The sequence below is a fragment of the Prosopis cineraria genome, unplaced genomic scaffold, assembly GCF_029017545.1.
Source record: "Prosopis cineraria cultivar Desert tree isolate PC_DT_omini unplaced genomic scaffold, ASM2901754v1 PC12, whole genome shotgun sequence".
NCBI lineage: Eukaryota > Viridiplantae > Streptophyta > Magnoliopsida > Fabales > Fabaceae > Prosopis > Prosopis cineraria.
Window position 1 is genome coordinate 39,770,156 of NW_026555343.1, and position 71,045 is coordinate 39,841,200.

At 33.0% G+C, this 71,045-nt stretch overlaps 7 protein-coding genes across 15 annotated transcripts; 1 reads left to right on the forward strand and 6 right to left on the reverse strand.

Moving 5' to 3' along the window:
- Positions 1–3,340: 3,340 nt before the first annotated feature.
- On the reverse strand, positions 3,341–4,835 carry LOC129289353 (ankyrin repeat-containing protein At2g01680-like). Its single transcript, XM_054926112.1, has 3 exons — positions 4,741–4,835; positions 3,798–4,137; positions 3,341–3,463 (listed from the first exon to the last, which is right to left on the reverse strand). The coding sequence occupies exons 1-3, from the start codon at positions 4,833–4,835 to the stop codon at positions 3,341–3,343; spliced, it is 558 nt and encodes a 185-aa protein (XP_054782087.1).
- A 12,668-nt stretch (positions 4,836–17,503) lies between these two features.
- On the forward strand, positions 17,504–21,498 carry LOC129288590 (uncharacterized). Its single transcript, XM_054925237.1, has 2 exons — positions 17,504–19,536; positions 19,625–21,498. Exon 1 carries the CDS (start codon positions 18,104–18,106, stop codon positions 19,160–19,162), a length of 1,059 nt encoding a protein of 352 aa, XP_054781212.1. The 5' UTR covers positions 17,504–18,103; the 3' UTR covers positions 19,163–19,536; positions 19,625–21,498.
- A 2,942-nt stretch (positions 21,499–24,440) lies between these two features.
- On the reverse strand, positions 24,441–28,977 carry LOC129288065 (PHD finger protein ALFIN-LIKE 3-like). 3 transcript variants are annotated; one of them, XM_054924402.1, is made up of 6 exons: positions 28,649–28,977; positions 27,529–27,592; positions 26,926–26,958; positions 26,241–26,469; positions 25,494–25,620; positions 24,441–24,969 (listed from the first exon to the last, which is right to left on the reverse strand). In XM_054924402.1, exons 2-6 carry the CDS (start codon positions 27,563–27,565, stop codon positions 24,700–24,702), a joined length of 696 nt encoding a protein of 231 aa, XP_054780377.1. In that variant the 5' UTR covers positions 27,566–27,592; positions 28,649–28,977; the 3' UTR covers positions 24,441–24,699. The 3 variants fall into 3 exon arrangements, with proteins under 3 accessions (XP_054780377.1, XP_054780375.1, XP_054780374.1); XM_054924400.1 differs by lacking the exon at positions 28,649–28,977 and adding an exon at positions 27,712–28,570; XM_054924399.1 differs by lacking the exon at positions 27,529–27,592 and having other exon boundaries at positions 28,649–28,976.
- Positions 28,978–31,002: 2,025 nt separating this feature from the next.
- Positions 31,003–35,826, reverse strand: LOC129288064 (nuclear transcription factor Y subunit A-3-like). Of its 2 annotated transcripts, none has more exons than XM_054924397.1 (6): positions 35,645–35,826; positions 34,404–34,487; positions 34,004–34,295; positions 33,553–33,692; positions 31,762–31,929; positions 31,003–31,678 (listed from the first exon to the last, which is right to left on the reverse strand). In XM_054924397.1, exons 3-6 carry the CDS (start codon positions 34,266–34,268, stop codon positions 31,301–31,303), a joined length of 951 nt encoding a protein of 316 aa, XP_054780372.1. In that variant the 5' UTR covers positions 34,269–34,295; positions 34,404–34,487; positions 35,645–35,826; the 3' UTR covers positions 31,003–31,300. The 2 variants fall into 2 exon arrangements, with proteins under 2 accessions (XP_054780372.1, XP_054780373.1); XM_054924398.1 differs by lacking the exon at positions 35,645–35,826 and adding an exon at positions 35,535–35,594.
- Positions 35,827–39,859: 4,033 nt separating this feature from the next.
- On the reverse strand, positions 39,860–46,070 carry LOC129288905 (polyadenylate-binding protein-interacting protein 4-like). Of its 5 annotated transcripts, none has more exons than XM_054925720.1 (15): positions 45,793–46,070; positions 45,143–45,300; positions 44,914–45,069; positions 44,613–44,749; positions 44,222–44,412; positions 43,341–43,518; positions 42,979–43,218; positions 42,253–42,380; positions 42,073–42,136; positions 41,916–41,949; positions 41,381–41,703; positions 41,128–41,268; positions 40,708–40,797; positions 40,557–40,616; positions 39,860–40,211 (listed from the first exon to the last, which is right to left on the reverse strand). In XM_054925720.1, exons 2-15 carry the CDS (start codon positions 45,276–45,278, stop codon positions 40,182–40,184), a joined length of 1,908 nt encoding a protein of 635 aa, XP_054781695.1. In that variant the 5' UTR covers positions 45,279–45,300; positions 45,793–46,070; the 3' UTR covers positions 39,860–40,181. The 5 variants fall into 5 exon arrangements, with proteins under 5 accessions (XP_054781695.1, XP_054781692.1, XP_054781690.1 ...); XM_054925717.1 differs by lacking the exon at positions 45,793–46,070 and adding an exon at positions 45,614–45,751 and having other exon boundaries at positions 41,916–41,946; XM_054925715.1 differs by lacking the exon at positions 45,793–46,070 and adding an exon at positions 45,614–45,751.
- Positions 46,071–56,591: 10,521 nt separating this feature from the next.
- On the reverse strand, positions 56,592–59,994 carry LOC129288054 (pentatricopeptide repeat-containing protein At2g37320-like). Its single transcript, XM_054924378.1, has 4 exons — positions 59,373–59,994; positions 59,055–59,295; positions 58,132–58,330; positions 56,592–57,648 (listed from the first exon to the last, which is right to left on the reverse strand). The coding sequence occupies exons 3-4, from the start codon at positions 58,232–58,234 to the stop codon at positions 56,873–56,875; spliced, it is 879 nt and encodes a 292-aa protein (XP_054780353.1). The 5' UTR covers positions 58,235–58,330; positions 59,055–59,295; positions 59,373–59,994; the 3' UTR covers positions 56,592–56,872.
- An 843-nt stretch (positions 59,995–60,837) lies between these two features.
- LOC129288935 (phospholipid:diacylglycerol acyltransferase 1-like) lies at positions 60,838–67,081 on the reverse strand. Of its 2 annotated transcripts, none has more exons than XM_054925751.1 (6): positions 66,392–67,081; positions 64,947–65,169; positions 64,300–64,583; positions 63,650–63,977; positions 62,670–62,929; positions 60,838–61,787 (listed from the first exon to the last, which is right to left on the reverse strand). In XM_054925751.1, the coding sequence occupies exons 1-6, from the start codon at positions 66,847–66,849 to the stop codon at positions 61,304–61,306; spliced, it is 2,037 nt and encodes a 678-aa protein (XP_054781726.1). In that variant the 5' UTR covers positions 66,850–67,081; the 3' UTR covers positions 60,838–61,303. The 2 variants fall into 2 exon arrangements, with proteins under 2 accessions (XP_054781726.1, XP_054781725.1); XM_054925750.1 differs by having other exon boundaries at positions 63,596–63,977.
- Positions 67,082–71,045: the final 3,964 nt, after the last annotated feature.

Sequence of the window (71,045 nt, forward strand, 5' to 3'; positions counted from 1 at the left end):
ATAACTCGATTTGGACTAAAAAAATTGTTTTCATGATTGAGCTGCATTGGACAAGATTTAAGCTGCTATTAAGTCAGAAATTAAAGTCGAATTGGGAAATGGAGAGGTTTTCAGAAAATCAAACAATTTTAAATATAATATTAAAAAAATTAATTTTTTAAAAAATTTAAAATTTAAATCCTACTAAAAGCCATTTTATTTTGAAATAATTCATATATATAAAATATAATTTGAGACCTTTTTTTTATAAAGATGCCGATAACTATAGGTGCAAATACATATACTTTTGAGTCTACTCATATTTAATTTAACTAAGAGCCACTTATATTTAACAAGTTATAAAATTATAATTTATATTTTTAATATTTATTTTATGAATACATTTAATAATATTTTTAATTAATATTATTATATTTTATTTTTTTATATGCATTTAATATTATTATAATTTTATTTTTATTTAATTTTACTCCCTCCGTTAAAAAATGTAAGGCATTTTTAGTCTTTGATGTGTAATCATTGCCTTTTTTTCAAAGGAGCCCCTATTGATAGTAGCTTTACATTTATTATAAAGTGTTTAATAGGAGTAAATATAAAAAAATAGGGTTAGTTTGATAGTAGGTAACTACTTTATTGAAGGGTAAGATTCGTTTAAAAATACCTTATATTTTTAAACGAAGGGAGTATAATTTTTAAATGGTGATTACAATATTACTTCTTTGAGAATAGTTTAAGCGTAAAATTGTAACTTAACTCATGAAAGTGTGTCCCACTAATTACAGTAACGGACATTTAAATGGTGAGGCAACATTGCTCCGATTCGATTGGTTTAAGGACAATATTATTACGATAAATAATTAAGGGCAATATTGCTCCTCCGAAAATAGTTTTAGGGGAAAATTGCATCTTAAATACAATTATAATAATATTAAATGTATACATAATATAACATTATAATAATATTAAAAAAATAATCTTAAATGTATATATAAGATAAATATAAGAAAAAATATAAATTATAATTTATAACTTTTCAAATATAGCACATCTTGGTTAAATTAGATATGAGTAGACTCAAAAGTATCTGTATTTGCATCTATAGCTATCGACGTATTTATAAAAAAATAATCTCAAATCATATTTTATACATATGAATTGTTTAAAAATAAAGTTAGCTTTTAGTAGGATCTAATTTTTGAATTTTTTTTAAAAAATTTAAAATTTTTTAATATTATGTTTAAAACCGTCTGATTTTTTGAAAATTGCTCCGGTTTGCAATTCAACTTCAATTCTAGCTTAATAGTGGCTTAACTCTTGTCCAATCTAGCTCAATCATGAAAATGATTTTTTGGTCCAAATTGAGTTGTTAACGTAGCTCTAGTCAATAGCTATAAGTATAAATGCAAATATTTTTTAATCTACTCATATCTAATTTAATCAAAATTCACTTATATTTAACAAGTTATAAAATTATAATTTATAATATTATTAATTTACAACATTTTATTAACTTACTAATAAATTTTTTTCTTATATTTATTTAATATATATTTAACATTATTTTCACTTAATATTATTATAATTTTATATTTATATATACATTTAATATTATTATAATTTTATTTTTATTTAATTTTATAACTTTTTAAATAATAAGGATAACATTACTCCTCTAAAAATAATTTAGAGACAAAATTGGTTTGGTACAATCAAAGTTTAAGTTTATACCTTCCATTAAATGTTGGAAAGAGAAAATATATTATTAAAATAGATACATTTAATAGAGGTAAAGTCAAAAATTTATTAAATTTTTAAATAAAATTAATGAGTTTTAAGATTTTTCTAAAGCATGTTGAAAGTAAAATATAAATAGGACCTTACAGTTTTTTTCTCTAACCTGATACAGAGCATACACGGCATAACAGCCTTTTTATTTCTGAAATTGGGACAATATTACAAAATGACAATCTTATAATGATGAATTACACTCTAATAACGGGAATGATACAAGACTTATTTAAATAAATATTAATTTGCAACTTATTTTCTAGCGTAACATTTTAGATCATAACAGTTACTAAACTGATGTTTTAAAACCTAAGTGTAATTTCTAAATAATGTTTTTACTTTTAATCACAACAAACAACGGTAATTATTCTTCTAAACTGAACATATAACTGAGTGATCATTCATAATCTATAATTAAAGTTTCTCAAGCTTGATTAACAAAGGTTGGTCTAGTTGGTAATAATTCGGCTCATAATTTTTTAAGTTATGGGTTCAAATCTTATTGTCAATGTGAAACCTTTGTTGATGGGTAATCTGTAAGTACTTTTGAAGGTGTTCTTTGAGCCTAAAAGTATGTCTTGACCTTGATATACGAGCCATCGAGACTCATCTCAAGTAAATTTTAGTCAACCAAAAAGAAAAAAATCTCAAGCCAGCATTAGAAATAAGGAGCTTAAACAAATTGAATATGGATAGACACTAGAAATGGATAACAATGCGCGCCCTTGACATATGAAAAATGAGCACCAATTAAAATGATGTTCTTCACGTACTAGCAATTTTATTATCACATGCGACAACACTACAGCGGCTACCAAATGTAAAAAACTAAAAATAGTATTAGTGATTCGACACAAATAATCACTAACATAACAAAAATAACAACAATCATGAAAAGCACTGAGAGAGATCCGCGACATCCATTTCTTCTCGCCCAACTTCTTGACTTTTTGATTACCATGACACATTTCTTGACCATCCAAATGGAAAAACGCAGTGTGATTAGCAATACTAGTAGCTCAAGCAATCTAACCCAGACCGTAAGAAACGCTACTTCCTTCATGGTCGAAATTGATTTCTTCTCCACAATATGAGACGGGACTATAATATTGATAGCAGTAATGAATGCAAGTGCAAGGGAAGAGAGGGTGATACGCACGCCTATTGACAGAAACCATATCATAGCTTTGTTCCTCATAGGAAAAGTCCCACTCACAAGCAAGAGGGTGACACCAAGTGATGAAAAAAAAAAAATGGTAAGGCAAAACAAATACTGCTCAAAGTCCTTGTGGTCTGGAAAGGATGGGATTGCTTCTCCGGGACAATAGCTTTGATTGTCAGAAAGGACGGTGCAGTTAAGGACTTCATTTGATGAGGTGGTATTTTCGCCAGATAACAAGCCTTGCTGAATAAAACCATCAGGTGGGTTAATCAAAGCTTGAAAGGTTACAGTTGCTATCACGGTAGACACCAGGCTCAGATTCCCCCTCATCTCTTTAAACCAATCATCCTCAGACGCTTCAACCAATCTCCAATCCATTTAAAAATCTGTCTAATACGATTCGCAATATGCTTTCATAGGACGATTATCATTCTGAGGAGGGACAGCACGATCCGTAGGTGGTGGGGGTGGGTGTGACTGTGGATTATCAGCTTCGAATCCTTCATTTTCGGCCTTTATTAACACGTGTTGTAATTTGCAGATTTTGAAGTCATTTGGACTATGTTCCAGATATCGTGGGCTGTAAACTTTATCTCGTTCCTCAAGTTTGCTATTTCTCTTATTTCTGGAATTGACAGCAGATAGTTTACCGCCTAAATAATTAAAACCGGAGTTGTTAATTTGCGTTGTTAATCATACTGAATAAGCTACTAGGTACTAGTTTATGTGGTAGGTGTGAGGTGAGTTATGGTAGTGATTACTGATTAAGATTCAAGTCATCTTGATATCACCAAAACTGTTTTCAAAAAAGAAAAGAAAAAGGATAGCAAAAGAATTAATATTGCACCTCAACGCGGTTCAACTTGATAGCAAAATGGAGAAGGGTGTTTCCAGTATCATCAGAGCTTGTGAAGTTGAGAAGCTGGCCAGTAATGGTAGACTCCAATTCCACCAAAGCTTTGAGAGTCTCTAGATAGTTGTATGTGACACACAAGTGAAATACAGTTTTTCCTTGGTGAGGAAAACTCAGAGACTCTCGCACAACTTCTTTCCTTCCTCTCATATTAGCATAGTGCAGAGGAATTTTGCCTTCTTCATTGGGAAACAAGCATGGCTCATTTTTAGCTTTCAAAAGTTCTTTCACAATGTGGAAGTGACCCTCTGTAGAAGTCAAGTGGAAAGCTGTCCTTCGAAAGGAATCCACCTCAAGAGCTAGATTAGATTTGTTTGAGAGAAGTTTCTTTGTGAAATGAAGGTGACCATGCAAAGATGAGATGTGTAAATGAGTATTTGTGAAGTTAGTTTGTGAAGTGTTGTACAAGATATGTCATGAATCCAGCATTGATACATCCCCACTATATGCTGCCTTATAAAGAAGGCTCATTTGGCCAGAAATTGTGATTTTGTTGAGTTCAACTTCCATATCTCTCTCTTGTTAGATAATGTATCATCACACAATACCCTTTATAAAGACGGCTTAATAGAATCCCTAACTCTCATTTCCTACTCTTTGCTTCCCAGTGCTACCTGGTTTTCAACAAGGATGATGGATTTTTGATCTTGCATTGATGATCGATGCATCTATTATTAATTGGTTATAAGCATGCATGAAAGCAATCGTGTTGAAAATTCAATAATTAAATTAAAACTACTTGATTGATAAGGGAGAAAATATGATAAGGTGAATTGAAAGGCTTTCACGTATAAATATATTTAATAATATCAAATGCTTTCGGCATGTGTTAAGAATGGGAATGGGATCCTTAATTAGGCGAAGAAGGAGAAGGCACCTTGGTTCCATTGATCTCGACAATTTCGAGTAGTTCAGATCAAGTTGTGACCCACTGACCAACTCTTCTCTAACAGCAAGCTTATCCCTCTTCATCTCACCTCCCTTCCACCCTCTTTACCAATTTCACAAGCCTAGAACCCCCTTCATTCTCCTCTTGCATTTTTTTTCTATTTTTTAATTTTTAAAATAGCCACATCAAAGGTGGCAAGTGATGTGGCGAAGTATGCTGGTCAAATAACGAAGGTTAACAGTAAATGTGAGCCTTTTGTAATGACAAGGCAAAATTATTCGATTTCAAAAAATGTAGGGAGATTTCGCACGCTAATTGCACCTTGTTGAAAGTATCCGAGGATAGATCTATACTTTAGCTGAAGAATTTTCTTAAAGAATCTTTAATGCTTAGCCAACAAATGAAAATATGAACGATAGAGAAAAATGAAGGGATATAATTTTCTTTTTTTATGCTTGGTCGACCAGAAGAAAATATAAGAGAAAAAAAAGTTGTTAATTTCATATGGACAGTAATAACTTTATTATTTTTTAAAAAAATTAGATATAATAAAACTTAAAAATTGAATATATCATTTATATAATTTTTATGATATATTACTAATGGAGTAAAATACTTTTTGACAAAAACAAGTGGAATAAAATATATTTATTGTAAATTATTTTATATAATTTTAAATTTTATTTGTAAAATTTTTAAATATATAATAATCTAAAAATTTTAAACTACAATCATATATAAGGATGAAAATAGAGAGGTAGGTGGCAGGAAATGAAAAATATTCATGAATAAATTTAAAAGTAGAGTTTTCTCTAAAAAATCTGTCATATTTGGAAAGAAAAGTTTGAGGAAAAAACATGTGGGTCTCTGGTTATTTTCTTCTCAATTTCCTCTCTCTTGACAAGCATAGCATGAAAGATAAAAATGTAAACAGAGTCGGATGTAAGAGATTTTGAGGATGGAAAACATATAAATTAAAGAAAAACCCCTAGGAGCTATTCAAAGCCATCCGACCATACCCTCAGCAGTCCAAACACATAACACAGTCAGCAGCGCTCAATGAAATTTGATCTGGGAGTTGATTCTTCTCTCTCCCTCTCTCTTTTATTCTTCCATATGTTCTTTGAATTGGAAAATTTTGCAGAAATTATGTCTATTTCTTTCTAAATTCCTAATAAGGGTAGGGAGTATCTTGATTGGTATGAATTTGTTTTCACTATTCTTTTATTTCAATTGCATGTCCTATCAATTAACAAACGTAGGCCATGGCGGAGAGTACATGTTCTTCGCAACATCAACAACATGGGAAAAGGTAGGATCACATAGACAAGTCTCTAGCTTATCCTTCACTCCAAAACTAATGGCTTTTAATTTATACAGAGAAACTCCACTTACGAGCAAGAGGATTACACAAAGGTAATGAAATGAAAGAGATGGTGCTTATAGCCTAAATAACAAACTGGTTAGTGAAGTATATTTGTGGGATGCCAAATGATTCGGCCAATCGTGATTTGTGAATCCAATTAATTTTACTGTTTCTATAATGTGTTCATTTCGAGACTAGAGATTGAATAATCACATGCTTAATTGTTATAGTTAATACAGTGACAAGTTGAATGCTCTGTTTCATATACTCTATATACATAATGTCCCGAGGAAAAATTCAAATCTGGCAATTGCATGTGATAAGTTGCTCATATATATATTAGATGGATGTGGCACTATTGTAGTGGACATTTCTTATATTGTAGTTTCTTAGCTTACCTCCTCTGTTTATTTTATTTGATGAACCCTGCAGTAGTAAGTTAACGTGACATATGTTGAGCTTTTCTCCCCTTTGTATTTGCTTCAAATGTTGCTGATATGTAGAGTCGGGAATAAGGCCGAGCTTGGAATCCTTTTAAATAAGGGTTTGGGCTTTGAATTTTTTTTTTAAAGTAATCGGGCTTGAGAGCTTGGCCCTGATAAGCCCTGTAAAATAGGGCTCAGGCTCGGGTAGCCCTTCAAGCCCTGTTATATTATTATTATTTTTTCTTTAGTGAAACACTTGTTTGAAGTTAATGATCTGCTCACCTGATCTTACACACATTATATTATTATTAATTTTAATTTATTTTAAAATTAATTTAATATAATTTAATAAATATCAATGTATAGTATAAAATTTATGATGTTTTTTTTATAATTATTATGTTTGTATATTTATAAAAAATGAACTATTTTTCCAAAATTTAAATTTTATTGGTAGACTCCTAAATGTGTATTATTTAATTTCTAAAAAATTATGATGATTTTAATTTTTTTAATTTTAGAATATTTTAATTTATTAAAAATGTTTAATTTAATTTTAATTTTTTTTATTTTTTAAAAAAGGGCTTACAGGCCCGACCCTGAGTCCTGAACATAAGGGTCGGGCTTGAGAAATGAGGGTCAAAATAGAAAATCGGGTTTTAGGGTTCGAGCCCTTAAGGGCCGAGCCTATAAGAGTCAAGCTCTTAAGAGTCGGGTCCGCCCGTATTCCCAACTATACTGATATACTTTTTTGGTTTTTTTTTTTTTTTTTCACTTCTCCATGTAGATGGGCTTAAGAAAAAATTTATGGATTGGGTTTTTCAGTTGGAAACTAATGTGCGAGATGTCATTATTACTGGGCTCAAGAGGTATTGGCTCAATGAAAAGAAGTTAGGATTACATATAGATGCGCAAGACTTTTGTTGAGCACTCTCTCTGTATGCCCTTCGTTTCTCCTCTGTTCTTGTAACCTTTCTTATTCTGCTGCTCTTTATTCCTGTTATTCCCCCTTGTTGGCCTCCTTTGCCCAATGCTTTGAGGGTATAGCATTTAATAAATAAATAAATAAATAACCTAAAGTCTGTTTGTTTTCTATTTTTAAAACTGTTTTTTGTTTTTGAAAATAGAAAAATTTAAAAACTTGTTTGATTAGATATTTTTTTTTACTTGTTCGCCAAACTTTTTTCATTTTTTTTGTTTTTAAGAACAAAAAATAGAAACAACTTCAAATTATTTTCGTTTTATTTTTCTTATTTTTAAATATATTATATTTAATTATTAAAAATTATAATTATGTTGATCAATTTTATATCATAAATTACCATCATTAACCACCTATAATTATCATTATCAATCTATTTTTTAATTCTAAAAATGTTTTTAAATTAATAAAATTAAACAGATTTTCAGTTTGTTTTTTTTGAAAAATAATTTTAGAAACTATATTACAAAACAGTTTTGAAAAATAAAAAATGAGAACAGAAACCAAATAGGCTCCTACTCTGCTCTTTTTCTCTTTAATTTTTTGTTTTTTTCGGTTGCAACTATTTCCATTTTATATTCCATATCTTTCACTTCAAGGGCTGCTAATTATATAAGGAGGATAAGATGGAACATTTCCTGAGAACAACTTCGAGGTAGACTTGAAAGTGCAAAGGGTAAAAGACATGCAACTTAAAAATATAAACCATAATCCTCTTGGGTGGGGTAAATGATAGAATTGTATTTTTAAAATATTCTGCTTTGCATTTAAGAATTTTTATTTACAGATATAAGTTTCTTTTAAAACTCAAAAAATCTATATGATAATATTTTTGTATAGTGAGAGCTTCAAGTTGATCGGTTTCTTTTAAATTATATGATGTTTATTTATAATGTATTGAATTTTTGAATTCATAAATCTAATATTTTTATGAAAAAATGACAATAAAATTCTCCTGAATTATATAAATGACAATCTAATACCTCAAAATGTTATAATTTTACTGAATTACAAAAATTGAACAAAAAATTATAATTTATCAAGTGTAATTTCTGTTATTGAAAAACAAATATGATGATTCCAATATTTTAATAAATTTAATGAAGTTTTTAATACAATTAGAAGTCATTTTGTGAAATTAATTAGCAAATATATGATTTAATTGATGATTATTTGTGAGAATGGATGTTGATAAATTTTAAGATAATTATAGAAGTTATTGGATCAATTATGGCATCAATTATGGGCCCAAAGCCGACAATTTCAAAGGCTACAAGAAATTAAATTTTGCATAGTGATGTTGTAGCACCAATTTTAAATGTCATGACATCAAATCAGTTTTCAACAAAATGCACAGGTTCACTTAAAATTGTGTTTTAAGTGCTTTTGGCTATCATTTTTGTTTTAGTTCATTTTCAACCAACAGCTACTCATCTAGGGAGCATTCTAAGGTGGAGAAAGAGTTGGATAAGCTTGGAAAACACTTGGGTCTTATAATTTATGATAGAAATTATCCTTTCTAAACTTTCTTCTCTTTTTTTTTCTTCATTTGGATGTATATTCTGTTGGGTTTTGATATTTTCATGGCTGTTAAGCTAATTCTACTTGACTTAGAGTAACTATGAACTTCTTGGTGGATTAGAGCTTGTTCTTACCCATTCATTTTGCTTAATGTTGATATTGGTTGCTCATTCTTACATTTAATTATCTATTTGATATTTGGCTACCATTAAATATGAATTTGAATGTTGGATTTTTTCTTGACAGAGGGAAATCTCATTTGAACCCTTAGATTGAGTAATATATAATTAGATTATTATTTAATTTACAATTAGGATAGAAATATATTTAAGTACCTCATATAATAAAATTAGAGTGAGTTAGAATTGAATTTGTCTCTTAGATAATTTAGTTAGAAATAACATAATTAATTTGGGAGAGGGTTATTTGAGGTTCGAAAGGTCCTTATAACTACCAATAGTTTGGATTAATAAAATTGACATTGAAATTAATTATTGAGTAAAAGCAAGATCTATGAAACTAACAAAGAATTACTGACTCTAAGTTGCCTCGGACATTTATAGTTGTTGAATTGAGAATCTTATTGTATTTTATTCATTTCACATTTTAATATTAGTTGATCAATCAATTCTAATTGGTTTTGGATAACATGAACAAAAGTGAACACTTTATTGCCTAATTGCTATTTTGCTTGATTCCTCATGAAATCGACTTTGACGCACTAATATATTGCATTTTGGCCCGTACATTTGGAGTGAAACATTTTGTATACATCAAAATTTTAATCACAATTTTTGTTTTGTGAATCGTGAGAGTTAAATAAGAAATCACAACTTGTCAAATGCAATTTCTATTATTGAAAAACAAGTTCTCAATATAACAAGTTTCAATCATAATTTTTTTTAAAGAATAATAATTTTTATTTAAAGAACCATAAAAATTAAAGAAATCACAACTTCTTAATAAAAGTAAAATGGTCTTTTTAATTTAAAATTTATTAACACATAAGTTCTTAAAAACTTTAATAAAATTATGATATTTTGATAGATCAGATTGTCATTTATATAATTTGAAAAAATTTTATTGTCATTTTTTCTATGATCTTTGTTTAATTAGAGAGTTTTTTTTAACCAAATTAATTAGAGATTGTTAATTGGTTAAAAAATATATCTTTTTCAACTAAGTTATTGCATATTCACATATTGAAATTCAAACCTTCAACTATTAGCTATTTTTTTAGGTAACAAAAACCCCTCTCCGTCGAATTGATGCAATTTACACTATTTTATTAAATAGCAAATTAGCAAAGTCTACTTCCAAATATTAATCTTAAGAGCGTGGAAGCATATTCTGACCCTGTAAGTTCCCCAAACCAACTCACCTAAACATTTTAAACAAAAAAAAAAAACATAGAGAGAGAGAGAGAGACGCACACTAAAATAATGTTTCAAGCGGCAAAACTGGACACATGCAAAATGATCACAACACTACAGAAATGTCTGTGCGCGCGCGCGCGTTGAGTAACACTAATATGACGAAAATAATAATAATAATAATAATAATAATAATAATAATAATAATAATAATCCAAAAAATAACGACGCACAAAGTTTGTCTTTTGCCGAACAAAGCACAGATAGATCGAACGCATTATAATTGACAGATGATCATACAAAGCAACGACATCCATTTTCGCTCCATCCATTACATCTTGACACCTTGTTGGTTATTTCCTCATACATTTTCTCAGCCCAAATGAATAAGCGCAACGTGAATAACACTACAATTACCACAAATAATGTAACCCAGGCCGTCGTTGATGCTTCCTGATTCAAAAGATGCTCTGGGACAACAATTCTGAGGGCAACAACGAACGTGTGCAGATGCAAGGAAATAGAGAGTGAAACACATGCCTAGTGGTAGCATCCATTTCACAACTTAACCCCACTCACGAGCAAAACAGTGACCCCAAGCGATGACATGAAGGACACGGTATTGTAAATTACAAATAACCGAATTTTTTTTTGTTGGGAATTATGAAAGGACGAGGTTGCTTGTCCAGGACAAAAAGTTTCATCATTATTAAGAGTGGTGCAGTTGAGGGACTCATTGAATGATGGGATAGTGTTAGGAGCTAAGCCTTGCTGAATGAAGCCACCAGGTGGATTGATCAAAGCTTGAAAGGTTATAGTTTATATCACAGTAGAAACCAGACTCAGATTTCCTCTCATCTCTTCTAACCAATCTCCATTACTAAACCAATTTCCAATCCATCTTAAAATCCTGATAAGACAAAGTCCAATATACTTTAATATCATAATATTACAGTAACTATCGTTGCGAGGTCTTGCCATTATTGTATGGTCAGTGGCATCATGAGTTGGTGATGGTGGTGGGTGTGGATGGGTTTCAAATTCTCTCTCGTCAGACTTGTCAGCATGAGCTGTATTTCATAGATTTTGAAGTCTATTGGACTATGTTCTATGATATCTTGAACTGTTAAGCCTATATTATTCTTTAAGCTTTCTCCTATTTTCGGAATTGACAGAATGTCGCACCAGATCCGGAATTTTTCAGGGAGAAAAATCAAATAAAAATATTATTTAAAAATCATCATCAAAATTTAAAAAAAATATTTAATTTTTTTTAATATGTGATCTGTATAAAAAAAATGTAATGGAGTTGATTGTGTATGAAAAAAATATTAGACACCCCACAATACTCATTCATGTAAATGATTACCTTAAGTTAACTATATAAATTTAAATGCCTTAAAAGTATCTTAATTATCCTAAAAAAAAGATAAAAAGTAAGAACATTAGAAGGGAAAATTATTTATTTATTTATAAGTTGAATTTGACCTAGAATAAAACTTTAAGGTTTATGTACCCTTCTGAAAAATCAAAACCCATGCAACTCGGAGTAAAAATGCGTGTTTCTTAGTTAAAATTTCTTAAAAAGTTACTAATTATTTTTTATAAAATAATTTTTAATGTTGGTTTGCAGTTTCTATTTATGAAAATATTTTATTTCTCTATTTATGGCAAGATCTTGATGGATATATAATTTTGTAGAAATTATTTTAATAGGATTTATGAGTATTTCGAATGCCCTAAAATCCATCTTCTAAAAATGATTTATCTTATTTATTTATTTTTTTAGGAAAAACCCTTTATTCTCATTCTTGGATAAAACATTTTGAAATATATACTCATGATAACTTATCATCGTCTAAGATAAGCTACTTGACTTATAAATCTATACGGACTCTAAAGTCTCATGTAGCAAGTGAGTTGAAAACTTTCTAGATGCGATAATTTATCATTATGTAGTACAAGTTAATTAGCTTATTTGCTTGTGAGAACTTTGAAAGTCTCATGCAATCACTAAAAATAAATTTGTGAGGTCTCTAAAAAACTTATGCCTCGAATGATTTCAATGATACCTTACAAAGCAGATCAATAAATACTAACCTAATGTTTAGATCTTGAAATATCTTGTGGGCTCTCACGAATATTCTTATTTGTGGTGCACCTTTGATTTTAATTATAATACCAACACTTCCAAGTGGTTTGAATAATATAAAGCATCATAGTAGTCCATAAAAAATTTACAAATTTTTTATGGCAGGAAAATATCATAGAGCATAAGCAAAGGTGGAGGGCAAATTAAGTCATGGCCATATAATGCACTTTGAATCTAGAGACCCCCAAGAGGAATTTTCTTAACGTGAGTATCATATTAATCACCAAGCCACACTTTTTTTCTAAGGATAATTAATAACTGCACTTAGCAAGCATGAGACTACACGTGCATGAAGACAAAAGTATCAAGGGAATATTTAATAAGGGAATATGTAGGTCATGGGGTATTTTATGATTGTCACTCAATCTCACTAACATGCAAGCGTTTGGAAGATGAACTTAACTTCGATGGCTTTTGTCACTTCAATATCTTCTCATTATTTTTGTCTTACTATTTTTCTCTCATAATTTTTCTTTAGCTTCCAACCGTCCCTCATCTGTAGCTTTACTTTTATTTATATAGATTCATAAATCTAGGGTTTCTCTAAAATTTTTATTGTATTGTGATCTATATTTTATATATTCTTATATTATTATTATTATTATTTAGAGATTAGATATTAATTGTTATCTTATCTACTATTATATTCTAATTATTATATTATTTTGGAATGTTTGAATCTTAATATTACATACTCCTTCGGTTTAAAAATATAAGGCATTTTTAATTTTTGAGGTGTAATCATTGTCTTTTTTTTTCAAAATTTTCCTATTGATAATGACTTTATATTTATTGTAGGGTATTTAATAGAAGTAAATATGAAAAGATAGGGTTAGTTTAAAAGTAGGTAACTACTTTATTAGAAATGAGATTCGGTTAAAAATGCCTTATACTTTTAAACGGAGGGAGTATTAGATTATATTATTGTGAAGTTTTCAAATCATAATATTAGATTAGATTATATTCTTGTTATTATATTATTTTGAGATATTCAAATATTTATAGCTCATTATTACATTAGATTGTGATCTAGCTTGATTACATTTGTGTCATTTTTAATTATCTTTAAATCAAAGATCTTGTAACTCTTTATTTATTTATTTTCTTGTTATAAAATATTTTCCTATTTCCTATTTTCATTCTTATTATTTTATAGAGATTGCTTTTATAAAATATTTTCCTATTTTTCATTTTCTCTTCTTTATTATTTTATTATGGATGTTACTTTATTTATTTATTAGAATCCAAACAAAATATGGTGTTCATGATACCTTACAACCTAGATAACAAACATGTTATTGGTAAAGTATATATAAAATTAGAACACTTGAATGCCATTAAGAGACCTTTAGATCAAAAGAAGTAACTATATACTTTGTTCTTACCGATAAAATCAAACAAACATCTAAAAAGAAAAAAGGCCTAGAGGGACCAAGCAAGTATATATTGTATCTCAACTCTCTTCAATATGATAGTTAAATGGAGGATGGTGTTTGCAGTGCTATCAGAGCTTGTGAAGTTGTGAAGCTCACCAGTGACGGCAGACTCTAGTTCCACCAATGCTTTGAGAGTCTCTAAATGGTTGTATGTCACACAAATGAAAAACAACTTTGCCATTATCACAAAAACTCAAAGATTCAGGTTTTGCTTTGATCAACTCTCGCACTACCTCATTTCTCCCTCTCATAGTTGCATAATGTAGAGGAATTCTTCCTTATTCATCTCGAAACAAGCATGGCTGGTTATTAAAACTTAGCAATTGATTCACTATGTGGATGTGACCCTCTACAGAAACCAAATGGAAGGCTGTTCTTTGAGAGGAGTCCATCTCAAGGGCCAGATTAGGTTTATGAGTGAGGAATTGTTTTGTGAATTCAAGGTGGCTAAGTAAAGATGAGATGTGTAAAGGAATTTTGGTGAAGAAGTTTGTGAAATGTTGTGCAAGATATGTGAGTTTTGGTGCATCAATGATTTTAAAGTCGATACATCCCCACTATATGCTGCCTCATAAAGAATGCTCATTTGATCAACTTTCGATGACAAGTTCTCATTTCGTTGAGTTCCATGATAATGCATCATTGGGGTGCCCTTTATATAAATGTTAGTGATTGAACCTTGAAAGGTCCAATTTATTCTTTCCTACCTCTCATTTCTTTTCTATCAACGCACGAGTCTTTTTTCCATTTCAAGGAGTAGAGGAACCTTCAGGTATTTTAATATTGTGGAAGAGTAGCCAGTTTGTTACGTGGAACTGAAAATTCATTGGATTAAGAAAATCATTTGAAGTTGAAAGTCAACTGTGGTGAGCTACTCTTGGTTACTTTACTATCTTCCTTCGTGCCTAACTTTGAGCATGTATTAGATTCTGATTAGTTTACTTTGATACGTGAACGTAACTAATTGGTTATAGATAAGGGAAAAGTCCCTGACTTTGAATTGATAAGCAATGCAAGGCTAAACGAGTCAGATGAAAGCACACTTGATATGATATACAGCAGCCCTTGGAGCACTTGGTGGCACCGTGATGCTAAAAGACAAGGGAAAATGAAAATTGAGAACCCATAAGATCATTAACTATAATTAAGAACCTTGAATTTTAGAAATCTAATAATGAATCATGGTTCTTACTTAGAATTAAAAATATGAGTTTAAAATTAAAAAAAGACTACTAAAAGCACTATTATGAGTTAGGACTATTGTTAATTTTAATTAGGAAAACTAAGAACCACACTTAGGATTGAGTTGTTTTATAATATGAAATTAAAATTCACTTATAAAACTTTTGAAAGACACTTGTGAATATACATAATCACTTGAAAATTTAATAAAGTCACTTTTAAATTTGAAGCCAATCACTTATAAATTTGTATGCTTGTTAATGCATAGGTAAACCACTAGAAAAATCAATAAAACATATTGTTGAAATTACTATAATGGATTAGGACTATTATTAATGTTAGTTTGAAAAAAAAAATCCTAAAGCTTTATGAGTTGAGACTACTAAAATTATTATTATGAATTAAGACTATTATTAATCTCATTTTCAAGTGTAGATTCTAGTTTTTTCAATTGAGATAACAATAATCTCAATCCATAATAATAATTTTAATAGTGTATTTTTTAATTTTAAATTTCAAGTAAAGATTATGGTCTATTTTTGGGATTTTAATATTTCAAAGTTTTTAATTATAATTAATGATCTTATAGGTCCTTAATTGTTATTTTCCAATAAAAAAAAGCATTTATAAGACGTGTGCGAGGCATTTGTTCAAAGAATGAAAGACGTCAATGAGTGGGAGATATATCATATATTGCATGGCTATAAAAAAGAAAAAGGGTCTCAATATGGATGCATCTCAGACTCTCGCGATTCTTTTCCTTCTACTCTGCTTCTATGAAGTATCCCTTTCTGTATGCTTCGCATCTTTCGTCTTTTATGTGGACTTGATTCTTTTCCATTGCGGTTTTTCTTCACTGCACTTCTACCGGACATTGTTGGTTCCATTTGAACCCAAATGCTAAGTAATGCATGTTGGCTAAACAAGTCCGATATGTGGACAATTATTTCTCAAAGGTATATATATATATATATATATTTTGGATTTGAATCCAAAATTTTGTATTCAGTGATCATAGTCCTTTTCACTAGAACGAATACATGTGGATACCACCTTTCCTTTTACTACCTGACACTGTAGCTCATGCCTTCATAGCATATTATATTCTTCATAATTGAAGACTGGACTTTAGACTAAGAACTAGCATTTCAACCTTGCAAGTATAAGCCAGAATGCTCAAACTAAATTGTTCATATTTGGACTTGGGTTTAGTTTTTTTTTTTTTACCAAAGAGAATCTCCATTAAAGGAAACATAAGAGTTTATAAACTGGAAATAACGAAACCAACGTAATAGTCAAAAGTCAAAAAAGCAAAGACCTTGAATAAGACGAAACAAAAGAAGATGCAACAAATCAACCAATTCCTTCTCTGTCACGATTCAACACAGGACGCTGGAAAGAAGACTGAAAACAATCAGAGTCCTTGAGGAGAAGACAAATAAGAGGAGGTGGTGGACAGAAGACCCATCCATTTGCATCCACATCCTTTAAAGGGGAGGCTGCCATCCAATCAGCAGCAGAATTACCTTCACGTTTGACAAACGAAAAGGAGAGAAAATGCAAGGACTTTATGATAGTCAATAAATCTTCCAGCAATCCATAGCAAGGCCAGGGAAAATAAGAAATATCCTTGTGAATTAAGGTTCGAAAGAGATCAAGACAATCCAGCTTTATAATAACCTTGCCTTCATTAAATTCAGAGGCTAATTGTACTACTTTCTTGCAAGCGAAACTTGGGTTTAGTTTTAACCAATGTAATTCAAGATCAACCATCATCCTCACTATATTGAATAAGTGTTTGGTTCAAGTGGCAACTACTTATACTAGTTTAAAAAGAAATTTCAAACTAGATTCTTGAGCTTGATTGGAATTTTTTTTTATTATTCTAAGAATTAGTGTTTTGTATAACATGTTATGGGAATAAAAAAATGATAATAAAAATATTTTTTTCATTTCCTTTTGTTCTCTAAAATAATGATTTTAAAACATTTAAAAAATGTTTTTATTTTTTATTATTCGGAACAATCTTTTATTTTATTTTTTTAGAACATAAAATTATCTTTAGAACAAGTTACCATACAGATCTTAAAGTTTTATTTAACTTCTAAATACTGCACGCTAGTTTTTTTTTTTAAAAAAAAAATTACTGTGCAAGTTACTACATGGTGCACTTCACATGTGATCACAACTCCAGTCACCGGATAAGGGTTTCCACGTCACTCGCGGATTCGGACAACACGTCCCCCTCATTCATTACTCACACGTGTCACTTTCGCTGTACTATCCTCGCAAGCTCTGCTGCGAGATTCCCCCCTGCAGTTGCCTCTGTTCCCGGTCACCGGTCTCGCTTTCCCTTTCACGCCATGCCCGCGAATCGAAACCTTAGCATTATTCTCTCTCTAGATGAGTTCCTCCTTGGAGGCTAGAACTCCCCACTCAGCCTCGCCTGGTTTTGTACTCGCTCACTGTATATGCTTCTCTGATGTTGGTGGTTGGCTAGAATTTTCCGGCGAGGTTTGATTATCAGTCGCCGGTGGCGAGGATGATCGGTTTCCTGGTATGATGCGGTTGTAGTTCCCTGTTTGTTTACTCAGAAATGTTAGATCTATTCATCGTGGCTCATGTTCGATCTAAAACCTGGTTCCACAAGAGGAAAAAATTGGCTTCATTTGGTTAATTCCTTCCGATGTTTTCTTCAAATTTGTAACGCATGTTATTGGATTGCCGATTGTACAGCTCGTACAGTTAAATTTTTTTAACAAGAAGTTTCCCTTTCTTTGTTTTCCGTGTTCCTTTGTTGGATTGTGGGGTTGTACAGTTAGTGTTTGAGATGACGAGGTTTGGAAGAAATTGAACTATCGTTTGTTTCTGGATTATATCTGGCATTTTGTTGCATTTTTGGAGGTTTAAAAAAATGGCGAAAATGAGCATGAGTGAGAGCGATGCCGAGGAAGAATCGGCACAAGAAGTTCAAGTCCCGACTGATATTGATTGGCATATGCTTGATAAATCGAAGTTTTTCTTCCTCGGTGCTGCCCTTTTCTCAGGGGTTTCAGCAACTTTGTACCCGATTGTTGTATTGAAAACCAGGCAGCAAGTAGCTCAATCCCGAGTTTCTTGTATTCAAGCTGCATTTTCACTTGTCAGGCATGAGGGTTTCCGAGCATTGTACAGAGGTTTTGGTACTTCCTTGATGGGTACAATTCCAGCTCGAGCACTGTATATGGCTGCCCTGGAGATTACTAAGAGTAATGTAGGTACTGCCACGGTTAAGTTAGGATTTGCAGAACCAACTGCAGCTACTATTGCCAATGCAGCTGCAGGTTTGAGTGCTGCCATGGCAGCACAACTTGTGTGGACCCCCGTTGATGTGGTGAGCCAAAGGTTGATGGTTCAAGGTGGTTATAATTCAAATAATTCTAAGGCTTCAGCACATCTGTATGTCAATGGGATTGATGCATTCAGGAAAATTCTGATCACTGATGGTCCCAGAGGTTTGTATAGGGGGTTTGGGATATCTATTTTGACGTATGCACCATCAAATGCAGTTTGGTGGGCTTCATACTCGGTTGCACAAAGGCTGATTTGGAGTGGAATTGGGTATTACTGGGGCAAGAGAGATGATAAGGTCAGCAATTTGGCAGCTGATGTATTGAGGCCAGATTCAAAAACCGTAATGGCAGTTCAGGGAGTCAGTGCAGCAATGGCTGGTGGCATGTCTGCCCTAATTACCATGCCATTAGACACAATCAAGACAAGACTTCAGGTCTTGGATAGTGATGAGAATGGTCGTCGAGGACCAACAGTTATGCAGACTGCGAGGAAATTGCTTAAGGAAGGTGGTTGGATGGCCTGCTACAGAGGGTTAGGACCTCGATGTGCTTCAATGTCAATGTCTGCGACAACAATGATCACCACATACGAGTTTTTAAAACGGCTTTCGACAAAGAATCAAGACGTTCTGACAAGATAGAAGATTTACAACAAAAGAGGAAACAGAAAGAAAAGAGGTTTTTCTCCCTCTCTTCTATGCCTAACTCCTCATTTTCTCTCCACTTATCTCACCTTTCCCACCTTTTTTCCCCCTGGTTTTTCACCTTTACCTGGCCAGCATGCTGCTTGATCAATGTAGGTTATTGCTGGATGCTGGTACCTTTACATATATTGTGGAAATAAATATTTCCTTACACCTGTGTTTTTTTTGAGTCTCGGTTTAAACAATGCAAATGCTTGGCTGGGGTGTCAAAGTTGGACGATGTCAAGTCATGGATGACTACTGATGTTAAAATCTGATCATGCAACTTCTGGAGAGTTGTGTCTTTGTTTAAGTTCTGGATATCAATATTAGTAAGCTCTTTGCAGTTGAATTGGAGCTTAATTACCCAGAATTTGAAACACTTTCTAGCTTCTGATTACTTTTTTCTTGGTCCGTTAGTAATTTCATGTGGAAAATCAAGAAGCTTGATCAAGTAGTATTGCTGCTCTGGAGTTTGAGCCACAAATCTGGGATGGGCAACGTACACCCAAGCCCTACGGGTATTCAGAAGAGTTGCTTGCTTGGATTTATGGATATTTAAGGGTATGATAATATGATAACCACCCTGCTTCACCTGCCTAAACCTGGACTCAGTAATGTTATTTATTTAGGAAGAAATGCATAAGCACATCTTGCACTCATCTACCACTAGCTAGTATGATCTTTAAAATCCAAATAATTGACCTAATGTTTTGCAAACTTGGGAGTAGACCTTTTCACACCTTTCACAAATTATCATTTGCAAATCTTTAGATGCAAACCTATAATTTCAAGGGAAAACACAATCGTTGTTTCTTATAGTTTTATTGGATTTTGATTTTAATCCCTATGTATTTTCTTTTTTTTTTTTTTAGTGTTTTCAGTCTCTACACTGAAAACACAAACTCTATAGGGATCTGAGTAATAAACATCACCCAATCTTGTTGGAACTATAGGGATTGCAAACGCTGCAAAAACTAAAGGGAATAAAAGTAAAATATGATAAAACTATAAGGATTTATGATTGTAGTTTCCCTAATTTCAACTAAGATTATCATTATATAATTTCACTTTCTCTTCAACAATTCCATTTGCAGTTTCAAACCAAGGCAACTTTTCTTCTAAGATTCTTCTTGGGATTTTGAAGCTAGACACGACAAAAATTTGTCCAAGACAGCCACAATTTTCATTTGTTTGCAATATTAATTTCATACCTTGGTTGGTACAGGCAAGACTTGCTAAGCACCACTTCCTTCTTTATTTTCTCTCTTTCACAAAAATCCCGACTTCCAAATTGGTCTCCAAGTCTTCTAATAAAAGGGTCTATTATCTAAATTTTGAGGTAGACAGTAGCCATTTGTAAGTGGGTTGAAGTACGGGAGAGTCTGTCGATTGTTTTCCTTATATTTATACATACATTTATTGAACTATCATATTATGGAAAAAGAAATTATCCAAATAGCATCCTAAATGTTTTGAATTATATTTATGATAGTTATGATATATAGATATATATTATATTTATGATAGTTATGATATATAGATATATATTAGCCAATTAATTATATTATATTATGAAACATTTTGTAGTGGCCTTATCATATCTGATTTGTATGTCTTTTTACATTTCTGGAATGTTGAACAGATTGGTCTTTTATATTTAAATCCATCACCACAAGTTTTAACTCAATAACTCAGCATAGAATCATCATGTAAAATCTTGAGCAATTATTTTTTATTTTTTATTTATTTATTTTATAAATATATATATATATATATATATATTTGCTTTGAGCGGGTAAGTCTTGAGAAATTGCTGAACCAGCGGAAGAGATGTTTTTATTAGTTTTCATGGAGCGCTGGAAAGTATTCATTTGTCTGACACGTTAAGAATCCATTTGCACGATTGTATTTTACTTTGCCTGTTCTCTTGCTATGTAACAATGTTATATGTTTTGGGGCTAAAATTATGAAGTGGGAGGATTTTGCTTGATGTAACCTCCTAGATACAGTACTGCATTTAGTGTTGACTATCTTTCTGTTGATGAGATAAGGTAACTTCTGTACTAGCAAGCATATGCCTTGTTCATTAATGTGCTTGAAGGCACATTCTACCTTGTGAAGGAGAAGATGGAGAAGCCACTTTTGAAGCTGGAGACAAAACTGTTAATTTCTGAACATTCAAGGCTGATGCATTGTAATAATATAACTCTAGTGAAAGGGGAAAGCGAGGGCATAATGTGGAAAATTTTCTTTTCATGTAATATTCAGTATGTATTTAATATTTATGATCATTTTGAATTTGTATTTTCATTTACTGATATGTAGTTAAAAGCATCCTATTCACGCCGATTATTTTACTAGTGGATTATTGTGTATTGAATATCACTCTTAGTTTGATAATAATAATAATAACAACGACTATTGGTTAGAGATGTGTATAGCAGATTACAACCCCAGCTTGTATTTTGAGATATGATGTAATTCCAAATCTAGCACTCTTCAGTAGGGGGAATAAGCAAGTCGACGCAAAGTTCATAGTTTATGGATGATATAGTGGCTTAAAAGAAGAATGGTATTTCCTATTATGGCTTTTGCATCAAGTTTTGCTGTATTTTTGGTGTGGTTGTGTTTGCGGGCGTGCCAGAGGAACCGATTCGTAAACGGTGTGATGAACTTGATTTTAAAATTGAATTGAGTCCTGGGGTCCTTCGCTAACATGATGCACGTGTTCAAAGATAAAGAAAAATGGGAAAATAGAGATAGAGAAAAAAGAAAAAATTGCATGGTGATTGTAGGCATGATATTGATGTTATTATGAAAGAAATTAAAGAAAATATAATTTGAAAATACAAAAGAAAAGTGCCAGAACAGCGAGATTTTAGTTCTACTGGGTGTTGTTCTACTAGATGCTGGAGGACTTTTGACCCAAGTCCAACTCATCTGTGCTGGATACTTGCTGCTTGGGAGGAACTTGATAGGATTTTTCAAAAGGAAGTTTTTGTACATTGTTCCTGATGTTGAAGGTGTTGTTGGTATTGAAGAAGTTGGAGAAGTTCTTGTGTGTGTCTTGATTTCATTTTTATGGGAAAAATGACAGTTTTCTTTTAGCTCTACATTCCCTTTTTTTTTTTTTTTTTGCAGGTCTAAGCCTTCTTCCACTTGTCTCATTTGCTCAAGAGTATCTGTTATCACATCCTCATATTAACTTCTTCCTTCTAGAAATATGGGTTGCCAAAGTTTAAATTTTAACCCAGATGTTTTTATTTACATTTTTTTATGACAAAATACTTGAAGGCAATTATGGTGCAGAATTCATGAATCATGAATATATATTCATTACTTATTCATTTTTTTTTTGGGTTAAATAGCAAATTTGTCTTAAAACTTTTTCTCCAAAGGTACTTGACACCCTGAGTTTTTTTTTGGAATATTTTTGCCCTGAACTTTTAAAAAAGAAAGCATTTTTATCCTGCTGTTAAATATAAAAAATGTTGACCATTAAATTGAAATTTGATCAAGGGTTAAATGGTATATTTATCTTGAAACTTTTTCTCCAGGAGCGCTGGGTATTCAAAACTTTTGTTTGGATTTTATTTGCCTAGGAATTTTTAAAAATGGAGCAATTTTGCCCTTTCTTCTCCTTCGTCGTCCTCTTCATTTTCCTCCTCCTCTTTTACCAGCAAAGCTTCCACACTATCATAAATTAGAGTCCAAATATAAAGCAGGGAAAAATGGTTGTCCGAGATTTGCGAGCCTCGCAAGGAGTATCACATTAGGCTCGGCACTTTTGTCTCCCAAAAATGACTACTAAAGCCCACAACGTCATTGCTAAAGCCCACAACATCATTGCTCTGTCCATCAAAGGCAAATCCACCATTCTTAACTTCCCTTAGATTGCCATCATCCTCCTCTGACTTGGCATGTGCTCCTTGGATAGTTAAATTGACTCAATGGATAGTTGATTGTTTTTGAGTATAGGCATAGGTTTAGATGATTTGGAACTGCTTCTTCTTGTTCTTGCTGATGTTATTGATGCTAATAGAGGTGTTCTTTCTATCTAGATGGATTTTTTTTTATAAAAAAAAATTGCATGGCTATAAGTGGCAATTAAAGTCAAAGTAACGGTCAATACTGATAGCAAGGAAAAATTGCTCTCCTTTTGAAACTTTCAAAAAAAATAAACTCTAAACAAAAGTTTGGGATATCTAGCGCTCTTGAAGAAAAAGTTTTAGAACAAATATGTCATTTAACCTTTAGTCAAACTTTGGTTTAACGATTAATATTTTTTTATATCTAATGGTGAGGCAAAAATGTTCTCTTTTTGAAAAGTTCGGGACAAAAATACTTCAAAAAAAAAAGTGTAGGGTGCCAGATGCCCCTAAAAAAAAAGGTCCACGGCACACTTGCCATTTAACCTTTGTTTTTTTTAATAAGAAAAACAATTTTTAAGTACTATTTATGACATCTTTGTGTCAATTGTCCTTTATTAAATGACAATTTTTTACATTAGGAAAAAATTAAAGATTACTCATAAGGTTCAAATTTTTTAATTTCAAATATAATTATTAAGATTAACTAATTTTTTTAACCAGTGTAAGTTAAAATTTGCTTATATTAAATAAGGAAGAAAATATACATGTGTGATAAAGACATGAATTGTATAGTCTTTGAAATAACAATATATGCTAACATTTTTTTGTTGAAGGAACTAATGATTAAGTTTATATTACAATCCCAAAAGCACAGCACATAAATGGCTCATCCTAGCCATAACTTACAAGCAATTCTTCGACAAGACAAGGGTTTTCCGCTTTAAACCTTGGATTGATAAATTGCATCCACCTCGGATAAGAGCCTTTCTTTTTCATGCTTTTATGCTCAAAGGTCATAAATGTAGTGAGTGAACTCAATTACATGAATGCTACGATGTCGTAATTATAGGAAAATAAATCTCACCATTTTTTCGCCATTCATCTAAAGTAATTTAAGAAAAATGCTAAACCTGATAATAAGATTAATATTCTTCTGTTCCCTGATTATTATTATTATTATTATTATTATTATTATTATTATTAATCTTGGCCACTAATTATAAATTTCCAACAAAAATTCCACTGTCCGCATGAAGATTTTCTCAGTATATTTCTCGTTCACAGCAGTCACGTTAACTAAAAGCGAAGCTGGTGTTCTCAAGGGTTCGAGTTAACTAAAAGAAGGAAACGAAAGAGCAAAATAATTGAACAGAACACAGTATTCCGCTGGCTTTGAATTATTTTAAAATTTCTGACTTTTTCTGAATGACATAGATGAACCTAAATCATCACCGGGAAATTCCTAGTCTGGAAAAAAGGAGGATAAAAAAAAAAAAAACAGAGAAAAGAGAGAGAAGAAACTACACGGGTAAATATGAACCTATCCATGGACTACATATGAAAAAGTAGATCAACCAGACCAAGAAAAGATAGCAATGCTTTCCAATGAGAACGTGGCTATCAACACCGAGCTCTCTTGTTACTGCATGATGGGCATTTGTACTGCTTGATATGCTCTGCCCTGGCGGGGGTAATCTTCACACATTTTCCATGGAACCAGTTCTCACAGATGTCACAGCAAATCCAGAACTCATCGGTACCGTAATTCTCGCCACAGGCCCCGCACAAGGTATCCCCGTGTTCATCATCTTCAACTTCCTCGTCTGGAACTTCGTCTTCATCTTTTGGTTGCAATGCCTTCGATTGTCTTCCCTGACTTTCTAAAGATCTCTGCACCAGAAGCCAAAAAAATATAAATGAGAAAAACCAACTAGCTCATGAGTGTATAAACTCTTGACACTATGCTCACAAGCACAAGGGAAGGATTGCAGGAATCAATCAGTACCAACAAATATCCCATATATTTAAACAGGCATCTTGACATGGGCTCAAATAAGTGAAAAACCACTAGCCATAAGCCATTTTTTTTAAGGGTTGTGTGTGTGTGTGTGTTCTTATGCTTATCAAATTTCTACCTAAGCCATGTATAGTTTCAATACATGCATATTAGCACATTGTATCACAAATTTCATAATATTTGTACCAAATTAAACATCTCTCTTTCTAGACTAAACTCGAGAAGCAAAATTAACTCATTGACCTTGTGGCATAATTACAAAAAAGGCCTCCATCTAAAAACAGACAGCGCCCAAGACCAACCAGGATTTCTTTGCTACGCAAGGACACAATTATTAACCTATTAATGAACAAGTTTTACTTCTGAAGTGCAATCACAAGAAAATCCTATTTACCACCTTAGAGCCAGACTTAGATTTGCTGCCACTTTGATTTGAAGACTTCTCCTTCACTTCTTTCTTTGCTGCACCAGTAACAACTTCAAAAATTGTTGGCATATCATTGATCATATTGAAAAGTCGTTTCCTGCAGGGAGAACCACATGTTGATGGGTAAACAAAAAACTTATATATCATACAAGCATTTTTAACCAACAAAAATTATATGGTGACCAAAGGAACGTTAAATCATGATTGCTAGATCAAAAGACGAATGTAATAGGAAGTTAATATAAATTATAATGAATAAAAAAGTCCAAATTATCCTCATTGCTCCAATTAACATGAGTCATAATATATGAAAATGTTGCGCATATTATTCTACAAATAATCATCTACCAAGAATTAACATGTTTGCCTCCCAAGGTGGGCAACGACACTTCAACAAAAACAACAGAGGCAAATAATCACCATGTTGTAAGCATACGATCAATCGAGACAGAAAACCAGCTCCTATGTGGGACAACGAATGCACTAACAGGGAAGTAACCTTTCCCATCAAGGGCCAAAAAAAAAAAAAACAATGAGCATAAATAAAATGTCATCATAAATCAGCCCACCAAGATCTGAGAACCCAAAGTACTTTCCTGCTTTTAAATTTTAATAGCCAACTCAATACAAGTTTTTTTTTTTTTTTTTTGGGTCCAAAACCCATACAGGTTAATGTAAATATAAAATTTATGCAGTTATGCCTTGAATACAGAATACCTGTCAGCTCTATCAAACCCAAATCTGGCTCCAAAATAGAAAGCCACAGAAAGTAACCATGTATCACTATGAACTGCTACTAAAGACAACCAGTCTTTTTCTTGCATGCCATCCCTGGCAAAATTAATTCCCAGAACAGGCTCCGGAAGTTCTGGAGGAACTTCTTCAGCAGGTAGGTTCACTTCCCACTGCTCACTAGGAAGTCCATACAAGCACAAATTCTCCTTCTCTGAAAGAATAGTATAATCATAACTAAAACAAAATACCAAAAGAGTAGAAAAGCTACAAATAAAGGAAGTATGAGCAACGCTGACCTATTTCTGATTATAAAATAAAGTACATAACTAATCTGTCAATGCATGTAATACAATAAGAAACAGAGGGCTATATAATACGTTGTTCACTAACTACACTTAAAAAGGAAAGAATTTAAGCTGGAGACAGCCCAAAATAGGATTCAAATGATATCATGAATCAACACATGAAATGTCTTAAATTCTTAAAGAAAGCATTAGAGAGCATTGAACCATCTAGCAGCTTACAAAATTTACAGATTGGAAATGCAAAAATATTTGCACATAGTGACTTTACCACCACAAACAATATCATTACACATCAGTAACTTACTGAAGAATTTTGCAGAAAAAGAATAAATGTATGGAGAACTAAGGACATTCCTACTAACCGGGGTCACATTGGTTGTAAAAATCTTCAACATCTGCAACAGCATGACCAAACAGAAATAATCAGCATGGCTTTGCAACTCATATAAATGAGAAGATTCAGTGACAAAATAATCAAGAAATTATATTTGGAACTAACAAGACAAGGTAATACTGTTTGGTTCGCGCACACTCAGCACAGAACAGAAGACCAAGATACGTCATCTATGACCCTTCTACAGCATTACTCAGGACTCTAGATATTCAAGCATTTAAACTCATAGAACTCATATAACTTATTTTTCCCTTTTCCTTATCCTATTTCACCCAATAACCATCACAAAATTCATACCCAAGTGCTGAAAATATTTTTAGGGAAAAAAGTTGAAAAATCAAGACTTCTGAATCAAGTCCTTTCAGAAAATCTCCAACAACCTCAGCATCAAGTGTAAAAAGAAGCCTAAGCCAGCCACACTGGAAGGCAAATGACAAGAAGACTTACGAGAGAAAGAGAAATGCAAATATCCAGAACCTTACAACAGAAACCAATTTTCTAGTCAAACAATAATTGTAATTTACACCAACGTAGATAATTCCAGCACCAAACGAAGCCTTGCAGGTTATACCTAAAGTTACCTCTGTCCATCTCACAAAAGAGCGCATAGCTTGACTGTACAGTATACTAACAAACTGCAATGGAAACAACAACCGAAAACTATTCACCACAATTTTTTTTTTTTTTGTTTCCATTTCATAGCATGACTGAGCAACAATTGAAAATATAAGATAATCTTTTAAACAACAAATACCAAAGTCAACAGATCCCTTTCCATTCTCACTTCTCCAGAGTTCACGGCTCATGACATCCTCCAATTGACACTTCAAGAAATTAAGAACGCAACAAAGAAACAGAGCCCTGCTATTTTGAAATGGATGTAGAAAACTCTGAGCAGAAAACATTACTAAACACAGAATTCAAAATTCCCCACATGCAACATTCTGCAACTTCCTTACAGCAAGGACCCAATTTTCTAATCAATCAATAATTGTGATCAACACCCAATTTGATGGAACCTATTCCAAATTCAGCCTTTCACTGGTTATAACCAATGCTGCACCTAAGCCCATCACACAAGAGGGAACGTAATGCCTTGCTATTCCGTAAGCTATTACACAATTTTGTGGATACAATTCAAGAGATAAGTTTAACTTAAAGAGCTAGAAGGTAAAAATAAACCGCGAAAAATGTCCTCCCACGATATCTTAGATAATAGCAAAAAGCTAAGGTTAGTAAAAAAAATTTAGAAACTCCCACTTTTATCAGAAAAAATACTGGTGGGTGGAAGAATTTCTGCTCCTCTTGACTCATGAGTAAAATGGATAATAAACAATCGAAGGTACTGGACAATCTTATCAACCAAAAAAACACCGAATTCAACAAATCCCTTTCCATTTTCCTCCCAAATATTCTTGAGATAACTCTACTGCACTCACTCCAATTTACACACTAGGAAATCAAAACTAACGAAAATAAATAAATGAATAACTATATGAACCCTACTAGTTCGCAACGAAAGTTCAAAAGATTTGAGCCGAAACAAACTGCAAACGCCGAATTAAAACTTCTCCCTTCCCGTTTATTTTTAGGGGTATTCACGCGAGCAAATTTCAATACTAGAAAAAAATAATAAAAAAAAGAGAGTAGAGAATAAAGGAAAGAGAAACAAAAATGCAAGACGCATGTACCCGTTGTAAGGGCTTTAATCAGACCAGTTCTTCGGCCCTTGAAATCCCTGAAAACCTCTTCAACAGTGCGAGGATTATAATTTGTGCGCGCGTCCATTACCCTTGCTTCCCTCTCAAAGTGTCTCAAGAAGCAAAATCGGGGGGGAAAAAAAAGACTCCCTCTGTGCACAAAACAGAGGATAACGAGAACCAGGCTGTTTAGCAAGAGGAGATTGAACGGAATTTTCCGGTCAGAAGGTGGTGTAGTGGCTCTTGCCTTGAGAAATTCAGAAAAGGAGAAGGACGCAGTGTAGAATTAGAAGGAAGGTATTTCTTCATGGAATTGACTTGGGTTTTGATATTAGGTTTCCTGATTTTAAATTTAAATTAAATGGGATGAATAATAATTTAACCTATAAAATATATAGATTTTTTAAACATGGAAATCCTTAATTTGGATTGGAGCAAATGCAACGTGCGTGTATTTTCTGTAAATTATATTAAGTAATATTCTTTTAACCTCATTTATTAAGTGATAATGAATAAATGTTGACAAGTGATTTGATTGTATATCTACATTATTATTCATGCATCCAAATGGATTTTTTTTTGTCACAAATGGAATTTTTAAAAAAATAAAGGATTTAATTACATTTTTAAAAATTTAATTTTCTCATTGAGTTTTGTGTATTTTCTCTCTCTCTACAATATTTTTATATTTAATTCAAACATTTTTGCATCCCTAATCCATTTCAAATTTTGAATTGTTTTTATATATAAGCATAGCATCATACTTCTAATTATTATGTTATACATATATAAGATTTTTTTTTTCCTGAAAATGCATGCTCTGTTCAATTTATATGACAGTGCTAATCAAATTTTGCATGCTAATCAAAATAATTATTTTCTTACTTTAAAAAATTGACATGTCTTTTTTGTTATCATTAATCCTCTTTATAATATTTTTAGAAAGAAAGTCTCAATATGGCATGATTTAAATCAAGTCAAACCAAGCCTAACCAATTACAAAAATAATATGTGCAGGCCAAGAATCTGTTAGTTTAATGGCACTCTGCACCTCTTATTAAGAGAGAGATTATGGGCTTAATGGCTCAATTTGCTATTGCTTGAAGGTCACCCTTTACCTTAAGGAAAGAGACAGGCATACAGATATATTAGTGTTTGTATTTGATTCATTAAAAAAAAAAACACACAATTTACACGTCATACATGTATTGAGATTGACATTTATTGTAATTAATTTCTATTTTGTCAGTGATCATCGAAATATCTTGTAGGAATACTTTTCAAATTATATATAAAATAAAAACAAAAAATACTGTACAATTACTCACTCCAAGTTATTGTCATTGTTTATGGAAATTGAATTCATTTACAAGCTTAAGTGAACCTGAAGGCTTGGAACCTTTTTTTTTTTTTTTTTTTGCCTTTTTTATTTGGAAACTAATTTTTTTTTTATGTGTAATTTAAATGAATCAGTATAGTTGTGTGGTATTTGAAATGAACAATATTGCTCATAACTAAGCGAAAATGTGGCTTTTTACCATTTTTATAGATATACTGATTTTAATATTTCTGTTATCAAGATCTTTAATTAAACATGAATGAATTGATACAGAGCCGTGAACATGGGAGGAGAAAAGGGAAAGCAGAGAAGAGAGAGAGAGAGAGAGAGAGAGAGAGTAAAGAGGAAGAAGAGAGAATATAGAGAGGAGAAAATGAAAGAGTGATAAAATAATATCACTTCTTATTCATTCAAAAAATATACAAAACAAATATGTTAAGTTACTCCTTAGATGCCTTCATTTAACCCCAAAAATAAATAAATAATATTCTAAAAATCATAAAATTAAATGAAAATATAACAATAAATGTTGAAAAATAACAATAATGATAGTTAGAAACAAAATATTTCTAATTAACATGACAATTAAAATAAAATATCTCCAAATTTCAAATCTCTCCAAATTCAATTACTTGTTTTTCTTTTTCTTTCCACCGATGACTTTATTATGTTTTTTTAAACAAATATAGAATTTCTTAATTATAAATCCACTTATAATGTTATCTTCAAAAAAAAATCTTACTATAATGTTATCTTCAAAAAAAAAATATTACAAATTTCAAGCATTATAAAAAAAATGATATAAGTAACAATGCTTAAATTTGACTCAATAATACTAAAGATTATATGATTGTATTAAAAAAAAAAAAAACAGAGAGAGAGAGAGAGAAATACCAGTAACTCATATCCGTTGACAAATTCATGAAATTTATTAACCAACTCATACGAGAGATTCAAATCAACCAGTGAAAAAAAAAAAAAAAAAAAAAAGAGCCTATACTCTGTATTTGACATCAAGCTCCTCATCCTCATTAGCTTTCATCCAATTGTTCCTAAAACACACACACAAACATTTCTTGTTTTTATTAGGATCTAATTCTACCACATCCTTATGTTTTTATATATACAACACATGCTTAATCTATAGATTGGGTCAGTACCTAAAATCTCTCCTGAAACACACTAGTAATGGGAATACACAACATAAATATGAGCCAAGGATGACTTCCCAAGGGATTCGAGCAGTGATCTTTTCCAACTGAAAGCTGAAGAAAAAAAACTGCTGTTACTTCCCATTCAATCTGTCACATGAAGACCGATACACGGTGTTGATTCTCATCACCACTCATATCAACTGAGAAACTTTGCATTTTGCTTCCAATATGAGAAGGATATCTTCCACACCACCTCAAATCTGATTCATGCTGCCGCTGGAAGATATCGTCACTGTTAGAAGCACTTGCGATATCAGGACAGGTGACGGTCGATGCACTGTCTCTGCAATTTTCTAAGCCAAGAAATTCAGATTCTGGTGTATTAACACTCTGACGATTCAACCTTAGGCGTTGGCTTGCTGAAGGTAGTTCTGATGATTCTTGAAGCTTTTTGGTGTTAAGAAAGCGTCCACCAGAACCTCTGGCTCTCTTCAATGCATGTAGGTGCCGAGACTCGTGAAGATATGGCTGCAGAATAATTTTATCATCTCAGTGGGCTCAAGGACAAGCGATGTCTAAGAAAGATGAAGGGAAAATGAAAAGGCACTTACTTTCCGAGTTTTGTTGAGCTTGTTCTGTGCTTCGAGTTTCGATCGATACTGCCTTCGCCTCAGAATTGCGTGATACTGTTTTGCATTCACAAATATGGGTTCTTCAGTGAAGTCAAGCGGAAGCGGAACTCGAAGAGGAGCCATTCCCATTAGTTGAGCATGATGGATCTGGAGAGAGATATACAAATGGCAGATGTTTCAGATATACGAAACTATTTTTTGACCACTTTTGCTTTATGCCTTTAGCTCATGTTTCATGGCTTTATAGAAATTTTCAGCTCATTAGTCACCTTACAAACAGAATATATAGAGCAAAAGAGAATCTGAAGAGAACAAGCCTGAAGTGAACAACCCCATTACAGATAGATAGCCCACTTACTTTCTTCATTATCTATCCATTTGGTATCATAGCAGGAAAAGGATTCCCCCAACAGTTCTTAAAAAAATAATTTTTTCATGTACGGGTATTATGGTTATTCTATCATCAAAATCACTTTTTCCTTTTTCATTCCATTTCATTATGTATATCAAACAGGGAAATCAAAGTCAACAAGCACAACATTCAATCTTGTAAAGATTACTGCATTTCTTAAAATTAATAGTATGACAAAAATAGGGTCAATGACAGGAAACAATATCCCCACCAAGATAAATTATTTTACTAAATCAATAAATCAGTGAGAGAATAAGAGAAAAGGAGATGAAAAGGAAAAAACTGAAACACTTATTATTAAATGCAAAGATTCTTTATAGGCCTTGCTTTATAAAGATTGAGAATCTGTAAGGCTGGAGCAGACAATAACATGTAGTACAATAAATCTAAAAAATTTAATATGCATGGATGACAAGCTGAAAAGATATGGACAGTTGATTGACAATTTAAAGTGCGCACATGGCTACACAAACAATTAGCAGATTCAACTATTGCAAATCTTACTCCTCAAAACATGCATCCACTGGGAAGTCCTTTGAACCGAGGCTTTGCTCAGAATTTATTCCTTTTAGGACAAGTTTTTATATACTAGCATGCTTTTACCAATATAGGCATTCACTCTAACTCTTAAGTTCAACTGAGGGCGGGATCGTTGCCTTTGAAAGCTAAGAATTGGACATGGAAAGAGGGGGGGGGGGAGTCATTGTGTAATGCTATTATGTTAATGGGGTTATCGTTATCATTATGCAACAGTATTTGTCTTGAAGAGGTAGGGGCGTGTTGTCATTTTACACCTTACCTGCCACTTTTTTCTTACTTTCCATTCTTTTCATTTTCATGTCCTTTTCACCATACCTAAGACCCTGTTAGGGACAGTGGCGAGAAGGGAAGGGAAGTAAGACTTTATTCTTATTTTCTTTGATCTAAATTTGAATCTTAATTTTTTTTTTGGTTAAAATAAGTTTGGATTGAGGAGAGTAAATGAAAAATAAGACATTGTTAATATTAAAATTTCATTTCGCTTCTTCCCCCCAATCCAAACCATAACCTTGATAATAAAGCCCAAGCCATTCTTAGAGCAATCATAAAAACCAATAACAATTTTGATTCCATCATACAAACTTTTCAACTATATATTATACTGCCGATCACAAATCACCAGAAACAAGGAGACAAAAATATACTAATAAAAGAAAATAGCAAACTCTAATATCTTAGGCTGTAATTCATATGCAGCAGCTTAAAGACATTGGGATTGATTATGGGATACAATATGTAACTGACATGTAAATTACAAGGAACATATATGCATCTATCTTACATACACAGAACATCAACACAAGCATGTATCTACTTACAATTGATTGATTATGATCCAGGAGTGAAGGGAAGGTAAAATCCTGTCTCCCCACTGATGACCTGATGAGACCTCCTGAGGACTTTCCCTCAGTTCTGCTAGAATGAGCAGAAGAACTGCTATATTGCATAGAAAAGTGACCTGTCATTGGAAGCAGGGAAAACACCAATTAATATGAATTGTGAAGTAACAAACCAATGCAATTGAAAAGATTTAAGCATGATATACTGTAGATGTCATTATTCTACAAGATGCTAAGTAAGTAGATATTATGCAGCAACTAGGTTGTTATTGTATATTTGCATTACTTCCTGTTCATGTCTTTTCTTTTGTCATCCATAGTTCTTCTGGAGCTTCAGCATAGAAATTTTATCCAGCAGTAGTAGAAAACCAGTTGGTCAAAAGTTCAAAATTACATATACTGAATAGAATTCCACTCCAAATAATAATACCTGAGTTGGCTGAGACACCTCTATGATAAGATTGATCAGTTGGCTGGGTTGAACATGAGTCCTGTTCTTGAAATTGAAAACTAAACAGCTTAGTTTTAAGAGATTGCTGTGGGAGAACTCCCATTTTTAAGCTCAAACTTTTGGACATAGGCGATTCTTGTCCATGAGATCCAGATGAAGTTTTCCATGATGAGCATCCAAGAAAATCGGGGGATGTTGAATGAGCAGAACATAGGCCAAAATCTTTCTTGCATGAACATTTCATTGTAATCCACTATGGCTCAACCATTACCTGTTAAAATACCAATTCACTGGAGCTTCAATATGAAATGAGGTAGAAAACATGTATTTGGCTACATCTTTCTCAATCATCAGCAACTATCAGTCCTGAATAGTATACCTAGCGAATTGCTGTTGCAGTAACTATTAGCAGCTGAAAATTGAAAAGCCTGAACTAATTGAATGAACTTGAGTCTGCACTAATCTGAAAATGTCAAACCAGAGATAAGCAAGAAAAGGCTATATAGGCGCAAACAAGTCCACATGTGCATACATGTCTGAAAAGAAATCACTGTCTTGTCAAAAGGAAGTCAAGACAGAATGAAGAATTGTATAGAGAAGATCCTATGAGGACCTCATAAAGACTTGAATTAGAGTATGAAAAGAATAATCAGTTATCACTGATTAATACATAAACTCTTGAATTCTCATCCTACAAGTAATCAAGAGTCATGAATCATGACATCTGAATTGGCTTGCAGAAAGGAAATCAAAGACATTAGTTTAAGCCAGTTCAATGTAATATTGATCGGCTAAGCTAAGAAACAGTTCGGCTGATAAATCCTATGATCTTTTCAGGTGTTCCTGGCATTCCTACATCTAATTAACAATTAACTGTCAAGCTGAAGAGAACAAAGGGAAAATGTTTCAACAGACATAGTGAACTACTCAAAAACGAAAACTCCTTTTTATTATCATTCTCCTGGACATTTCTGCAATGAAATGTATCATCCGTGACCCAAAAGGACACTGGTAAGCCGATAATTATATTGAGAACAAGGAAAAGGAAGTGCTCTCTTCCACAATATAAATATATATATATATATAGTAATTCAAATTTACATAATGAGCAGATAAAATCTAAAAGAAGAAAAAAGAAAAAGAAAAGGAAAAAGAGATATCAGGAATAGAATACAGGGTATCCTACACGTGAATCGTTCAAGGGGGAAAATTCCTCAAATGGATACTACAAATAAGAAAAAGGAAAACAAAATATCGAGATGAGGAGTTACAGAAAAGAATTCCCCACCGCCAACGCTTTCAAATGATAAAATGGTAAAAGCCCAAAAAAAGAGAAAAGCTTTTCATAAATGGCCAGCACGCAGAATATTCAAACAAGAAGAAACAAAATCAGTTTTTCGCCCGCCATGATCAGTATATGTCAATTGCTAAGTATATCAAGAAACAAAATAATTGCTCAGCACATCAATTTTTTGTCAGCTATAATCAAACAAACTTCTAACTTTCCAACCTAGAAGAAGAAGAGCTCCACCATCCTGAGCTTAATGAAAAAACTATGTTAACCCAAAAGCAAGTGAGAAGATTGAAAAGAAAAGTGAAAGCTTATTAGAAGAGAAAAACCTTTAGAATTCGAAAAATTGAAGAGGAATAAGAAATGGGATTTGGCATTAGTCAGAAGTGGTGCATGTCATCTTCCTCCAAAGCGCAAAACAAACTCACTATCTGGGAGTATCAAAACGACACAGCTTCTGCTCCTTTTGCCTTGGTCTGCAATTCTGCATTGAGGACCGAGGGGACGTCTCCTAAAACGATGGATTCATCAGCATTAATACAAGTGTGCAGCTCTCACAAGTCACAACCCCACAATCCACTTTCTTGCCTTTTTCATTATTTTTAATTTTTAATGTGCATTTTCTCTCGGGTGTTATCTCTGTCGCGTTACTTTTTTGGGTTCCTTAAAATTTCTATTTTGACTTTGTTGATTGCAGATGAAAGATACCCTTGCTTTATGATGGATAAGCTAATGAGAAAAATATTATTTTTATTCTTATACTTTGCTTAAATTTTTATATAAATTTTTATATTTTTTTTGATATTTTAAATCTCTATTTTTTTTAATCTACAAGGTTGGCCCTTATATTTTTAAAAAGATGTTAATATGATATAAATAATATTAATAATATTAACATGTCAATTAATAAGGTTAATTTTATTTTTACATGTCAAACTTACACTGACATAGAATTTTTAATAAGTAAAATTAAAAAAAAAACTTATATGGAATTTGTTCATCATTTAAAAAAAATCCTAGTCAATCTTTTTGTTTCATCAAATGTAGGTTTTTTTTAAATTCTTTTTATTAAAAAATTTCATGTCTATATCAATTGGACACATGAGTATAAAATTGATAGTGTTAATTAACATGTTAGTATTATTAATATTGTTTATGCCATATCAATATTTTTTTGAAAATGTAGGGACAATGTTGCAAAGGGAGGATAATGTAAGAACCGGAAACATTGAATATAAAGTGTAAGGACATATACCAACATCCAATCAAAATGCAGGAATCAAAAATAGTGTTTTTCCTAAGTTAATCAAATTTACTATCTTTCTTAAGGCTTGATTTATTATTATTATTATTATATATCATTTTGATGTATAAGAAATAGTTTCTATATAAATTTATATAATACATTTTTTTAAATGATTACTCTCTTCGTTTAAAAATGTAAGACATTTTTTGAGGAGTTAGGTATTAAAAAATGTAAGGTATTTTTAGTCTTTTGAGGTGTAATCATTGTATTTTTTTTTAAGTGTCCATATTGATAATAACTTTATATTTATTATAAAATGTTTAATAAGAATAAATATGAAAATATAGGGTTAGTTGAAAAGTGAGTAATTACTTTATTGAAAGTAAGATTTAATTAAAAATATCTTATATTTTTTTTTTAAACAGAGAAAATAATTTAAACACATATACATCCAAGTATCAAAAGAGTTCAAACCCTGAACCTCACACTCGTGGGGAAATGGCACTGTAGCTGGGACAACTTGCCATGGGCAACTTATATAATACATGATTTGAAGTAAGGAAATAATAAAAATAAAATATATTGAATTGGTTTGCGCCATCAAATTTAATATAATATGTCAAATAAATTCTCCTACGTTGATCTCAGTGGTAGTAACAATGATTATGCAATTATACTTACTTAGACATATCCTCAAATATTTAAAATAAAATACATTGAATTGGTTTATGCCATCAATCAAGTTTAATATAATATGTCAAATAAATTCTCCTACGTTGATCTCAGTGGTAGTAATAATGATTATGCAATTATACTTACTTAGACATGTTCTCAAATATTTTACTTATTCAAATATTTGATCTTATCATGATGAATAGTTAATATTTGATTAAACCTCCAATGTAAAAAAGTTAAACTCTATCCTTAGTAAGCATTATTATTTAGCTATCCCAAGATTTTTTTTTTAAGTCATTTATTCAAGTTTGATTGCGATGGAATTTCGTGTACCTTACTTTGTCTCATCTTATTACCATTCTTTTTTTTTTTAAGAATTATTTTTTACCATTTAATTTGAATTTTAATTAGTCACATTTCAAGTGAGAATAGGCATTTATTTCTAATATGATGTATTGTATATATAAAATTTGAACTCAAAGACGTTAATTAAAAATCATTGAGTCTCTGTATTTTTATTGACTTATTGGCTTGTTCTATTAATATTGAAAACATATTTTAAAATAAGACTTATCCTTAATTAAAAAGCCTACAAATTAGGGTGATATGTATGCAGAATTATCAAACCAAAATTTAATATTGGTTCTAATGTAAGCTTCCTCCTTACACCACTTTTATCAAAGAAAATTGAGCCATGGGAATCTAAAGATTAAGTGAATTTGGCAACATGTTATATATATTATATTATTTCTGGAAAACCCCACATAACCAACTCAATTGAAATATTACAATAAGTCCTAATTTAGGTCACATCAAACACGATACAAGTTTGGCATCTTCATGGAGGCAAGAAATTAGAAGACAAATTTAGAGGGCCCCATTTAGAGTTGGGAGCTAACAATGCTTATCACTTTCATGTCCTGTTTCCTTATATAATACAAGAGTTTTTGGTAATGATTGTCAAAGGATTGAGAGGATTAGGATGTCATCTGTTTAATAAATTACACCAATTTTTATTATTATTTGGTTAAATTTATATGTAACTTTCTTAACTTTAGATTATAGATAAATAACCTTTAATCTTTAATTCATCTGACTTTTTTATAATTTTCTTTACAAATAACTCTCTTAAATTTCTGATTATATGTATGTTATTACCTATCTAAACTTTATCATTATTAGTGAAACAACAAGTTAATTAACAATACTGAATTATCTATATAAATTTACAATTTTTTTTAAAAAAAAATTCATTGTCAGGTTTTCGAAGGATGAAAGAGCTAGGCAGCTAACTATGAGTAACTTAATCTAAAATAATTATATGTAATTTAAAGGGTGATTGTCGTTTTCACCTTCAAATCAAACTACATTGGATTTATTAACCCGCATATCACTCAACCAACATGTCAATGGTTGATTTTAAACGAAACACACCAACCCACGGCTAATTATTTTTACTAAGAATGATCAATAAATGTTATTTTCTACCCTGCATCATTTATTTAATATATTAGATGTGAAATATTTTAACAAATACGGCTTTTGTGTTTTATTTTATTTATTCATTCATTGTGGAAAGACAACTTTGTAGTGTTGTTCGATTTGGATTAATGTTTCAAGGAAACAAGAAGTGCCGCGTCACATATCAACCACTACTTTTTATCTTCTCATATAATGAAACTGGTGAGATTTTAAAGAAAATCCAAATTCTATTCTGTATCTCCACTTCGCTATTTTTATTTGATTAACTAAAATTGTGAGGTGTTTAGCGTGGAGTCAAGATCACTCAACTTGTGAAATTTACAAAAAGCACAAGTCAATCTCACTCTTCACTTTTAATCTTCCAACCGAACTTCAAATTCATTTCAAGAAATTCTGATCAGTACAATATATCATTTGTGCGAGAGACTTGCATACGCTGCATTTAACTTCTTGGCTGTCTGTATTCCAAAAAATAAAAACTTCTAGGCTGTCTGAATCCATCAGATTAAATCAAGATTTTTTTTTTCAGTGAACCTTTTGTTGGCCAAAAAATTGTTTTAGTGATCTTGATTCGTAAAAGATAACTAATTTGAGCTAGTTTTGATTTTTTTAAAAAAAAAAACCACAAGTGTCCAAGGAATTTGATACTGCAGAAATAAAACCCTTCCCAAAAGGTAGCTATTCCTCGAGTACTTCTTTAGATGATGAATGTGATCTGTTCTTGATAAATGAATTTTACAATGACCAAAGAAAAAATATACAAGTGATAAATTATTCTCTATAATATTTATGTGAAACAGATTCTATGAATTGTACTTCAAGTCAAAGGAAAAAAGGAAAAGAGAAAAGACACAGTCAACCTCTGATATGTGGGTCTGACTTCTGCCACTCTCATCTCCCTTGAAATGGACTACAAAGAATCTGATCCTGCAATTTTATGCGTCTCTATACAATGAATTTGATTTACTCTCTCTCTCTCTCTCTCTCTGTTTTTTTTTTTGCACAACACAAGTCCACTTAATTCTCATAACGTAATTTTAGAATTAAGCTGAAACGTTTGACCGGAAAAATGAACCAAAAAAAAAAAAAAGGGATAAGGTTCAGCAGAAACGAGTGTCATCACAAGAAGATGAATGAAACATGGCAAACGGACAAATCAATGGCCAGCAATTAAACTATGGAAGAAATACAATTAAGCAAATATTTCATAAAAATTAAGGGTAAAAAGAGTCAAACAAACTGAAGCTACAAGAAGACAAAAACAGAAACCTGTGTATTGGTAAATCAAAGGTCGTAAAATTATATCCCTGAACAAGTCATCTTGCCTGGATGTACAGACCTCTTTATACAAGACTCCCATGGACAGCAGATATCTTCTTCCTTCAGAACTCTTTCAAGCCATTCACAGAAATTATTTTTTAAGGAATGAAGCAGATTAGAAGAGAACTAATTCAATCACGTTCCTAATAATCCCGTCCCCTATACTGCGTTTCCTGTAAGAAATCAAATTGAGGAGTTGCGAGTCGCCCAGAAAGAGATAATGATAGCCAAGACTTTTTGAATTAAGATACGTAGAAGAAGAAAGCATTAAGCATATATAAATAATTTATTTTATGAAGAATTGATTATTGATATATTTGATCATGTCGTTCATAAAAAGATTGCACACATCTATCATGTCATCAAACCACAGTGAAGAAAAAGGTGCAAGGGATTTTTTAAATTGATATAAAAGAAAAGAAGGTAACATTAATCTTATCCATATCAAAAGGGCACCACTCGCCGAAGAAAAAAAATAAATTAATTAAACAAATGGCGTACAAAATATTAGTGCTTACAGGTAGGTATCCTGGTGGCATGTACATGCCTTGCCTGGGATGACCAAGAAGCTGCCCATACTGTAAATAGATAAATAATGTTTATTATTTGTTGTAAGGCATCAATTTTCATTCAATAGTCACCAAGGAGATAAAGCAACTAATATCCTACCTGTGGTACGTTTGGATGAACATATGTTAATGGCACTTGTGCTACCGGTGGGTTATACATGACATGTGGCCCGGTAAACGTAGGTCCCATCTGCATACATATGAAAACACATCATGATTGTAAACATAAGAAAAGCAGAGCAGATAACAATAGTTTTCGATAAATGTGTAAAATTATATACATTATATAAACAAAAAGACCACAAGCTACCAGAGTCTTCGACTCTTGTCAAACAAAGGATAGACTGCCAAACATGCCTTGGAGTTGACAAAATATCCTAGTATGACAATAAAGCCTACGCCAACCTCACAGATGAATGGCAGGTCAAAACCATATCCTTTAACCAGGGTAAAAACAATTGAAAACCTTGACAGAACATATTTTCTCCTTCACAAGCATATCTAACCGAGGAATACTTACTCCAATGGACATGGTTGGCATATGCGGCACGCTCGTTACATTAGTTGGGAAATAGAATGAAGCATCAGCTACTGGGGAAGGAGGTCTGAGCGATGTTTGAGATGGAATGAAACTCCTTGCATTAGGATTGAGCTTGAATTCCTGACATCAGAAGTAAAACAAGATTGGGGAAGCTCAATTACATTATCGTAACTTAAAAGGCCAGAAACAGTGCGATTGAATGTTTCAACATGTCAATCTTGAACTTTTGTACCTTTGCATTGGGATTCAAAGCCGATCTTTCAGAAGATAATGAACCAACCGAAGAACTTGGTGAGAGGCCAGGGCCAGAAGACGCTGCCAAACCTCCCACACACTCTGAAGCAGATGAAGCAGAACTACCTGGTCGTCCATGGGAGTTTTCAGACTTTGTATCCCCATTCACTTTGCCTGAAGCTGAACTCTCAATTATATCACCAGGTGACACTGCCTTTTCTTGAGTACTTGATAAAACACGGAACGAAGGGGCACAAGAAGAGGCATTTAATTCCCCTTCATCAGAGCCATCTTTCTTCAAGTTGAGAAATGACTCTGAATCTGCACTAAGAATTGCATGATCAGATGAATGCATATATATCGGAACAATCAAAAACCCACCACTATGACAAAGTTTCAGGCATTGGAAAATTCTGCTATGCAGAAATAAGTCAAGTACTACTACAGATTAATAATTTGTTCATGCAGATTAATTTAAGCCATAACGCTTTTCAACTCAATTTCCAGGGATCTGAAAAAGAAACTTCACAAACCCTCAGATTTTGACGGTTGATCATCCCCAGCCTGCTGGATCAATTAAACAAAACAAAAGAAAATTGGGATTTAGTAATTTCCACAAGCTATCTTCCCCAATATATTTGTATGCATGAATCGGAGGTTAGTAATAGTAACATGGGAACCTCAACTCACTACCTGATTTTCTTCCTTGCTACCACCATTTGCTCCATATTGATCAACCATTGAATCCCGAACCCTACAAGTTTGGTGGATTTGAAATTTACTCTAAAAGCCACTCTGGTGGACATCAACAAATCCAATCACAGTGCAAACAAGTAACCATATATAAAACAAGAAAATGTCAGCAAAAACCTTCTTTCTCCATCCAAAGATGCGTAACTTTGGGCAGGGAGTTCAGATGCTAACTGTTTAGCAGGATCATAAGAACTAGAGCGGCTTACATCCACACCAATATTTGACTGAGTTGATTGAGGGAGATCCTACACACCCATATAAACAAGATATTATATAAAAATTAAGTAAATAATAACTAGTAGTGGGTCCAGTGTTGAACACAGAACTAGAGTAGAGAAGGCAGAAAAACCTAAAAAATAAAGAAAAAAAATATAAAGAAAAAGAAAAAGGGGTTAAATGGCTGCCCCACTCAATTCCAACTGAGTACCGTTCATGAACACAATGCTTATGTGTGCCTACATATCTATACACGCACAAACTCAATAGAAGAAGTTGGGGTACGGGGCATCAATAACTTACAAGGAAATTTAAACACCAATATTTTTTTGACACCATCAATTTATAAATCTACATGTGATGATTAGATATTAAAACTGTGCTGATTTCAAAAGCAATGACCCACTAGAAGACAATGACATTACTAGTAAGAATGAAAGTAGAAACACTATATAAGCATCAAATAACAAAATACAAGATCTATAGAGAAAAATTATTCATGAAAAGGAGGTAACACAGTATTATTCAATTGCATTGGCAAGCAAGTGTTCTCCTCCAATGGGACACAACACAACAGGGACTTGTTAAAATCTAAGGTACTAATTAAGTATCTGATCGATGTGATACCATAAGGGAGGAATTTGATGATAATAGAGCTCCATCATTGCCCTCTCCACTGGGCAAATCACTGGATTTCTTGATGACTGGAGTAATCGTACCACCAAATGTTTCAGAATTCTGGGATTCTGTTAGTACATCCTCTCTTTCATCATATCCACTATCATCAGTCCCTTTACCTCTGTAGACTGATGAGAATCTGGCCTCTTCATCAATATCAAAGTCTTCATGTAGGTGTATCCCTCTTTCCTGTGGAAAAATTGATAAATATACAATATATAGTTAAAGTAATTCAAAAAATCACGTCAATATAAAAAGGGGAAAGGTGGAAGGCAAAATAAAGACAAGAAAAGCATTCAAGCCACACTAACCTCAGCTAAATGAAGATCTTGGGTTTCCTCACCCTCAATTTCTCTTGCTATTCTTAAAGCTTGTTTTTCCAAATCTCTCATATGAGGCCCCTTTTCAAGCTTTGTTGTATACAATTCCTCATTGAATGTGCTTTTTACACCGAACAATGTTTCATTTGTTTCAAATTGATCCCATCCTCTTAAAAAATATCCACAAAAAAAAAAAAATCAATCTCAAACAAAACAAAGGACCTGTAAAAAATTGCAATATGGAGAAAGAAACTGATAAAACTCAAGGATATGAATAATTTATTTAAAAGGATGCTCCCTGCATTTTTTTCCCCTCTTAATTGTACAAAAAGAGGCACATCTTTCATTGTATTTTCTGCTCTAACAATTCTGATCCATCACAACTATAACTATCAGTGCTATAAGAGGGGATACTTTTCTCAGTGCGTTTCCCTTTTTTAAATATCCCATACCACATATATAAGAAATTATACTTATAAAAAAGGGAAGGCTAGAAAGCATGGGTATTGACATGGACACCAATCACAACAAAAAATGGAGTGTCGGTGTGTTTGATATGGGCATTCATCATGTGTTGGACACTAACATGACTCCTCTATTGAAGCATCCATGCTTCACAGAGGATAAGGAAGCCATCAGTCCATGCTTCGCAAATCATTTCAGCATCACCACTTACACCTGGACCAGGCTTTTAAAGCAATCTCCCATTTTGAAGTCAGACTACACAAATCACATACTATAGTTTCTCAGCCAACTTTACAGACTTAGGCGGGTCAATTACCAAGCTTCAAAAATAGACATAACTCTTGTTCATAAAAGAAAATTATACATTGCGGATAGACAGAGAAATGATGGTATAGCATAATAGCAACCTATTCCAAGCGCCATCAAATATATTTTCCAATTCAGGGCATTGTGGTTCATCTCCATCAGGTACCCATGGTAATAGTTCTCTCTCCATCTCGACACGACGAGCTTGAGATATTGCTGAATCAACCATAATCTCCTGATGCATTTCATGGTGAGCCTCACCACATGGATCATCCCGACTAACGGCAACATCCTACCATAGTTGAAAAGCCCATAAATTGCAATAAGAAATAGTTTGGCAATATTTTCACAGCAACTGCACCCAAACCTAGATTCCTTTTTTTTTTTTCAACAATTAATTACTGTAAAATGTCCACAAATTGCATGCTTTAAAATGAATGCCAAGATTTTCCTAGTAAAAGGTCATTTTTACAGTCATTAAATATTGGCTACCTTTGCCATGATTTGTACAAGATCTTTGCCTGATATAATTAAAGTCTTTGAAGGAGCTTGGCTCACAAATTCTACACCAGACCTCTTCCCTCGAACAGAACTAGCCTTCATTAAGCGAGCCATCTTCAAAATGATTCCTGGGGGGAGGGGGGAAGTAATGACAATGAAAGCAGTTAACAATGACAAATTTTTATCTAAAAACTAAATGAAAAAAGTAAGCGGACACTTATTAACTGTTCAGCTTATTCACTAGTCCACTTCAATATCACCAACATTAACAAAAAGAATAAGTACAAAGTACCAAAATCTTTGTCAGCATTTGCTGCATGAAAAATCCCAGAGTATATAAATCCACTTTTCACATGGACTTCCACCTGTTGCCCAATGAGGCAAGTTGCTATGTACAATAATCTATCACGTGAAGGACTCTCGTAATTATCAACTTTAGGGCCAGTCACTGCACCAGAAAAAGCAAATATCAGCAAAGTGAGCTAAATTGAACTAATAAATAATTAAGATAAGAAGTTCACCTGTACTTGCTAATCTGGTGGAATTTGATTTTCCAGATTGGATCTTATTCTCTGACCTAAAGGCCCCTTCTCTTTCAGATTTTCGGCGGCCATATCCATTAAAAGATTTAGGCTGCCCAACTTGTTGCAAATTCATCCTTATTAGCAGCCACTCCAACCTAGAATAGTTTTAAAGTCAACCTACAGCGGTACATTCATGCAAAGATGGCAATACAGAATGGACAAATCACTTCTAATTAAAGTTAATATATATATATCTCTCTCTCTCGCGCGCAAGCACATATGGAGCGTTTGATTTTACATCAAAGGAATGTATTAGAACCAAAAACATAATTATTGAATAGCACAAAAAAAAATTCTAAATCCCATAAAAAAAAAAAAAAAAAAAGTCACCACTTAGTAACCCGATTTGCAGCTACATTCATAGTCAAGCATAACAGTAAGTATGCTAACATGGGATTAATAGTCAACCTTCGAAAACAAAATATCATCTTTGGTCCTTTTCATTCCTCGCCACCAAGTCAGAACTAAAGAGGAGAGCAAAAATAATTGAATAATAGCACAAACAAAGAAGAAATCAAGCGAGCAAGTCCAATGACAAGCAACGTAAAGCACCCAACAGGGAAACAAGTTCTGAACAATTTGGTAACCTCTTTGTGCTTGATCACGACCCAATTGTTTGATTCCGCTACAAGTTCAAGAGATGAGCTGAAACAGAACTCTTTCTTCTAGGGATTGGAATGATTGAGGGTTGCTGCAAATTGAAGATAGAGTGGCCCAAGTGAAGCACGAATCACAGCAACGGAGGACTTCGAGAGGTGTGCTGGTGTGATCGAGAGGGAGAATGCGAGAGGTTTATGAGATTTTGATTTGAAGGGAAAAGCAAAGCGAGAGCGTTTTGAGGCAGACGCCCCGAAAATGAATGAAATTAGATGTTATATGGTGCGTGGAGTATTCATGAGTGTCATCTTTGGTGAACGGTGCCCTTTTTTATTTTTTCTATTTTATATAAAAGGTTTTTAATTTTCAAATAAAATTTAGATAAAATGATGATTCAATTGATTTGAGAATTATCATCAGACCGTTAAACGTATCCTAAGCTTAAAGCTCATAAATAAAAATAATAAAAGATTATTTGAGTGAAATAACGTTCAAATTTTTTTAAAACTTAATCTCATGACTGTAAGTTATAAAGATACCTTAGACAATCAAAAAATAATAATAAAAGATTTAATATATGCTAATATGATTCATTATTTATTTATTAAATTTAATCATATAAGTGTTTGGATTAAATTTATATGCTAATAAAGTAGTTAATAAAATTAATTGCAAAAGTCACGAATGAAATGGTGCCTACATTAAATGTTAAAAAAATTGAAAAAATATAGTCATTAGTTCATATAATTTTATTAGATTTTTTTTTTAATCTTTGTAGTTTTTTCAACATTTTCAATCCTTATAAAAATTAAAAATACTGAAAATATTAAAACTATAAGGACTTGAATAACAAACATTACCCAATTTTATAGAAACTTATTGAAAACATTAAAAAAATTAAGGATTAAAAGTAAAATTCAATAAAACTATATGGATCAGTGATTATATTTTTCAAAAAAAAATTATTTGATAAATTTTTATAATTAAAATTTAAGCAACAAAATATTTTGAATCATGTTGAAATGTCAAATTAATCAACACTGGATCATGGTAAGTTATGAAAAAATTAATATTCTTTTTAAAAAAAAATTAGGGCTTATTCTATTGTGTATGATCAATCCAAAAATGCCTTGATCAACTTACACAATGGACGCAGATAAATGAATAATACTAAGTTTTTGGATAATAAAATTTTTAATCTCTCAAATTTATTTTAATTATCAATTTAGTTCTTTAAATTTAATTTTAATCAATTTGATCCCTTAAATTTTTTTTTTTTGGGTCAAAACAGAGCAATTTTATTAATCAACAAAAAGAAAGTACAAACACCAATGAACGAAACCAAATAAAAACACTTAAAAAAAATCTAGAATACAACCCAACACATAACTAAACCAAAAAATAGAAATACAAAACAACTAACACGGAACAAGAACTAAACCAAGAAACACAATTAACCAACACCAATTTTCACAAAATCATTATCCTCCCACTCGCAGAGACCATTTTCCAGAACAAAAAAAAGAGAGGTTGGTGGCATGGAAAGCCATCCATTAGGTAGCAATCCTCTCATAGCACCAGCTGCCAACAAATTTGCAGCTTTGTTTCCTTGGTGAGACACCAAAGATAAAGAACAAGCCCAACATAATCTCGACAAATTAAAGCATCTTTGAAGTAAGTCAGCGCACCTCTAATCACACCCTTCTAAATTCATCTTCTTTAATCTGTTGAACAATTCCATACAATCAATCTCCAAAACAACTCCTTTTCCACGAAACCTTCCCACAGCCTCCAAGCTCAACATTGCTAAACATTTAGCCATAAAATCTGAATCAGTCCAAACCACTTTCCCTAATCCATCCATAAATAACCCTTCACCATTCCTACCAACCACCCCCCCAACTGCCTTCTTATTATTGTTACAGTAAGCACCATCAACATTCAATTTAATCTTGCCAGCTTCAGGTTTCTGCCACTTCATCAACCTCACACTTTGAGCATTCACAGCCTAATCCTTCTTCCTCTCCCGACACCTCCAAAATTGATTGGCCAAACGAATAGCTCTAGTTAAACAAGTCCCTGCATCAATATCAATCTTTTTAAAGATAAAATCACAACTAGCTTTCCAAATATGCCAGCAAATACTAGCAAATAAAGCTACCCTATAATCATCTAGGCCATTACCATAAGACAACCATTTCTCCAACCAAGCAAACCCAACTCGTCATTTTCCTTTCATCAAATTTCAGCCCCAACGGAGAACTAAACTAGCAGAGTTTTGCCTATTAACACAAGAACAAAACATGCTCAACAGATTCAACTTCAATTTTACAGATTACACACAGAGGATATCTAGCACAGTTCCTCTTGAAAAGAGCCTACTTAGTAGCCAAAGACCCCATGATTGCCCTTCAAATAAAATAAACTACATTAGGAGGCATTTTGATATTCCAGATCCCACTCTATAACTTCTTTGGTACCATATAAGAATTAGTGGGTTTAATAACAGCTTTTCTAGACTCCTCCAACTCAGCCACTCTATACCTTATTTTTACTGAATAAACACCATCTCTACTCTTCAACCACGCCCACCTATTCTCCCCTTAATGACAGGAATTTTCACATCACTAATTAACTCTTTCTCCTCATTAGTCAATAAACCCTCCACAATATCAAAATTCCATTTTCTATCAACAATAATATCCTTAACCTTCAACTTCTTAGCCTCTTCACTCAACACCCTATCCTGAAGACAAAAATTAAAAGTAAAAGGAATCCACTAACCTCCAAATAGGTCTACCTTGTCACCAGAATTAATCCTCCAACATAAGTCCTTTTGCAGCAAATTCCTCCCTTCCAGTATACTTGTCCATCCCCAAGAGGCCTAACTCCCCTTTACAACCTACAAAAAGATACATTTAAGAAAATAAATACCTTTCGAAATCCTACACCATTGATCATTAGAATTTTGGACAAGTCTCTAAGCTGTCTTAGCTAGAAGGGCCTTGTTAAACCTCATAAAATCTCTAAAACCCAAACCTCCCTCACTCTTCACCTTACATAAATCACTCTAGGCCTTCGAATGAATTTTCCTCCCATTCTCCTTTTGCCCCCACCAAAACCTAGAGATCATACTATCCAATTCCATAAAGACAGTCTTTAGAAATAAGAAGCAAGACATGAGAAATACAGGAATGGCATTTGCAGCAGATTTAATGAAAACCTCCCTACCTGCATATGTCAATAGCTTCTGTTTCCACCCCTGCAACTTAAGTCTCATCTTATTTTTGACAAAACTCAACACATCAAACTTAGATATGCCCTAAATCATATGCATACCTAAGTATTTTCCAAGGTTATCTGATATATTAATCCCTAACACTTTAAACACTACCTTTTTCACTTCATCAGTTGTATTTAGAGGAAAAAAAAAACACACATGATTTTTCACAATTTACCAACTGACCTAAGGCTCTACAATCATTATCAAGAATCCTCTTCAAAATCCTGCAATTTCTCTTTGGCATTTACAAAAAATAAAGAATCATCAGCAAAGAAATAATGAGACAACACAAGACACTTCCTCTCAAGCTTGGTACCCCTCAACTTTCCTCTATCAACATGCCACTAAATCATAGTTGAAAGAACATCAGCAGTCATGATAAACAAGTAAGGAGACAATGGGTCCCCCTGACGCACCCCTCTCTCCATTCTCAAATCTGTAATTTTCTTCCCAGACACCACTAAACTCATATTGACAGATCTCACACATCCTATGATCCACCTTATCCATTTCTCACTAAACCCCATATATCTCATCACATCTTCTATAAAACTCTGTTTAAGCCTGTCATAGGCTTTATTCATATCTACCTTCATAGCCATTTCAAATTTCCTATCTTTCTTTCTATTTTTTAAATAATGAAAAGCCTCATGAGCTATCAAGATATTATCCTGAATCAATCTATTAGGTACAAAAGCCCGCTAGTTGTTAGAAATAACTCTTGCCAAGATGCTTCTCATCCTATTAGCTAGCACCTTGGCAACTATTTTGTATGCAAAATTACATAGACCACTTGGTCTATATTGATCAATACTTTCAGCATTTTTAACTTTGGGGATAAGTACAACATTAGTTTTATTAACAGGTTCCAAACTAACACAATTTCAAAAAAAAAAACCAGTAACCATGCCAATTACTTCAAGGCTTGCCACACTCCAAGCTGATTGATAGAACATTCTTGAGAAGCCATCAGGCCCAGGAGCCTTAGCACCACAATTGAAATGCTGCTTCTCTAATTTTCTCAGCTGTAACAGTCCTTTCCAATAACAAATTATCAGCCCAAGTAACCTGCTTCTCAATAAATTTCAACACATCACCCCTGTCAATAATACCATTTGATGCAAACAATTCATTGTAGAAATTACTAAAAGCATTAGTAATATCTTCTTCCTTCTCCAACCACTTCCCATCCTTCTCCTTCAACCTTATCACCTTATTTCTCACCCTTCTTCTAATAGTATTAGCATGAAAAAATCTTGTGTTCTTATCCCTTAACCATTTGACTCTAGACCTTTGCCACTAATAAACCTCCTCCCTATCCCTTGCATCCTTAATCTGTTTGATCATATTTTCCACCTCAGCCTTCTTTTCTGCAGTCAATATTCTCGCATTACACTCCTCAAGTCTCAGAGTCAATTGTTCCACCAATTTTCGAGCATTAGGAAATACCCTCCTTCCCCATTTACTCCAAATTGATCTACATTTAATAAGCCGGCCAACTAGATCCTCCACCTTACTACTATTAGTACCATTATATAACTCCCAACCTTCCTTCACAGTCTGTAAATACTCTTCATGTTCGATCCACATAGCCTCAAATTTGAACATTCTTAGCGCCTTAAAATTCTCATATTCACAATCTACTAGCAACATATGATGATCCAAGCTTTCAGGTTCCAAGTGCAGTACTAAAGCAAATTGAAATTCTTCTCTAAACTCACATTTCCCATCGCCTGTCTATCCTTTCTTTAACGTGAGTAGCTCCAACTCTTCTGTTGTTCCAAGTAAATCTAGAACCCTTGGACTTAAGATCAAGCAAATTGCAATCAAAGAGCATGCTCTGAAAATTCATAGTTCTCCTCAAATCAATCGGCCTAGCTCCCCATTTATCCAAAATAGAAGTCACGTCATTAAAGTCACCCATGCACAGCCAAGTCCTTTGAATACCAGAAGCTATACTACACAACTTCATCCACACAATCATCTTCTCATCATCATGTGAAGCACCATACACAAAAGTCACATAATTTGGCACCTTTACAATTGTATAACACAAACTTACATAGATAATATTCTTCGACTTACGCCAAATATTAACCATAACCTCACTCTTCCACCACAAAGCCAAACCCCCACCCCTTCCAACCGGTTCTACATAATACTCCTCATCCATGACACATTTTTTTTGAATTTTTTGTATTTTTTTTTTTGACATCATTTGCATCTCTATAAGAAACACCATTGAGGGACTATACTTCTGACACTCCTCCCTCAATTTCTTCACTGTCAAGGCCACCCTAAGGCCTTGACAATTCCAGGAAATGAATCTCATGACCCCTTGGTGGTTGTTAAAGGCCAGCCACCAGTATCTTCAACCAACACCTTCCCCTTCATCTTACCACTTCCTACCTTAAACACAAATTCACCGTCCTTAATCTCCAAATTCATATTTTCAGCACACAAATTCTCCTTATCTTCCTCCTCTTTAAACTTTTTTTGCCTCAGCTGCCCCTCTTTCCTCATTCTAGCCATAACCTTTCTTACATTCTCCTTCCTTACCACTCCCTTCAACTCTAGTAGTGTAGCATTAGTACCTGTCCTTCTTCTTTTGCCTTTTCTTTCTTCCAATTCATCCACATATTCCTCTTCAAATTTAATCTACCAATTCTCTCCACTACCTCTTTCATTTGAGAACCAATATAAGGAACAATAGCCTTACAAACAAGATTATCAACAAAAATACCTGTTTTTTCATGCTGTGAAACATTATTTGCAGCTCTAGATGATTTTTCCTTCCCATCCCCAATATACATGCCTTTGACATCCTTATAACCACTCGACTCCCCCACCACAGAACCCTTGCCAAAATCCTGTAGATCTTGACCTCTCTTAGCCCCCTTTATTCCTCTATAAATATTAATATTAGCCTTAGAGATTTCACCTTTTCCATCTCCTCCAGTACTCCCTCCCACATTTCTCACATATTTACTCTTGCTTATATTAATTACAAACAAATCAACAGCATCAGCATGTCCAACCTGATTCATTCTCCCATCTTCCTCTTTCTTCTTATCCCTACGCCCTTCCTCTTCTTTCTTCTTTTTTCTATACTCTAGCTTAGACATGCGCTTCTTTATCACCTTAGTAACCTCCTCTCAAATCCGAACAAGTCCAGTAGATAACCATGGGCCATATCTCGGTTCATTAGGGTTTACCATCGATATAAGGCGTTCAGATTTACACAATCAAGGCTTATGCCTAATACAACCACAACAAAAAAACAATAATTTTGTAGCTTCTCATACCTCACAAAAGCCCAAACTGGATCATCATCAAGTCTCCAGATCTAAAATCCAATCACCAAAGGCTTTCTTAAATTCAATAAGACATGAATCCTCATGAATCCCCTAATTAACCTCTCCTTATAGTAAGGATCTTTAGCCATCACTACTTCACCCACACATCCTCCAATACGAATCGCATTCTCTACATCCATCGCACCAAACGAAACACTATGAATTTGTATCCATATTGGACACAAACTAAAATCATATTCTTTAATTGCCTTTTGCTTCTCACATTCCAATATACTCAGCAGCTGGCCATTAATAGACCACGGATGACCTTGCAAAATCCTCTTATGCTCATCTTCATCTTCAAACTTGAAGAGATAGGCATTAACAGCAACATCTGTGATGCCTAAACCATCATAGAGATTCCAAGCCTTTCTCACCATATATTTAAAGGTCGGCTTATTGACCTCCTTTGTACATAGTACTTTTCCAACTAAAGTCTTCTTTTCTACATCGTTCCTCCAAATTAAAGGAACTTTAATGAAATTCTCCACCCTATCACTCTCACTGGCCTCCATAACACTCCGATCACCTTTTCAATCACCACCTGAACCTCCGAAAAAAACAATAGTCACACAGCTCTCATACACCTAATGCAGAGAGAGTCAAGAGCTCTCACAGGGGAGAGAGTCAATTGATCCCCCAAATTATCTCAACTGTCGATTTGGTATTTATCGTTTAAAAGGAAAAAGCTTGAAATATACTCTTGGTTCTCTAATTTTATATTAAATTTTTATTTATATAAAAGTAAATAATTAAAAAAATAATATTTTTAAAATATGAAATTATGAATAATAAAATATTAATAATAACAATATAAATTAATAAAAATATATTTATTTAAATTGAACAAAAATAGATTCAAAAATTTGAATAAAATAAAATAAAAAATAGAATATAGCATAAAAGACAAAAATTAAATTGATCTAAAGACTAATTTGTTTTCATTTAATTATATATGTATGTTAAGTTATTAACAAATTTTACAAATTATATTTAAAAAAAATGACAATAAAATTTTACTGAGTTATATAAATGACAATCAGGTCTTTCAAAATATCATGATTTCTTTAAAGTCCTTGTATACTTTTTTAACATTGATGATTTTAGGTTAAATAACTAAATTACCCCATATTTAAAATATCTCAATCACAAATTTTGCTTAAACAATCACAATTTTTGTTTTATAAATCGTAAAAATTAAATAAAAAATTATAACTTTTTATGTAAAATTTCTTTTATACTTGATAAACAAGTCTTGAAAACAATCAATCCTAATCACAACTTTTGTTTAAAAAATTTTAACTTTAATTTTGTAAATCATAAAAATTGAACAAAAAATCACAATTTCTCACATGAAATTTCTTTTATTATTAAAGTTCAAGTTTTGAAAATAACCAATCACAATTTTTATTTAAACAATCATAAATTTTATTTTTGTAAATCGCTATAATTAAACAAGAAATTATAATTTTTCTCATGATTTTTTTTATCATTAAATTTCAAGTTCTAAAAATAACCACTTTATGACTTTTATTTAAATAATCATAATTTTTATTTTATGACTCATAAAAATTAAACAAAAGATTACAACGTCCCACATAAGCTCATTATTATTTTTATTTTAAACAAAGGATAATTTAATTATTTAATTTAAAATCATTAATGTCAACAAATACCTAAAAATTTTACAAGAATTGTAACATTTCAAAAGACCATATTATCATTTGTATATTTCAGAAATTTTTTTTTTAATCATTTTCCCTTATATTAATTTGAAAGTCAATTTATGTATTGAAACTTAAAAGACTGACATAATTTAAGGAAATATGAGAGGCCAAATTGATATAAATTAAACTTAAAACCAAATTGATAACTGAATCAAAGTTGCATGACTAAAAATTTCATTATCCCCAAGTTTTTTTTTTCTCTAAAAATAATTCATGATCAAAATTAACCTTGCAGACTTGATTGTATCCTGGAAACCTCACACAAAAAGGTTGTGAAGTATAAATTAAATTAGGGGTTAAAGAGAGACATATCAGTGGTGAAAACATTCCGCTACATTACTAAAGGATGAAACTCGAGGCCACAATTATTTCGTCTTACCCTCCACTGTACATCCACTGTAAATCTAAACTATCAAATCTAAATCATCAGATTTATTCTATTGGTCTAGATTTGCAAAGTGGAGGGAAGCCGACTCCTCATTTGTCTATGTTTATCCAATTCCCATATCGCATAAATTTCTTCACATTAATTATCCCGGATAGGAACTAGGAACTTTAGTTACTATCATACATTATGAACGCGCTCAGGTGTCAGGTCAACCAAATTAAACGATCCAGCTTTTAAGTTGTTTTCTGGCATTCCTGGTCTTCGATTATTTTAACTGCAAAACCATCATCCCATCAGATTGTCAAAAGATTACATTATGACAGTGGTAAGAGCAAGAATAATGCAGACTTCGGCGTAGAAACAAGCTGCATTTGAAGCTTCCTTACTTGTCCTCGCAAATTTTTTCTCCGGAACAGTATCTTCAATTTCCAACAAATGGATCCGCATCTTCTCGTTTGAGGGCAATCAAGGCCTTGTGTATGTTTTTCATGGCGAAGGTAGCACAAGTTGTTTGCTCTGTGCCCATGAATTTCTTCAGGATTAAGCACTTTTTGCGACTTGAATGCTCCCTTTCCCCTTCTCTTGCTCACTAGAATCCCCCCTTCCTTGGATTCAATTAATAATCGTTTGCCACCATTCTTTCTTGAAGAACAACTAAGCTCCTGTAACTTCACAATTATATCATGGCATCAAGCACAGTCCTGGGCCTAAATAATCTGACTTTCTTCTATGTCATTCTTTCTTTAAACTAGCTATGTAATAGATGATTAGCTAAATTCTGGTAGCTTCAGCTGGCAGGCAAAATCATTACATGGATCTTGGTATTCAATCACACCGCCTTGTTGCCTTAATTTCTTCCCTTCCTCCTCTTAGTCTTCTTTCACATATCTAAAGCATCTCATTGCCACAATATATGTTTCCGTAAAACACACCATCTTTGATTCTTTACATATGTCTCGAGCCACCTGAAGCTCATTTCATACAAATGCAGGTTCGTAATTATGATTATCATTTCTTCTGATGTTTCATCCAACAAGTATGTTTCACACTTCTTGTGCCAAACAAGAACATCTTGACAAAATCCCCATCTTCGTGAAACAGCAGGGTGTATGATATTTTTAATTTTCTTGCCTTTGACATTCTTCCTTTCTATAAACATTGGGTTTCTCATTTAAAGATCTCGTTGCTTACATTCTGTTTGCCACCTCCACATTGCTCAATGATGGAGAGTTAATTGTCTACCATAGTTGACAAGATCTGTTCTGTCGATAGCTAAACTTGATCCTGCATCTCAAACTGAGAGGCTTGGAAGGGTGTGGCATCAGCCAGTCAGTGTATCAATATCTGATACCATTGATATAGGAAGGAGATTATATAATGATAGGACTAATAGCTGATACCATTGATAGGAGTAAAGAGAGAATTCAATGATAAGAAGTGAGAGAATTAGAAAACAGAATTCATCATCAACTCACATAACTCTTCTCAAGTAAGGAGTCAGCTTGCAAACTAGGTAAGATTCTAACAAACCATCATAGCAAAAATAATAACCACCAACAACTATAGCAACTTCTACATTCATAATAAAACTTAACAAATTGAGCTAGCTTTGAGTTCGTCACCTTCCTAAGTCTCTCACACACATGAAGGGATGAGGATGGGGAAAAAATTCAATGGACATCATTTAAAAAATAGTATTTGTTGTTTTTTCTTTTCTTCATAACTACAAAATTTTAAATGTGGTATAGAAGGAAAAAAAAAATGGCAAGTTAATACCTCATTCCTTGGAGATATTTTCTTCATTTGTTCTGTTCATAGCCAATTATAGCAATCTAGCAACAGTCAAGGGTTCTGGCAATGAAAGATCTCTGGGAGTAAAGGGATGAGAAGGCAACATAAGGTGCAGGCTCTGACCACATCATGAGGATGTAATACAACATGAAACTGAAGAATTCAACCAAAAGCAGCTAAAAATAGCAAGTTCAAATGAAAACGCTGGAGAGTTCGCAATAAGACCCAAAAGGAACAAGCAATGTCAAAGAAGCCATTAGATGCAGCAGTCAATGTCATTTTTGAGAAGTGACATCCTGTTAATTTGCTTTTTAAGCCAAAGTTATGGCATTCATTGACCTGATAATAAACAAATCTCAATTTTTCACTATATATAATATGTGCCTTTGAGGAGAAGTACAGTAGTTCTAGGCTTGAATACTGTGCCACTCTCTACAATAGCAGGATGAAACCTCTATCTTTTCCAAGTAAATCTTTTCTAGCTCTGCATTGATTTTGTTTGCCAACTGCAGAGACATGAACTTGCTAATCCACCAATATCCAACTCCATCCTGCATGTTTCCTTAATCTCCTTTGTTTCATTAGGCTTCTGACTTCAGATGCTTCAGCCCATAAACCATTTCTTGCATAGAGATGTGCTAGTGTTATATAAGGTGCTGCATTACATGGTTCCATCTTTATAAGCCGATCAGCAGCCTCCCTTCCAAGCTCTACTTCTCCATGAATTTTGCAGGAACTCAGGATGGAACTCCAAATTACATGATTTGGTTCATAAGGCATTTCTTCCATTAGAGCCTTTGCCTTCCTTAGATTGCCATTTCTCGCATAAAGATCTATCAAGCAAGCATAGTGATCTAGACTAGGAGATAGCCCATAATTTGTTCTCATTTGGTTGAAGTACTCCACCCCTTTGTCAAGAAGTCCTGCATGGTTACAAGCTGTTAGAACAGCAGTAAAGCAAACATGATCGGGAATGAATCTTTTTTCAGTCAACAGACTATCAAAAAGCACTAAAGCCTCTGAACTTCTCCCACATTGGGCATAACCCATGATCATGGAAGTCCATAGAACAGCATTCTTTCCAGAAGTCTGATCCAACACAAAGCGAGCCTCATCAATGTCACCACTCTTTGAATACATATCAATCAAAGCACTGGCTACAAACACATTGCTTTCTGAACCTATTTTAATAATCAGTGAGTGCAATTGTCTTCCTTGAAGGAGTGCTGTAAGGCTGCCACAAGCATTCAAAATGCTACTTAAAGTATGATCAGAAGGAGTTAAATTCTTTCTCCTCATTTCTGCAAAGAGTTTAAGTGCATCCTCATTATATTGATTCTGAGAATACCCACAGATTATTGAAGCATATACAATAGTGTCCCAGTGATGAGTTTCATTAAATAACAATACAGCATCATCGATTTGGCCCCATTTTGCATAATAATCAATTAAAGAGCTTATCACAAAATTGCTAGTATTAAATCCTTGTTTGATAACATGAGCATGGAGAGTTGGACACTGTTTAAGGGCTTCCTTTTGCTCCACACATGCACTTATAACAGTGGTATAGGTAAAACAATTTGGCTTAGTTTGGGTATCCAGCAGCATTTCTTTAAATAACAACAAGGCATCTCTTCCCAGCCCATTTAGCGAGAATCCAGCAATAAGTGAGGTCCAAGACACTTGATCATGTGTTTTCATGCCACTAAATACTTTCATCGCATTCCCAATAGCATTGCATTTTGCATAGAAATTAAGAAGCGCACTACTGAGAATCAAATTACCTTCATATCCAGAACGAATCATAGAAGCATGGATTTGTATTCCCAAGTTCCAATTCAGGGTTTTTGCACATGAACAAAGGGCATTACAAAGAACAGCCTTCATAGGTTTTGCTCCAAACTCATTTGCCTGCCTTACCAACTCTAGCGTTTCATAGGTACTTGCACTTCTAACATGCTTACATGTTCTATCAAGGAATTTCTGCATCAACCCATCAGAAAAATAACTTTTCAAATATAAATCACATGTAATCCAATTAAACAAATTTTGAGAAAAGGTTGTTACACCTTGATTGTGCAAAACCTCATAAATCAATAACATTCTTAAAAGCTTGATAAATAATCGAACACAATGGCATAGTGCAATACATATAGCCAACTCCACTTGGTGGAATGAGACTTCTTATTATTGTTGTGTTACACCTTGTTGTTTAGAAATTTTAAATTATTGTTTAGCGTACAATTAAGGGTTCACAATCTATTTCAGATCTAGGATGGGCTTATAATTCTTTTGTTTAAGAAAAGAAAGACGCCAAAACTAAAACCTGAAGGTTTTGGGGCATGTGGATATACTCATTTTCCCAATACTTTGAAACTAATAATAAAATATTTAAGCTTCACATAAAAAAAAAAAAAAATCATCCCGCTATTATGAAGGACGTGAAAAACACAAATATTAAAACCCTCTTGTTTGCTATATCTTTTAAATACGGTTTCCAGCCTTTAGGAAATTAATTTTAAATATTATGTGGATGCCTGATTTCTCAGCAGATGGTCAGGCTGAATGACCAGAAACCTCAAGAAGCATACCAGCAAGACTCTAGTAGAAATTGGCATGAGCCATAATAACAATGTAACTTTGTTGGAATGTAAGACCTAAAAGGCTATAACATCTTGGCCCAAAAAAGGCTATTGTATCAGTATACCTCTTAGGACGGCGAATAAGGACGATGAAGATGGCTTTGAATCCATTGACAATGAACACAGAACGAGCAGCAACAGATTCAACGAATTCTGGAGGCTAAAGCGTGGGGAGTGACCACCATGTTCATCTCTTTGGGTCTGAACCACCATATTATGACCAAACACTGTCAATGAATGGCAATGGAGGACAACAGCTCTTCTTTTCACTTATTTGTGTCTGCCCGAAACACTCATTATCCAAACCTACCCGAATAAACAAAAAAAATCAGTATTCGAATCTGAAAATATCCGATTACCAATATAGGATAGATATATCATACCTGAAATGCCGGCAACACCTAGTATCAGAAGACCCGGAAATGATGGAGGTTTCCTTTTGCAGCGAGTGAGAAACTGAGGCGTAGGGGGTGTATGCTTCTTTGTTGGAGGGTTAGAGCAATAGGTGTGTCAGGGGCTGAAATGGCATGTGGACAGATGTATAAAATGTGGCACACCGTCGCCGGCCGATCTGGTGGACTCCGACAAGGTGCTAAGGCTCTTCTCTATTCTCATCACTTGACTTCAGCCCAAAACATGCTGTTACATCCATACGAAAACTCTCAACATTCCATCACCTCCGTTCTCAGACTCCGTTAAAGTCTTCAAACTATTTCAGAAAACAAAAAAGGAAAGAGGTAAAAAAAAAAAAGAAAGAAGTAAAAATCTTTAATCTTGTTCCCCCAATATGATTTTTTTTTTTTAATCCATGTTCTACTGCCTTCATGCTTCGCGGACTCTGTTTATAAAGCCCAACCTGATGTGAAGCTTTTTCTTCCCAGTTGAAATTGTAATGAACCAGTCTAAAATTGTAATTAACCCTCTATTCTGCAGTTTACAAATAGAAATGAAATACTTTGCACGCGCATATTCTTGTGTTTCCTTCATGTGGATTTTGCAATTCCTTTTTCACCGTCTTTCGTTGATCTCATCGGGTAGGTCAGTTAAAATTCTGCAAATTCGTCAAACCTATGGAATGTTTTATGCAACGCCCCACAATTACTTCACTTAAACATAAATCAAAATTTATTGAAGGGTACGTTTAGCTAAATTTAAAAGCCAAACGCAAAATCAGTTTTTGGATAATAAGTCAATTACGAAAGATGAAAAAATATTACTTTGTATAATACATGATTTTTTTTTTGGATAATAAGTCAATTACCTGAACATTATTTCGATAATATTGCAAAGCAACAATAAATTACTCCCTTCAATTTAAAATGTTAGGCAGTTTTTAAAAGATTGAATGTTAAAATTTATATGTGGGAAACGAGGTATCACTTTGTTTCTCTTGGCCCCTCGGCCAATCTTGTAAATAAAATTTATTTCTTCTGTCTTTTTAATTCATAATAATTAGTCCGGTATGGTTCAATTTCTTCATTACATTGTCATGCTACCATGTAATATCATCCCTCGTAGGCATATCTCCTCTATTCTGCAATTCACATAATGATTAATAATTTAATATATATTCTTGTTTTTCTGTCAAGTGGATTTTTTTCTTTCTTTTTTGGTCCTTTGTTCTCGTCGGGAAGTTTAAATCAGTTTACTTGATCAATTGCCCAACCAATTTGGTCAAAATTCTGTGGAATATTTTTGAGGTTGTCAATAGAAGTCCGTTATGCAACACCCCAATAATCAAAATAAGTCCTTTCTTCAAATAAAGATAAATCAAAATTCATTGAAGATTACAGTTAGACAAGTTGAAAAGGGAAAACACGAAATTATAACTAAGAAAAAAAAAAACACTTCGTATAATACATGATTTTTTTGGATAATAAGACAATTACATAAGCTCCTACACAACAACATATAAATGAACGTTATTTAAATAATTTTGTTGCACATTATCAATAGGTTACATATCAAGAATCTCCTGCAGACATCCAAACACAAGTTTCGTTTTGTTGCACAAATGATTCAAGCAACAACAATCAAATCAGTTGCATCTGACACAGTTTGTCGTCACTTTGTGGAATTCACAAGCCGACAACTCTTAGAAAATTCCAAAGAATTGAGTAGTTTCTACTGTTCATTGTCTTTCTCTTTTTAATTTTTAATTTTTAATTTTTTGCCCTCTTTATTTTGCCACTTCCTCGCCTTTTTTGTTGGAGAGGATCTCACATAAGCTTTTAATATACCACTTGTATATTGTGTATGATCAAGAAAGTCCTTTTGAGCTTTTGGAGAAGTAGATAATGCATAATTGTTTCCTTTACAGAGGCAACTTAATTTTTTCAGACCACTTAAAGATATCTGAATATACCTGATCACCTCCCAGATCTTCTCCGGTAGCCCCAGCAGCCACCCTAATAATATCCTCAATCAATGCAAAATTTCCCATGATGTCAACATGAGCACCACTCTGCGTGCCCCGGCCTTCGAGCAGGTTGGCCGGAGGAGAATGATCATATTCCCTTACGTAAGTACGAATTCCATAAGGATTGAATCTGGTTTTCCCACGCCAACCTTTAGCACACATGAAACCTGCACTTAGAGCAGGCACTGTCTCATCCCCATCAACTGTGTACACTCCATCCTTCAGACAGCTATCCTCATCATCCCCGTCTGCTGAAGTATCGATCTCAAAAGGAATGTAACACTCAGCATAGGAAGATAACTTGTAAACATAAGCTCTTTCAGTTGGTATGCCAACCCCATATAAAGAAAAGATTTCCATATCAGGAGCATTTGGTAATCTGCAATAATTAGTTTGAGGCGTCAGAACAGGAAAAGGTATGAACGTAATGGATATCAAACTCTGCAACCAAATAAAATCTATTGCTCTATGCAGGGAAAGGTTAACAGCAACAGACCACCTGCAGTACCCATTTTTACCTCCTAAATGCATGATGAGTATTTTTGTTGTGGAAAAAATAGGTAAAGAGACAGGTTACTCCAAGACTACCAATTAGGTGCTAAGAGCATGCCAAGGATCTAGAGGAGCAACAAGAGACCAAGCTCAAAGAACTACCTCCAATATAAATATATCTTTAAAGGAGGAAGCTCAATGAATCCCTATGCGTGAATTTATCTCCCTAGGGAGAATCAATCACTAAGATTGTCAATCTAAGGCCGCATTTGGCCCTTGCACCTGGAAGTTCTAACCCAGGTCCATTGAACCAGTTAAGTTAACCTGCCTTGACTGCACAGTATATTGTCGTGACAGGTCAAATGCAGAGGATTTCTAGTAATTTTGGACAAAAAGGAAAAAACATGGTGAAGTAATTCCAAGCCTAATAAATCAACTCGAGCATATATCTAGACCTCGCATTCAGATAAAAGGTACAACAGAATGGTAGAGAAAACATTTCTTTCACAAATCAGTAGAGAAGCTGATCTTTAGAGAATCCCAATTAGTATGTAATGCAAAAGAAATCAGCAATAACCATATTAATCACTTTTGAACAGACAGTTATACATAGCAACAAGTCCACAATTATGAGTAATTATGAGTATATCAGGAGCATGCAATAGAAGAGGACTACAGGAGCACTGCTACCAGAGAACCAGATTCAGTAGGGTATAACAAGAATTAAAAGAAACAGGAAAATTAAGAGTAAGGAAGCATAAATTCTCACTTGGTCTCCAAGGGGTTTGACCAATATTTGTAGTGCTCATATTTTGGATCATCCAAATTGTCAGCAATTCCATAAGAGAAATGAGAACTACCACGAGCCATCATTTTTGGAGCAACAAAATTAAGCAGATCTACAATAGAGCCAGCAGTGTAAACTTTATACTCAGCAACAGCTCTGACTCCCTCAACTCCCATGTCGTGGTACTCAGTCCATACATCACGACAGGTGGTATTTCCAATATTTTGACCCTTAATGGCATCCTGTCAAATAATTAAAGCTCGAGAATCAACAACAGTCAAGATAGATTGAACAGATTTAAGACACACAAAACAGTAAGCATATCACACTATGATTGAACTTAGTTTCTATGGACAAGATGAATATCAGCCTTTGATTCGTTTGAAAGAGAAGATTATGAAGAAACAGAAAGAGAAATTTGGGTTACTCTTATTGACTGTTCTGAGGAACAAGGATATGAGATAACGATCATTAGCCCTCCCTTCTAGGCGTAATCAAACAAAAATGTAGTTATACTAGAAACAGACCAGTGCAGGTGCTTTGTGGGCAAGGGTAGTTACGTGGTGACGCAATGATAGCCCCCCTAGAGAACTTAGACAACATACCAAGACAAGAGCAGCTAAATCTTAGTAGAAGATGGGGTGCAATCTTTCCCAAGCTAAAAATTTGGAAGATGACTACTAAAAAGGAGTGAAAAATATTAACATAATGCTCAGAAAACCTTTTTTTTTTTTTTTGTTACAGATTACAAAATTTCTTCAGCAATATCTGACTAGACAAAGTCAAAGCTCTTTAGGTATTTGCTATTAGGTACTCGAATAAAAACAAGTGAAGGAACTTTCAACAAAGAACCAAACATAAGGTGCTAAGCTGTAAGAACTGCCCAAATGATATGTTTATAGAAAAACCTCATAGAAAACAGAAATTATGCCAAAGGTTTTCTTTATAACATAAAGCCTCACCCGAAAGTCAATCCTCTCTATCTCAAGAGAAGGTGCTTCTGCCACATCCTTGCCAAATGATATGATCCGCCCATAGTTGACAGGTTTTGATTGAGAAATTGTTGAGTTATCATTGTCCTGGCTTGTCGATTGAGTATCGTTATGTTTTTGCTTTTTCTTGCTAGGGAGATAGCATTCCTCTGGTGACCAGTCAAGACCACCCCATATAGTGTCTCCACCTCTTGGTACCATTGACATTGTTGAATCCCAAGTGCGGGTCATCTTCATTACATGTTGCAAGGTTTGAAAGCGAAACAGATCATTATCTAAGAAACCTGGTGCAATTGCCCTGAATAGTTACATTAGAAAGAACTATATTTAATCAGTATATGAATAGTCGACAAGCACAAAAAAGTATATCATTGAAGGAAAAAATAATTGAAGAAAAGACAGTGAAACTTGAATGAAACTCCCCTGCAGTATGATATAATATCACAATGAAATCGTTTTTGTAAGTGAGTTCCCTCGAACCATATCTGTTAACTAATAATATTAGAAAATCACTCCGCAATGATTCTAAATTTCTAAACTATTACAATTTTCCTCAAGAAAATGATGTTATGTTGCCAGCGTGGAGTATAACATTGTTAGTAATAGTTAAGCTGATATACCTGGCAACAGCAATATCCCTGGCTTCAGCAGAGAAAAGCCCAGCCACGGACTTCGGAACACCCAAAAATGGTCCACCGATGTTCATCACTGCCTTTATATGTCTGGCACACCAATCTGGTCCACCTCCACCGCCCATTGGAGCAGGTGCTTCAGCCCACTTCATAAAATGAAGAAAGTAAAGCACACCCATGGAATGTGGGATGACAACAGCCTTGTTGCCTCCATTAGTAGCAACCATAAGTTCTATGTTGCTTTTTATCCGACTTAGTGTTTGATCTCGCACCTGATCAATTAAATTAAATTTTAGGAGTTAAGAATTGGCTATAGTCATAAAAAGATAAGTCTAATTTTCTCCGTAGAGCAATTTATTCTTGTACTATCTACAAGATAATTCTTGCCCCTCCAGTTTCCTTATTACAATAATTTACTACCTGTAGTCTCTCAACCAGAACAACCTTCTTTCTAATTATTTGAAAATAGAAAATAATTATCGCCAATTTTAACTATAGCTAATTTTAATTATTTCTACAATTTAATAACTAGAGGAACATCATTTCCTTGATTGAAATTGAAGGAAAATAGTTCCTGATCATTGAACTTCTTTGATGAAGGTATAACTCTGGCTAGATATATTGTGAAGAACTACCTCAGTGTTCTGAAATGATATTCTCCAATCATATGCAGCCATGTACATGGTTTTTTCTTCATAACCAATGCGAGCCAAGTTAGCTATTAGGACAGCCCAAACGAAATACCCTGGAGCAAAGTAATCAGCAGCCACAAGTCCAGAGACAGGCCTGACTCTAATACCAGGTGGATCTAATCCTGTCTCGTTGTCCAGTGACATGTGCTCTGCCCAGCATGAAGGTCTGCACAAGATCCAGAAAAGAACAAGACATGAATCTTTGCCCCCTTCTAAATCTGTGATAATCCAATTCTAGCATGAAAAGTGAGCTCAAATTTTAAACAGCCAAAAAAGCCTACAAAAAGAGGCAGTGATATCAGAAAGGATTTTAATGAATATGTAGTTAGACTGAAGCCTATACCCCTGATCTAAAGGATCAAATATTTGCACTCTTTTTTACCAATATTTTTGCAGTGAACAAAGTAATATCTGTGCTTATCTGGATCACGTGTTGTTTCAACCTCACTTCTTTTGGGGGAAAATTATACCAGAATTGCCATTTGAAAAGCTATCTTTTATTTAATATAAGAAAGTCGATACATTTAATATTTATTTAATATTGCTACAATGACATCCTAAATTTATGTTGTTCTCGTATGAAGAAAGTAGAAGTCCAAGCAACAATTGTTCAGCAATAAAACATTTGAAAAGAATACAGAAATGTCAATCAAAATTCAAAAGCATATTATCTAAAATTGTACAGCTGAGCAACTCTTGCTCTTAAGAAACGAGATGGAATGGCAACTAAAACTTTTTCAAACCAGAACTTGCTCCCAACGCTTTAAGCACATGTGAACAAATCCAAGTCTCCGAGATGGACTTAAATGAAATTAAAAATTTTGTTTTTCATAATGAATTTTTGTGTCTCGTACTTGAAGTCTAAGCGGGCAACTTGATACATATGATTTTTAAAGAAAGCAGCTTCAGTGCACGAAAACTTCTCTAGATCATAGGCAAAAGTTTTACAGGAAAATAATGCCTCAATAGTACGTTATTCAACAAGGCAAACTTGCTGAAAGCAAACTCTTTCGAACACCTCAGGCAATAGTCAGCATCAAGTTTCCCTTGAGATCAATTTCTCAATAATGACTTTACCAATATCGGCAACTTGTTAGCAAACCCAGTGATCGGAAATTGAAGAAACAAGCTGAACGACACATGGCTTGCCCAAAAGTATCAGCAGACTTTGATATAGTTTCACCGTTAAGATTCGTTAAAAAACTAATTTGGAAAATAAAAGACGTCGCAAACCAATCCAAAGATATTAGTTCATGGTAAGAAGAGACAAAATCTCTCCTTATCCCAAAGAAAGCCCGAAAGTCTTCCTAAATCTGCTACAAGCAAAAAGATAATGGAGCACCAAATTAAGATATTACCAAACATTAAGAACAACAAATTCTTCACACCTTTTGTAGACTTCTCCAAATGTACCGCCCCACAATCGTTTCCGGAACAAGCCCTCAGCACACTGGTGACCCTCCCAAAGCTCAAGGCCCCCGGTGACGATCCCCGGCACGAAGATCACCGGATGCTTTGCCGTCAGCCCTTCTTTCTTCAGTTTCAGACCAGGTGGATCAGGCAACGGTCCAGTTATCGCCTCTGTCACATACTGAGGGAACGAAGCTGGCATAGCTTTGTACAGAAACAGCAATAACCACCACACAGAACAAATGCAACCGATGAACCAGCAACAATTGTCAACGCAAGACCATTTGCTCTTCTTCTCCGCCTTCTTGCTCTGCTTCGCCGCTGCCTTCTTTTTATCATCATCTTCTTTTTCTTCTTTCCTTTCGCTCTGAATCTTCAACCCCGCACTGGCAGTCTTATCGGCTTCTCCGCCTTTTCTCCGACGAATTAGAGACATTCTGAGTGATAGTAACAACTTTTTTCTACTTTACAACGCAGCACAATCCCGATAGCCTCTGGAAGATAACCAGTTTTCACTTCCCCTCTTATTTAGAAGTTCGTAGAAATTTGGGGAGAAAAAGTGTCCCTCCTCCTTGAGCTAAAGTTAAGAATCACACTGCCACCTTGATAAGCTGAGGAAAACGTTTTTTCTTTCCTGAAGAGTACAAGTTACATTACAGTTATGTGATTATCGGTGAAAGATTCCTAAAACGCCAGGGTTGAACAGGAAAATGATGATGAAGCCATCCTTTTTTTTTTTTTTTGCTAATTGTCTTTTTCAAGTAGATTTTTTCAGGAAAAATATAATCAAGGACTCTAAAAGATTATTCTTAAATTATTAAAATTTTAATAATAAATAATAATATTTATTTAAAATTAACAATGTATGAATTTAAAATTAAAAATATTATTGAAATTATTATTATGAGTAACACTCAATCTATAATAGTACAATAATTCCCACCTTTAAAACTTGATATCTTGATTTTCTTTATTAATAATAGTCTCAACTTATAATAATAATTTTAATAATATTTATTTTTAATTTTTTAAGTGATTTCTTTTGTATATTAATAAAAATAAAAATTCAAAGGCTTCATATTTACAAGTAGTTTTAATAAATTTTTAAGTAACTACAATATTTTTACAAATGTTTTTTAAAAGTTTGGCAAGTAAATTTTAATTTGATATTGAAAAACAATATATTATCATGTGTGATTCCTAGTTTTTTAACTAAAACTAACAATAATCTTAACTCATAATAATAATAATAATTTTAAACTCATATAGTTTTAATTTTAAATAAGAATTATAATTCATTATTTAATTTTAATATTTCAGAATCTCTTATTATAATATAATGAATGAATGATCTTATTGGAGTCTTTTATTGTCATTTTCCCTTCCCCGGCAATCAAACGGATACTTATCACGATTTTGGGGAGGAGTGGCTGTTGGCGGGGCATTGATGTCCCCACTCGTGAATGATATTGGTCTTGGAGATAGGCTGCTTTCGAACAACGGGTCCCAGATAACGCAAATAAATATATTAAACATGAAAACGGTTTTGTACGTGGCAGAATCTGATTGGTTCTTATTTGGATGTGGGCATATGTTTCATTCAATATTATTCTGACAAAGAATTGAAATGATATAATATTATGGGAAAATAACATGTAAGGAACATTGTGTAAAATTTATAACACATAAAAACTAAATAATTTTATATTTGTTCTGTAGTCCTCTTATCCTTCTTTTATATTAATTTGAAAAAATAGCATCCAATGATCACTGTGTAAAATTTATATCACATAAGGATTAAATGATTTCATAATTACTCTGCAATCCTCTAATCCTTCTTTCATATTAATTTTATTAGTGAAATGATAGAATTGCCTTTCAAGTTAAAAAATTAAAAGAAAAAAAAGAAACCCCAACCATCACCAGCCATTGGACCACCGGCGGTGGTGAGGTAGCTGGAGCCCTCAGCGAGGTCACCGATGGTCGATCACCGGAGCTCTAGCGCCGACAACATTTTATTTGAGAAATAAAATTTTTAGGTGGTTAAGAGAGGGTTTGATCCTATGACCCTTGACTACTTAAAAAGTTTAAGATTTTTAAAATTGATAAATCAATATCGTCTCTCCCTAATTCGATAAGCCTGACCATGGTCCAAAGTTATAACAATCAAGAAAGCCTTTGAGCCAGCTCTTAATATTCTTACATGATTTACTTGTAGAGGTAGAGCTATTTGTCACAACCTGTGTCCAGAAAGAGGAGAACTTATAAGGTTTATGTGTTTTGGAGACCTCCAAAATAATGGATAGAATTCTAGAACTTTCAAGAAGAATCTAGTATGTTCTAGACTATTCTAGAAGCATCTAGAACAATTTAAAATTGTTTAGAGAAATCTAGAAAGATCTAAAAGTTTTTAAAAAGTTTTAGAAATTTATAAAAAAATGGGGAGATATCTAGAATATTCTAAAATATTTTAGAATATTTCACACATATCTTGAAGGTTATTCTCTAGAAACATTCTTATAAATATCTAAATATTTGTTATAGATATTTTTATAGAACACTCTAGAGGATGAATATAAACCATAGGATTGGATTGATCTCCTCCATCCATAAAGGAGGTGGGAAAACTTTGGAATAAGGAAAAAGTCTATAAATACCCCCTCACCTCTCATTTGTAAACAAGTAAAGTTCTAAGCTTTCAACTTCTTTTATTTAAGCTCTCTTCTCTCTTGGGTTCAAGTTTCTTAGCCTACATTATGAGGGTTCGGCTGATTTAGTTAGGACCAAGAGGTTAATCATGCCAAGGTTGGCACGGTTTAAGGACAAGAAAGTTTTAAGGCCATGACATATTGCATCTCCTTAATCAGTCAACTTCTTCTCCTTTTTACTTTAGTGATTGAAGGTCTATAAGTAATCTTGGTTGTTGTTGCTTCCAAAGAAAGGAAAGCATATCTTATCTTCTTATAATGACGTTTTCACTTCTTTTTTATTGAACTATTTTTGCTTCTTGAATGAGTTCAGTAGGTCAATCTCATACGAGATTTCAACTAGGCACTTGCACATGCGATTAACGGCTGTTGGATCCCAAGCCCTTTAATAATATATAACAAAAAAATATAAATAGTAAATCAAGCATAAAATCACTTTCATATAATAACATAATGGTATGTTGTTAATTTTTGAACGGAACTTATTATTTTATAAATGTTACTTGTTAATCTGATATGAATAATTACAAATTGAAACTTTAAAACTTCACTCATTTTACTCATTAAACATCCTAATGTATTATTATCAATTACAAACAGGTTGTTGTTAAAACCAAATTGATACTTGTTGATGAATGACTATCAATTTTTTTAATTTGTTAAAATCATAATAGAATATTGTTAATTTTAACTAAACCAAGCTTTTTAGGTGGTCAAGGGTAATGGAATCAAATCCTCCATTAGCCACCTAAAAAGTTTATTTCTCAAATAAAATGTCGCCAACCTCGCTACCAATGGTGGTGGGGGTTTCTTTTCTTTTTTTTTAAAAATTTTTTAATTTGAGGGGCAATTCCATCATTTCGCTTATAAAATTAATATAAAAGAAGGACTAGAGGACTACAGAATAATTATGAAATTATTTAGTCTTTATGTGATATAAATTTTACACAGTAATCCTTGGATGCTATTTTCTTTAATATTATTGAGAAAAAAAAACTCCACCACCCTTTGATTGTTTTTTTTGTTTAAAATTAGATATGGGCATATGTTTCATTTAATATTATTTAAAATGATATAATATTATTATGAAAAAAAATACTGCCCCACCGTTTTATTATATTTTTTGTTTAAAATTATTATACAAAGATTAAACAAACTAATGAATATAAAAAATATAACATGTTTTATTAATTTTTTATTATTTATTTCTGTGCATTAATATCTCTAAAACCATACAAGATATAATCAATAATAGAATATTGCTCTGAATGTGAAGCAGAAAAATTTCATTAAATATTATTATGAAAGTTTAAAATTATGTAAACAATTATTTCCTAAAATGACAAACGTAATAAAATAGTGAATCTTAAAAGTACGATAAAAATTTAGATTTCATAATTCTTTATTTTCAAAAATGAATACATTCAAACACATGAAAATGTATTTCTGTTATCAAATAAATTATTTTTATAATTTTCATATGATTAAATAGTTATTAGATTTAAATATTGTCGAATTTATATGGGATAGCTCTCCAAAAGTATAACTAGTGCAAAGTTATCATTAAATCTTGTCCCGCCAATTATATTTTGTGTTTAATTAGGAAATTAATTTTTTAAAAAGTATTAATTACTAACTATTTTAACGTTATACTTTTTTTTTTTGCCACTAATGTCATACAATTGTATTATGCTAATAAAATACCTCTAATTTCAAAATTAAAATATTCCATATATCAAATATTAATAAAAAAATAGTTAGGTAACCAATGGGAGTTGGATTTAATGAAAAGAACCCATCCTTCACAACATAGTGAATAAATATTTAAATTTTTATTGAGAGAAATATCTATATTTAATACCTAACTGTACCTTAAATGAGATTATTTTTAATAAAAAGATACTTATAAATAATTTAAAAAAAT

Excerpts from the sequence above, each read along its gene's own strand:
- LOC129288905 (XM_054925715.1), bottom strand. The coding sequence starts at position 45,633 with ATGATATTTTGTTTTCGAAG. Across the intron at positions 43,519-44,221 it reads TTTGATGGCGCTTGGAATAG|AGGATGGGATCAATTTGAAA; the intron begins GTTGCTATTATG and ends ATATTTTTTAAG. Across the intron at positions 42,137-42,252 it reads TCTTTGGATGGAGAAAGAAG|GGTTCGGGATTCAATGGTTG; the intron begins GTTTTTGCTGAC and ends CCAAACTTGTAG.
- LOC129289353 (XM_054926112.1), bottom strand. The coding sequence starts at position 4,835 with ATGAAGAGGGATAAGCTTGCTGTTAGAGAAGAGTTGGTCAGTGGGTCA. Across the intron at positions 4,138-4,740 it reads TCGAGATCAATGGAACCAAG|GACAGCTTTCCACTTGACTT; the intron begins GTGCCTTCTCCT and ends TTCCTTTCGAAG. Across the intron at positions 3,464-3,797 it reads TCAAGTTGAACCGCGTTGAG|GCCGAAAATGAAGGATTCGA; the intron begins GTGCAATATTAA and ends GTGTTAATAAAG.
- LOC129288054 (XM_054924378.1), bottom strand. The coding sequence starts at position 58,234 with ATGAAGGCTGTTCTTTGTAATGCCCTTTGTTCATGTGCAAAAACCCTG. Across the intron at positions 57,649-58,131 it reads GATTCGTTCTGGATATGAAG|AAATGAGGAGAAAGAATTTA; the intron begins GTAATTTGATTC and ends AACTCTTTGCAG.
- LOC129288590 (XM_054925237.1), top strand. The coding sequence starts at position 18,104 with ATGGCGAAAATGAGCATGAGTGAGAGCGATGCCGAGGAAGAATCGGCA.
- LOC129288064 (XM_054924397.1), bottom strand. The coding sequence starts at position 34,268 with ATGAAATGTTCATGCAAGAAAGATTTTGGCCTATGTTCTGCTCATTCA. Across the intron at positions 33,693-34,003 it reads AGGTGTCTCAGCCAACTCAG|GTCACTTTTCTATGCAATAT; the intron begins GTATTATTATTT and ends TTCCAATGACAG. Across the intron at positions 31,930-33,552 it reads TGGATCATAATCAATCAATT|ATCCATCATGCTCAACTAAT; the intron begins GTAAGTAGATAC and ends ATCTCTCTCCAG.
- LOC129288935 (XM_054925750.1), bottom strand. The coding sequence starts at position 66,849 with ATGTCTCTAATTCGTCGGAGAAAAGGCGGAGAAGCCGATAAGACTGCC. Across the intron at positions 64,584-64,946 it reads TATCATTTCAGAACACTGAG|GTGCGAGATCAAACACTAAG; the intron begins GTAGTTCTTCAC and ends TTAATTGATCAG. Across the intron at positions 62,930-63,595 it reads TAATTTCTGTTTTCTATGAG|GATGCCATTAAGGGTCAAAA; the intron begins GTTTTTCTATAA and ends ATTATTTGACAG.
- LOC129288065 (XM_054924399.1), bottom strand. The coding sequence starts at position 28,745 with ATGGACGCGCGCACAAATTATAATCCTCGCACTGTTGAAGAGGTTTTC. Across the intron at positions 26,470-26,925 it reads TTACAACCAATGTGACCCCG|AGAAGGAGAATTTGTGCTTG; the intron begins GTTAGTAGGAAT and ends CTATTCTTTCAG. Across the intron at positions 25,621-26,240 it reads GGGTTTGATAGAGCTGACAG|GAAACGACTTTTCAATATGA; the intron begins GTATTCTGTATT and ends TTCTCCCTGCAG.